Source organism: Bos taurus, chromosome 15 (genome assembly GCF_002263795.3).
Source record: "Bos taurus isolate L1 Dominette 01449 registration number 42190680 breed Hereford chromosome 15, ARS-UCD2.0, whole genome shotgun sequence".
NCBI lineage: Eukaryota > Metazoa > Chordata > Mammalia > Artiodactyla > Bovidae > Bos > Bos taurus.
In genome coordinates this window covers 15020375-15092463 of record NC_037342.1, presented here as the reverse complement: position 1 = coordinate 15092463, position 72089 = coordinate 15020375, and the positions used below count along the sequence as shown (strand labels likewise).

General features: G+C 43.4%; 1 long non-coding RNA gene across 1 annotated transcript; it reads right to left on the bottom strand.

Moving 5' to 3' along the window:
• Positions 1-23838: 23838 nt before the first annotated feature.
• On the bottom strand, positions 23839-58005 carry LOC132342303 (uncharacterized). Its single transcript, XR_009490621.1, has 6 exons — positions 56474-58005; positions 47745-47856; positions 46189-46419; positions 44263-44524; positions 28840-28963; positions 23839-24882 (listed from the first exon to the last, which is right to left on the bottom strand). It is a non-coding gene; the product is annotated as an uncharacterized lncRNA (long non-coding RNA).
• Between the last annotated feature and the right edge of the window lie 14084 nt (positions 58006-72089).

Genomic DNA, 72089 nt, shown 5'->3' with positions numbered 1-72089 from the left:
TATTCCGACAAAGTCATTCCACGTGTACTTCCCACTGGAAATGTCCAGCAGTGAGCTCATCTTCCCTCACCGCTCAGGCATTTCCCCTCTGGCATGCAGACCTCCTCTGAGACCTTCCTGCACTGCAGGGTGGGCTTGCACTACCTGATCCTGTGCCCTTGGCCATAGCTGGTTGGATCTAGTCTCCCAAGCATATGGAATGATGGCAGACACCAACTGCTCTGGCTGAACTAGGGAGTGATGTAGACTCAGAAGTGAAGCTGCCATCTTCAATCATGCATGTGGAGAGGCAGAGAAATCTGATTTGTGAAAAGAGGCACAAATAAAGCAAAGTGATGTGGGGATGTGAGTCGTGCAGACTTGGGATGACCATGGCCTTTGATGTATTGCCCATTCTTGATTCCAGTCCCTTATGACAGGGGTCCCCAACCTTTTTGGCACCAAGGACCGATTTAATAGAAGATAATTTTCCAAGGACTGGGGATGAGAGAGATGGTTTCAGGATGATTCCAGCACGTTGCATTTATTGTGTACTTTATTTCTAATCTAATGCCACCACTGATCTGGCAGAAGGTACTGGTCTGTGGACCAGAAGTGGGGGACTCCTGCCTTAGGGGAATGTTCAGCTATACTTCCTGCCCTTAAGTTTTGAGATATAATCCTGTATTTTTATAATAAATTCTCCCTTTTCCGCTTAAGTCCACATAAGTGGGCTTCAAATGAAAGAGCCTTAACTGTAACACTTGCATACCTGGACCTCCATTGTACTCCCCTTCACCCTAATAGTGAGAACTCGCTTCCTTACAGTGTACTTCTTGATCATATATTTGATACATGCTATTTTGCAATTATTTTGTGTCACTTAATCCTATGCTAGCTGCGGAAGGTTGACACTGTTCTTCTTTTTACTCTCCTAATAAGAAAAGTATGGGGCAGAAGGTAAGATCATGTTTCCAATGATCTGAACAGTTTTAGTATAACAAGGATTTCCTTTGTGCCACTTTTTTGTCAATGTTTCCTCCAGTCCAAGCTCCTGGCAACCACTGATATAGTTTCTCAACTTAAACATTTCCCTTTTCCAGAGTTTCCTAAAATGGAAAATCAAATGTATATAGCATTTCGAGTCTGGCTGCTTTCATTTAGAATACTGAGTTTAGAATTCATCTATATAGTTGTGTTACCAGTTTATTTCTTTTTATTGCTGTGTAGAATTCAGTGTGTGGACCCACCAAAGTTTGTTATCTACTCCCCATGTGAGAAACAATTGGGTGTTTGATAGCTTTGTATGCTGCTGCTACTGCTAAGTCACTTCAGTTGTGTCTGACTCTGTGCGACCCCATAGACAGCAGCCCACCAGGCTCCCCCATCCCTGGGATTCTCCAGGCAAGAACACTGGAGTGGGTTGCCATTTCCTTCTCCAGTGCGTAAAAGTGAAAAGTGAAAGTGAAGTCACTCAGTCATGTCCAACTCTTAGCAACCCCATGGACTGCAGCCTACCAGGCTCCTCCACCCATGGGATTTTCCAGGCAAGAATACTGGAGTGGGATACCTTTGCATAGTTATAAATAAAACTGCTGTGAATATTCACATGCAGAAATAAAAATAGTAAGAACTCTTTTCTCTCGGTATCCGGGGTGAAAAACTCTCATATCGTCTTTGTCACTTCCCTTTTTTTATCCCACCTCCCCCATCCTATCCCATTACCTGACATATCCAATGGAGCTGATCTTTAATATTGTTCTTGGGGGGAAAAAATAAAGCTGTAGAATTCGTCTCTTCTTTCCATTCCTCCTATCACGTCTAGGTTATTACGTCTTATTCAGAGTTAGGAGACTCTTTATTGGTTTTCTGCTTCTGGTCACTTTCTTTTCCAATCTATGAAAGATCTTCAGTGCTTGTTCTGTTCACACTGACTTTATACCATACTTCTTACCTGAAATCCCAGACCTTCGGTGGGCAGGTACCTAACTCCCTATCTTTCCATTCTTCACATAGGCTCTCTAGCCTTGGAGGTCAGCCTGCATGGACCACGTCACCAGAGCCCCTCTGTGTTTGGTTTCGGTTTTGTTTTCCCAGTTGGAGGCTCTGGGAGGAGGTGCAAAGTGGGGAGGAGGTGCAGACAGGCTGTTTATGCCCTCTCCCTTCAAGAACCCTTCAGGGTGGCTTATCCCTTGGCCAACGGTCATCACTCGTCCTGAAGTGGTCTCTATACGACTTTCTATCCTCCAGATTCTGCCAACCTCTCTCTTTCCCTGTATTAAGCCTTATTTTATCAAGTGTTCTATTTTGGCTACCCATGGTTCCTGCCTTCTGCTCCATAGTTAGTCTAATTTCTACCCATGACATTGTAAATAGACATTTTCTTTTTAAATTATTTATCATTAGTATTAGTTAATATTTATTTTATTTTTTGGCTGCATTGGGTCTTAGTTGTGGCACGCGGGCTCAGTAGTCATGGCGCCTGGAAACTTAGTTGCCCCCAGCATGTGGGATCTTAGTTCCCTGAGCAGGGCTCAAACCTGCATGCCCTGCATTGGAAGGCGGATTCTTCACCCACTGGGCACCAGGGAAGTTCCAAACAGTCATTTTCAAATAAACATTTCTTGAACTGTCCTAAATTTTGTGTACCATTCTTTTGGGAGCCTTGACTGATACAGAGCAAAATGCAAATTTTCACTACCTCATACAACAGTTTTGAGAACTAAGTATTTTAGTATACACTTTATGTTAAAATAGTGCCTAGACCACAGTAAGCTCTTAATAAACGTTGACTCAGTAGTAGCATCTCCCATGATGTCTTCTACTTTGTAGATTAGCTGGATGGTGCACTTTCTTTTCATAGTCCCTGTCTGTTCTCACCACCATGCCTTGAAGACGGCTGCTGGAAGACCACCCTCCTTTCTTTCCTACTCATCTGACACTTTCTGATTACATGTTTTCCTTACTGACACACTTCTTCCCCAAGCAGATCACACTGTGTCTGCCTCTGTGTTCCCACAACCCTTTCTACCTCTCTCTCTGGGCACTTTCCATGTTCTGCTCCTTCCGAGATGGATGGGTGTCTATGTATATGTCATTTCTTCCATTACATTGTACCTCCTTTAAGGCAGAGATTAATCCTACTTATTTTTGTCCATTTTTTAATGCTTTATTCCATCAAAGAAAAATGAGTCCCAGCCCCCTACAATCCATTTTGCCCACAGCAGCCAGAATATTTTTTTCAAAAACATAACTGAGATTATGCTGTTCCCCTACCCAAACCCTCCAGTGATTTTCCTCTGCATTGGAGTCAAATCTACCCCTCTTCCCAGCGTGCACAAGAGTTGAGTGATCTGATCCCTACCTGCTTCGCCCACCCACACTGACCACCTTAAGCTTGTTTCTGCCTGAAGGCCTTTGACTGGCTGTCCTCTGTCTGGACTCAGATTCCTTCAGCTCTCCGTGGGGCTCACTTCTTCCTGTCGCTCAGACCACAGCTTTCATGTCACCTCTTCAGAGAGACCTTTGTGACTCTCCATCTAGAGTAACTGTGACGTCACGCCCCGCTTCATTACCTTGTCTAAATAGCATTTCTGTTTGCTTTTCCTAAAACAGCTTTATTGAGATACACTTTACGTGAGATGCCCTGTTTAAGTTACACGATGCAATGGGTTTTAGTACATTTCCAGAGTTGTGCAAACATCAGAAACGTCTAATTTTAGAACATTTCCAGCACCCTCAAAAGAAACCTGGTACCCATGAGCCCTGAGGTAATACCTCCCGGCTTCCCCGGACCACCTTACCCTCCAGCCTCTGGAAACCACGGAACTACTTTCTGTCTCTGTGTCTGTTCTGGGTCGTTCCTATACAGGAGCTCAACCAACACGTGGTCTTTGGGACTGGCTTCTTTCACTGAGTGTCGTGTTTGTTTCTAAAATGGAGGCCAATTGATTTGCTTCTTTGTTTATTTGCTTGGGCTTCCCTGGCGGCTTAGACGGTAAAGAGTCTGCCTGTGGTGCAGGAGACCAGGGTTCGATCCCAGGGTCGGGAAGATTCCCTGGAGAAGGAAATGACAACCTACTCCAGTATCTTGCCTGGAAAATCCCGTGGGTGGAGGAGTTTGGCAGACTACAGTCCATGGGGTCGCAAAGAGTCGGACATGACTGACTTCACTTTTACTTTCACTTTATTTGCTTGCTTATTTATTTTGAAATTTGTTTTTCACTGAGTGTCATGTTTTTGAGGTTTATCCATGTGGTACTATGAACCTGGTTCTTTATTCCTTTCTGGTGCCAAGTTCTGTTTTGCAGTATGGATAGCCCACATTTTATGTCCACTTGGGTTGGGTTGTTTGAGGTTTGAGCCTCCTGTTTGCTTTTCTGTTCATCTCTGTGAGAAAAAGAGCGGGACGTTGTTTGCATCTGTTTTGTTCACTGCTGTGATGCCACGAGTACTTGCCTGGGGGAGCGGCCTTGTCCCTGTCTCTTGTCCCTGGGAAATTAAGTGAGTGCATTGAAGTGTTGGGGACCCTAAGGGAGTGCAGCAGACCTCGTTCTGGGGGTGAGCATGTGTCAGGCGCAGAAGAGGGTCCCCAATAAGGTTTTCTGAGTGATGGGCTGTCCTGCTGCAGAAGCCTGTGGGCGGCAGGGGGGTGTGTGCCCAGCACTCCCCTGTCTCCTTCTGTAGCCTCCTTCCCACCTCTCTTGCTCTCCTGGCCTGTGCTGTCAACATCCAAGGTCTTTGGCAGAAAGCAGGAGGCTGCTGTGCAAAGAGACAGAAGCAGGCGGCCTCAAGGGCAGTCACGGAGCGCCCAGGTCTCAGGCTCCTTGAGACTGAGATCTCACAGCTCTTCCTCTGAGCCTGAGCCTCTCCAGGAGCTTCCCAGGTGAACGAGTCAATAAACTCCTTTGTTGCTTCAGCCAGCTTGGCTTGGCTTCCTGTAACCTGCCACAGAGAGGGTTAAGAAGAATACGCTTGGGTTCCTTCTCACCTAACTGGTCTGGTAACCGTAACAAAGAAAAGTTGTCTCTGATGAGAAAGTATTTGCACATCCATCATTTAATTCTACGCTCTTAACAGAGTCGGGGGGTGGGGGGCGGAGAAAAACCACAAAAGGAATTTTAAATATGAAGAAACAAAAGACTAGAGATGCCAGGTGATTCACTAAAGGTCACACAGCTTAGAGGTTACACATCCAGGCCTCAAAGCCAGGACCCCTGGTTCCCCACTGTGTGTGCTCTGCCTTCTGAGCCACAAGCCGTAAACAACTGTCTTTGGGGTGAGAAGGTGACACTTGCTCGTGAGGGCTGTGGTTGTGTGCCTGGTGGCCTGCACGCTGCCTGAAGTGTTTGCTGAGTCAGTGACAGGGCTGAATCAACCAGGTTAAGCTACCAAAGCAGCAAAACCCCTCCAGGTGCGCTGGAGCCAGGCAGGGCCAGCTCTCTGGTCACCTGAGAACCTGAGCAGAAGGGAAAATGTAAGCTTCAAAGTGAAAAGTAAACACAGCGTTTAGCAGGGGTCAGGCTCCTCCTTCTTCTGTTCCTTTGCCTGCTCCGTGCCCATGTGGCTTTTCATTCTAGACTGTCCAAACTGGTGGAATCAGCAGGGTTTCTCAAGGATGCCACCTGAGTCAGGCTTCCTGGAGACATGCATCAACAACGGATCTCAAGGAAGATGAAGAAGATGGATTTTGACTTTAGGATTACTGTCCCCAGCTCCTGTCCCTCTCCCACTCACTGCTACCAAGAGTTCTTTTTCTGCCTTTGCTTTGGTATTCTTCTCTCTAATCTAAGCACTGCACTGCAGCCACAGTGATTCAATCAACATGCTTCAAACTCTCCATGGTTTTCCTCTGACTCTCTTTCTCTGCCTGGCAAAGTCTTGCTGCTGCTGCTGCTGCTGCTGCTGCTAAGTTGCTTCAGTCGTGTCCGACTCTGTGCGACCCCATAGACGGCAGCCCACCAGGTTCCCCCGTCCCTGGGATTCTCCAGGCAAGAACACTGGAGTGGGTTGCCATTTCCTTCTGCAATGCATGAAAGTGAAAAGTGAAAAGTGAAAGTGAAGTCGCTCAGTCGTGTCCGACTTTTTGCGACCCCATGGACTGCAGCCCTCCAGGTTCCTCCGTCCATGGGATTTTCTAGGCAAGAGTACTGGAGTGGGGTGCCATCGCCTTCTCCGTGGCAAAGTCTTATTGATCCTTAAAAACCCCACTGAAATCTTACCTTCTCTAAAACAGTCCTGCTGGGATTCTTCTTATTCTGAGTTGCCATCTCACTTTATAAACATCACCTTGTGGTGATGAACAAGTTGTATCATAGCTCTTGCTACATTTGTTTTGTCACCACACTACAATTCCTTGAAAGCCTGTTTCTGTCTTGTGAAGTTTTGTGTCCCAGTCCCCAGCCCAGCAGTTGCACGGTATGTGCTCAAGAAATGCTTGCTGAAATTTCATGAACAAAGGCTATCCTCTCCTGGGATGAAGGCCTGAGACTGCAAAAATAGCTGAGTGCATTTTAAAAAAATTATTGAAATTTTCTTCCATATGATGACTGATGACTCTGTCATGAATGACATGATGAATGACAGATGAAATTATTAGAAATGCAATCAGGCAAATAAAAGAGGACCTTTTGGCAGATATGCTTAGAGAAACTCGGGTTATGAGTTATTCCTTATAAATAGAAGAGCCCTTTCATATTGCTGTTCTGGTAGCTACCTTGCACCTTAGATGATTAAGAATGTGATTTTGGTGTTTGCGTGCATGCTAAGTCACTTCAGTTCAGTTTAGTTCAGTCGCTCAGTCATATCCGATTCTTTGCGACCCCATGAATCACAGCACGCCAGGCCTCCCTGTCCATCACCAACTCCTGGAGTTCACTCAGACTCACGTCCATCGAGTCAGTGATGCCGTCCAGCCATCTCATCCTCTGTCGTCCCCTTCTCCTCCTGCCCCCAATCCCTCCCAGCATCAGGGTCTTTTCCAATGAGTCAACTCTTCACATGAGGTGGCCAAAGTATTGGAGTTTCAGCTTTAGCATCAGTCCTTCCAAAGAACACCCAGGACTGATCTCCTTTAGAAGGGACTGGTTGGATCTCCTTGCAGTCCAAGGGACTCTCAAGAGTCTTCTCCAACACCACAGTTCAAAAGCATCAATTCTTCAGTGCTCAGTTTTATTCATAGTCCAACTCTCACATCCATACCTGACCACTGGAAAAACCATAGCCTTGACTAGACGGACCTTTGTTGGAAAAGTAATGTCTCTGCTTTTTAATATGCTGTCTAGGTTGGTCATTGCCTTTCTTTGGGATTGGAATGAAAACTGACCTTTTCCAGTCCTGTGGCCACTGCTGAGTTTTCCAAATTTGCTGGCATATTGAGTGCAGCACTTTAACAGCATCATCTTTCAGGATTTGAAATAGCTCCACTGGAATTCCATAACCTCCACTAGCTTTGTTTGTAGTGATGCTTTCTAAGGCCCACTTGACTTCACATTCCAGGATGTCTGGCTCTAGGTGAGTGATCACACCATCGTGATTATCTTGGTCATGAAGATCTTTTATGTACAGTTCTTCTGTGTATTCTTTCCACCTCTTCTTAATATCTTCTGCTTCTGTTAGGTCCATACCATTTCTGTCCTTTATCGAGCCCATCTTTGCATGAAATGTTCCCTTGGTATCTCTAATTTTCTTGCAGAGATCTCTAGTCTTTCCCATTCTGTTGTTTTCCTCTATTTCTTTGCATTGATCCCTGAAGAAGGCTTTCTTATCTCTTCTTGCTATTCCAGTGGTCATGTATGGATGTGAGAGTTGGAGTGTGAAGAAAGCTGAGCGCTAAAGAATTGCTGCTTTTGAACTGTGGTGTTGGAGAAGACTCTTGAGAGTCCCTTGGACTGCAAAGAGATCCAACCAGTCCCTTCTAAAGGAGATCAGTCCTGGGTGTTCTTGGAAGGAATGATGCTGAAGCTGAAACTCCAGTACTTTGGCCACCTCATGCGAAGAGTTGACTCATTGGAAAAGACTCTGATGCTGGGAGGGATTGGGGGCAGGAGGAGAAGGGGACGACAGAGGATGAGATGGCTGGATGGCATCACCGACTCGATGGACGTGAGTCTGAGTGAACTCTGGGAGTTGGTGATGGACAGAGAGGCCTGGCGTGCTGCAATTCATGGGGTCGCAAAGAGTCAGACACGACTGAGTGACTGAACTGAACTGAGGTTGGTCATAACTTTCCTTCCAAGGAGTAAGTGTCTTTTAATTTCATGGCTGCAATCACCATCTGCAGTGATTTTGGAGACCAAAAACATAAAGTCTGACACTGTTTCCACTGTTTCCCCATCTATTTCCCATGAACTGATGGGACCAGATGCCATGATCTTTGCTTTCTGAATGTTGAGCTTTAAGCCAACCTTTTCACTTTCTTCTTTCACTTTCATCAAGAGGCTTTTTAGTTCCTCTTCACTTTCTGCCATAAGGGTGGTGTCATCTGTATATCTGAGGCTACTGATACTTCTCCCAGCAATCTTGATTCCAGCTTGTGCTTCTTCCAGCCCAGCATTTCTCATGATGTACTCTGCATATAAGTTAAATAAGCAGGGTGACAAGATACAGCCTTGACATACTCCTTTTCCTATTTGGAACCAGTCTGTTGTTCCATGTCCAGTTCTAACTGTTGCTTCCTGACCTGCATATAGGTTTCTCAAGAGGCAGGTCAGGTGGTCTAGTATTCCTATCTCTTGCAGAATTTTCCAGTTTATTGTTATCCACACAGTCAAAGGCTTTGGCATAGTCAACCTCTCCAAAGTCCGCCGAAATGAAACACCTGACCACCGAGCCCCCGGTGAAACCAGAATTTATTCCTTTGCCCTGCTTGCCCGCTGCCATCTACATGGAATGGACTCCACCCCCTCAATTTCCTGCGAGGAACAGCTTCTGAGTCTCAGCAGAGCCCTCTGGTCTCTGGGCAGTTACCCTAAAATGAGCATTGGACCACAGAGCCTAGGATGGATGCCCGCCAGGGTGAAGTGTGAGCAGGGGAGATCCTGGAGGAGCTACCACTTGCCCAGCGGCGGTCTGAGAGATGAGCTGACCTGCACTGGAAATGGAAAAAGAAGGTGATGGCTCTTCCAACAGCAGCTCCTCTCCCCCAGGCAGCAAAGCTGCTGAGACAGCTCAGGGCAGATCCCTGAGGGAAGTGCCACTCTGCACACCTAGCATTTTTCATGTCTTTGGGCTTTGCCCTAACTCCCTTAGTTCTGGGTTTTTTTTTCCTTCCATAATGTGATTGCAGAGCTGGATGTTGGCAGCAGTGCACTTGGATAGGATTGGGCTTTTCATTTGCAGAGAATTAACTTGGCAGAGATGGTGGTATTTAATAGCTTAGGTTGATTGATCAAAATGTCAACTATCTCATTTCTTGAAAATGTTTTATGTGTGTTGAGCTTTTTCTCCTAATTTGTACCATTCAGGTAGCATAATTGATGTCTTCCATATTCTACATCACAATTTATATCCAGCATTTCTAAAAGCCTGGGATTATAAGGCCACAGGATGAGTATCTTTATTGGTCTGCCACCTAGAGATAGGCTGGATCCATTGGGTGGCCGAGCCAATACTATCCTCTTCTTTTTTTTGAAGTAGAAGATGAAATTTACTTGAACTTTAGAGATAAAGCACACAGTTTCAAAGAAATGCCAGATATTCAGGGAGTGGTTTGCCCAGGCTTCATAGTATCTGCTCCCACTCTTAACATATACATCAGTGAAATATCATCCTTTTCCTAATAGGACTTGGTGACAGGGCTCAAAAAGGTTAGTCATTACTCCAAAGCTCTAAATAATCAAATCAGGTGGACATTCACTGATTGCTTAGTGATTGGATGTTATGATGGCCAGAAAAACTTCACTTCAAATCAACTAGATATTTAGGAAGTCCACTTAACTCTGAAGGCATGGCCTAAGAAATAATTATCTCCATTTTGTTGATGAAAGCTTAGAAGCCCGAAGAACAAGGGGCTTGTTCAACTTGATATTGAATCAAGCATGTAAGTCATGGAACTTAAATGAAAATCTTTATTAGGCATTTCTGACCTCGGGCTAAGAATGGGAGCATATTATAAAGAAAAGCAATAGAGATAGGAATGTAAAAGGAATGTGACCCTGTACTTAACACTGCTAATTATTGGCAAAATGCAAATCAAAGCTAAAATGAGGTATCATCTCACACCAGTAAGAATGATCATCATCAAAAAAATCTACAAATAATAAATGCTGGAGAGGATGTGGAGAAGAGGAAACCTTCTTACAGTGTTGGTGGGAATGTAAATTGGTGCAGTCACTGCAGAAACAGTATGCAAGTTACCATATGATCCAGCAATCCTGCTCCTGGCCATATGTCTAGAGAAAACTGTAATTCTAAAAGACACATGCACACATATGATCATAGCAGCACTATTTACAATAGCCAAGACATGTCCCTTGGACTGTAAGGAGATCAAACCAATCAGTCTTAAAGGAAATCAGCCCTGAATATTTATTGCAAGGACTAATACTGAAGCTCAAGCTCCAGTACTTTGGCCACCTGATGCAAAGAGCTGACTCATTGGGAAAGACCCTGATGCTGGGAAAGAAAAGGGAGCTGCAGAGGATGAGATGGTTAGATAGGATCATGGATTTAATGGACATGAGTTTGAGCAGACTCTGGCAGATAGAGAAGGACAGGGAAGCCTGGCGTGCTGCAGTCCATGGGGTCAGAGAGAGTCAGACGTGGCTTGTGGACTAAACAAGAACGACAAGACGTGGAAGCAGCCTAAGTGTCCATCACCAGATGAATGGGTAAAGAAGTCGTGGTACATACGTATCATGGAATATGACTCAGTCATACAAAAGAATGAAATAATGCCACTTGCAACCGTATGGATGGTCCTAGACAGTATCATACTTTCTAAACTTGCCCACTTCTCTCAGTTTGACCACCTAATGGAAGCCCACCATTTCTGCCCCCCTACACCTGCCCAATTCCAATAGTTTGAATATAACTGTCTTACCAGCTCCCCTTATAAGTCACAGACCTGCCTCTGGAATAGTTATACGTGGCTCCCTGGTTCAATCAGGTGTGGCCTGTTGGGGCTGCAGTCATGTGGTACAGAAGACGGTCTCCTCATTCAGGTTAGAGCCAGGGCTGTTCTTCTCAGCCCAAGGTGGCAGATATCTCAGGAGAGGGCAGTGGGGCTTGTGGTCACTGTGACTGTCCACTCTAAATAACACGCTAACCCGGCCAACTCTATTTCCCTAGGCAACCGATCGTTTATGCTAATTCGTCTTCCGGCTTCTTTTAAGCGAAGGGCAGCTGAGGCTGGCTGGTGGTTGTGTCCATTTGTGGGACCTACTTATAAAGCTGTAAGAGAGACTCCAGAGGAAGAAGCAAGTGAGAGAAGAAAATGGCTATCAATTAGAGAGCTGATAATTTTGTTATTCTGGCAGCAACATGATATAATGACTAGATGTAGGTCCCTGGGATGTACGATTATTCACCATGAGGCCTCCAGCGAGACGGGTCATGGCTCAGAGCTTGGTTTGCATCTATAAAACAGGAGATGATAATAGCGTATGCCACCTACTTGCCTCTCCCGGGATGTCTGAGGACAAGTTAACATTTGCACTGTGCTTTGAAACTCTGGGATGAAAGGTGTGACTAGGCTACAAAGAGGCATTGTACTTGGTGATATGCATTTGGTCAGGAGCCACTCTGGATTCTTCTGAGGCCAGACCTGGTAGACTCAATGAAAGTGGGGGGCGACAGCAGGGGAGGGGTTAGAGGCAGTGAATGTCACGCCCTCTCCCCACCCCAACCTGTTAGCCTGAGCAAGGACCTGTGGTCTGTCTCCTCAGGAAAAGTCCAGCACTGGAGATCAACTCGCTGATAGACTGAAGGGTGTGGGAGCTGTGGGTTGTCTCTGATTTGCAAAAGAAGTTCTCAAAGCAGCAAGACTGGATCGGGGGCAGCTTCTCCCTGGAGTGCTGGTGGGGAAGGTGATAACCTAGCCTTGCCTTGCTCTGCCTCCTCCCAATCCCCCTGCCACCTGCAGTGATGACCTCCAGGCGAGGCTGGGAGATACATCCAGTCAGTTTCACAGGACATGGGCCCTCAAACAGTCACCAGTACCTCCTGCATCACCTCCTTTTCTCAGTCTCGTTGGTATTTACTGTCCTCGTTGAGGCTGTCCCTGATGGTTATTTTAATTTACTCATAGACACTGTGGAAGGGTGGGCTGTTAATAGGGGGTAGCCCAGTATTGGCTTGCTCTGGGCCCTAGAACTTGCTTGGGCAGATCCCTAATTGCTGAATGGTCCCAAGACGCTGAAAACTCAGCTATCTTCTTTTTAACTCCCACCTGCTTCTGAATCAAGATCCCTTGACCTTCATTTATTCACCTCCTCACACCATCTGATCAAACCTTGATTACTCAGAACACCTGGTGAATTCCATGGTTCTGAGTGACATTTAGAGTTAAGTAGAGGTAGGGTTATCTTATTTTAAATTGAAAAAAAAAAGTAATAACCCTACCTCTCCTGGCGGTTCAGTTGGTTAAAGAATCTGCGTGCAGTGTGGGTAGACCTAGGTTCGATCCCTGGGTCAGGAAGATCCCCTGGAGGAGGGTATGGCAACCCACTCCAGTATTCTTGCCTGGAGAATCCCTATGGAAAGAGGAACCTGGCTAGCTGCAGTCCATGGGGTCGCAAAAAGTCGGACACGACTGAGCGACTAAGCCCAGCACACGAGGTTTTTTTTTTTTTTTTTTTTAAACTACAGTTGATTTACAATATAGTTTCTGCTGTACTGCAAAGTGATTCAGTAATCCATTTATATACATTCTTTTTTATGTTATTTTAAAAAAATATTTATTTGTTTTATTTTTTGGTTGTTGCAGGTCTTCGTTGCTGCATGTGGGCTTTCTCTAGTTCAGGCAAGCAGGGGCTTCTGTTTCCTGTGGTGTGCAGGCTTCTCACTGCAGGGGCTTCTCTTGTTGCAGAGCATGGGCTCCAGGTGTGTGGGCTTTGGTAGCTGCAGCTCTCGGGCTCTAGAGCGCTGGCTCAGTAGTCTAGCTTCACGGCATGTGAGATCTTCCCGGACCAAGGATAGAACCAGTGTCCCTTGCATTGCCTGGCAGATTCTTAACCGCTGGACCACCAGGGAAGCCCTCTTTTTCATATTCTTTTCCATTATGGGTTTATTACAGGGTACTGAATATAGTTCCCAGTGCTATGCAGTAGAGTCTTGCTGTTTATCCAGCCTATATATAATGGTCTGCGTCTGCTGATCCCAAACTCCCAAGCCAGCCCTCCCTGATTCCCCTACCCCTTGGCAGTCTCAAGTCTGTTCTCTGTACTTGTAAGACTGTTTCTGTTTCACAGATAAATTCATTTGTGTCATACTTTAGATATCATATATAAGTGATATCATGTGATATTTGTCTTTCTGGCTTACTTTGCTTAGTATGATAATCTCTAAGTCCGTTCATGTGGCTGAAAATGGCATTCTTTCTCTTTTAGGCTGAGCAATATTCCATTTTGTATATATATATATAATATATATTACATATCTATCTATCTATCTATAATCCATTCATCTGTTGGTGATGGACATTTAGGTGGCTTCTATGACTTGGCTCTTGTAAATAGTGCTGCTGTGAACACTGGGGTGCATGTATCTTTTTGCATTAGAATTTTGTTGAGATATGTGCCCAGGAGTGGGATTGCTGGATCATATGGCAGCTCTATTTTTAGCTTTTTAGGACCCTTCAAACTGTTCTCCAATAACGACTGCACCAATTTACATGCCCAGCAACAGTGCAGGAGGGTCCCTTTTAGGAGAGGTAGGTTTTAATCTAGGTCTCTCCTCTCCTCATGCACTTGAGAGGTGCTTTTGACCTCTGAGACTGATTTTTTTCACCTGTTAAAATGAGATAATAATGTCTATCTTACCTAGTCACAGGAGTCTCTTGAGAATTAGATGATTTAAAGCATATGAGAGCATGTTGCAAACTGGGCCACTATGCAAATGGTAGTGATTCTGTTGAAGATGGTCATTAGACCCTGGACCTGTGCGAGTGTATTGTATGCATGTGATAAACTGACTGGAATTTAAATTGGCTAATTAAATTGAAGTTTTAAAATGTTCCTAATTAAGTCACTGAGCAGCAGCAGGGTCCAAATACGCTTATCTGAACCTCCGTGCCCACAAAGAGGCTCCTGGGAAGGGTGTTGAGGCTCCGGTGACATCAAGGACAGTAAGGGCACGAGTCTGACTTCCTCATAGATCTCGCCTCGGTGGCGATGGGTTTCCAGCCCTGGGAACGTGCCACAGGCCATCTGGCATCCCAGGGCATGTGGTTCAGACTGTATTTTCAGAGTGATGAGAAACCACTGGAAGGTTTAAAATAGAGGAGTAGCCTGATCTAATTTAAGTTTTACAGCTTTTCTTAGGCTGTTGTGTGGAAATGAAATGTAGGTGTTTGTAGTCCTGACATCATTGTTTGCAGCTGATGAGCCTCTGAGCCTCCGGCCTGTGTTTGGGGAATTCCCCCACCAAGGGATTGCCCCGCCACCCCACTCCCAGGTGGGTGATTTTTCCCACCTCCTCCACCTCCAGAAGCTGAATAGGCTGGATGTCCCTTTGCCCAACTCTAACAGCTAAGGGATGGACATGAGTGCTCCACCAGCCACTGCAAATCCAGTTCCAGTGAGACAAAGATCTGGGACAAGGCAGGTTTATTCCAGCAGAGGCCATGGTAGCCAGGCCAGGGGCCCAGTGGAGTCCAGAGACTAGTACTCCCCAAGGGGGTCATGCTAGAGAGGTGTCTATGTCCAGTAGGGACTGCTTAACATCGTGACCAAGCTCATCCTGGACCATGACTTCACTGTAGCAGCTCCTCAGCATCTCTCTGAGGCTAGTGCTCTTGCCTTCTCATCGTCTGTGAATTTCCTGAGAGACTTCCAATAATCATCTTTGTGCTCAACTAAACTAGAGTTGGTGTGCGTTGTTTGCTTGCCATCAAGAGTATTGATCCATTTAAAGGGAAGGGGTGAGTGGGGAGACTTCTTAGAGGCTTTCACAGTTGGCGGGTGAGGCAAGATGGCGGCTTGATTGAGCGTGGAGTGCAGGTGAAAACAGGGTGTGAAGTGAATTTTAGATGGTGTTGGAGGAAGAGTCACCAGAATTTCTTGATAATTCATATGTAGTGAGAAGCAATGAGCAATCAAGGGAAACTTGATATTTGGCTTGAAAATGCTTACGCCCATTTGTGGAAAGCTAGAAAAAGTCTGGCACTAAACTTTTATCAAGACTTAACTGAGAGGTTGCCTGGAGCTGTGGTAAGAACAGAGGCCTTACTTCATATATTTTTAAAAAGTCTTTATTGAATTTGTTAAAATATTGCTTCTGCTTTCTGTTTTGGCTTTTTGGCTCCAGGCATGTGGGATCTTAGTTCCCTGACTGGGGATCAAACCCACACCCCCTTGCATTTGGAAGGTGAAGTCTTAAACACTGGACACCAGAGAAGTCCCATTACTTCGTATTTTATACACAAAAGCATGATTTATGTTATACTTCTTTTTCATATTAAAAAATGGTAACATCTGGGTGCTTGTTTTTTATATGTTGTGTATTTTGTGAGTAAAATTAACAAATATTTTAAGAGAAACCTTTGGAAATTTTGGGAAAGTATTAAAGACAGAATTAAATTAACGAAGAATGTTTGGGTCTATTGAAAAGTGGAAGAAAAAAAAGTTTCTTGGCTGAATAAAAGAAGTGCTGCTATTTCAAAGGAGAAAAACGAGATGGGAACACACGAAGATTTCAGTACGAAGTCATCAATCACTTTACTCTGGAGTGGAAATTTTCACAACCAAATGGCAGAGTACCATTATCTTCTTAAATAGCATTAATTTCATCTTTTGAAAGTAAAGCCGTGCTGAATCCAAAGCTAACCAAATCTGAGATAGTAGTTTACCTGCACCAGAGATGAGGCACTCCTGAGAGGGTTTGGGAGGAGACTGCCTGATTTTGCCCCCTCCCACCAGTCTGGGCCTGGCGTGGAAGGTGGGGGAGAGAAAGGCTGGGCTGGGGGAGTGAGGCAGGAGCGCGACTTGCCAAAAGTTATAGAAAAAGATGAGGTTGTCAAAGCCAAGAAGGGTTAGTTATGATTCAAGGCATGAGTTTAAAGCATGAATCAGTTTACAGGCTGATTTGTTCACTGCAAATCTTGGTTGCCAAATCCTGGGGAGGCGAACCCAAAGCAGAGCAAAATCCAAATGGATAATTGGCCAAAAAGCCAAGGTTGGCACAAATGGCAGGACGGAAAAGAGGGTGCTCAGAGGACTAGGGAGCAGGCCCGGAGTTGTCCTGGAATTGGTGGTTTACTGCATTCTCTCATGGGTGGGAGAAAATCTTGGATGGTGAAGAAACAACTCTTCCGAGGAATGAACAGACTTTCTAGATCCCCGAGGGATTCCTGAGATCCAGAGGCCTATATATGAGGGAAATCGTAATATAAATAAATCAGATTGATTTTATTCTAGATTCATCTACCCGCCCATCCATTTATCAGTTCTGGATTATATTAATAGACCTACATATACCAACATCATTCACTCAAATTAACTCTGATGGAAATATATGCAAAGAAAAGAAGTTTTTTGAATTTTAAATAGGGGGTAGGGTCGTGAAAATGACTTTTGAAAAGATAATCAAATAGGTTCTTTAAGGATCAGCTTTTAAGATAAGAATTATTTGAAGTAGCATAAAAATGTTTACATGTAAGTGAGTACTGCTACAGTCCTTCAAGTATGTCTTTCTTCAAGGAAGCTAAACAAAATTGGAAAGAGATTTTGTTTATTGTCCTTAGCAAACCTTTTGTTTATAGATAGGGTAGAGCTAAACTTCATTCCGGAAAATGTCTGAATTAGTATATTTGTAAAGTAATAGATTTCCTTTTTATGAGAATTGTTTCTAGCAAACTCTATCCCAGTAATAAGAAAGGTATTGCAGTTGGGAGGAAAAAAAGACCTATTCAGACTGATTACATCAACACTCATAACGTAAGTTGTCCAATGTTTTGAATTCTTTCATCTCTATCAGAGCAGATACATCAAAGTTAAAGAGATCTAGAAATCTCTAGAATAGAACTGTAAAGTGGAAAATGTGACAATTACAGTCACGTCACTCCGGAAGTTTCATTTGAATTACAGAGAGCCGTGGTGATGGGAATCCTATTGAGAAGAACATCTAAGTTTCAGTATTTCCCTAAATAAAGATCTCATTTATACTGCTGGTTGGAGGAGCAACCCCAGTGGCTCAAGTTCACCCTGATGATTAATGACAGTGCCATTAGCCTGGTGTTAATCACCCTTTCCAAGGAGCCAGGCCCCTCCCCTCCCCCAGCTCAGAAGACATTCTTCATCCTCAGCTCTGTTCTGTGATTATAGACCATAGAAAATAATAGCGGTTCTGGAGGCTAGCCAGCCCCAACTCTCTTCTTTGCTTTGGGTCTTTTCTCTAACCTCTTTATCTCACATACTTCCCATCAGCTGCTTCTCTTTAAGCTGTAAATGTATGCATACACACAACACACAACACACACACTAAACCTGGGAACTCAGCAGAAAACAAGTCCATGCTTGCAGGGAGCTTAGAGAGACCAGTCCAGGAGACAGAGAGCAAGAAAGAAGGCCCTGGTGGCTGCTCAGCTCGGGCTTGCCATTTTCTCCCCTGGCAGATGGTTTCCGACCTTCCTTCCAGGTCCAGATCAGCCTAAAGCTCAGAGTGGGCAGCCTGCCCACCATGAGTGACATCTGTGTTTCTAGGAAGTCTCTCTTCTACTGACACAACCTGCCCTTCCTGCTCAGGCCTGAAAGCCTGTGCTGGGGAGCCTTGCCTTTAGCTGAAGTGATAATCCTCCTTAACATGCAAATCCCCTGGGAGAAGGGACAATGGACAGCTTCTCCATCCTTTGCACTTGAGGGGGAGTGAGATTCTGAACCTGGCGAGTGCACCTGCCCCCTTGGGTACTCTGGGCCCGTGATGCAGAAAACAGAGCTCTTTCTGACCCAGGGTTCTCTGGAATTCGTGTGGTGATGAGTAAAATGAATTGAGATTCCCTGGGGATGGCGCATATGGGGAAGGGCCGAGGCAAGCGATCTGACCCTCCCATGGAACTCTGGTCTGGCTTCCTGTAGTGGCAGAGTTTTTTGCTAGATGGTCTCCTTACGGAGGGCTTCCCTGGTGGCTCAGATGGTAAGGAATCTGCCCACAAGGCAGGAGACACGGATTTGATCCCTGGGTCAGGAAGATCGCTTGGAGAAGGGAATGGTCGCCCACTCCAGATTTCTTGCCTGGAGAATCCCATGGACAGAGGAACCTGGCTACCGTCCATGGGGTCACAAAGAGTTGGACAAGACCGAGTGACTAACACTTTTACTTTCTTTCCCCTTGCAGAACAGTAGGCAGAGACTGTGTTGGTCATTTCTATATTCTCAGTGCTGAGCATAACATCCTAAATCCAGCAGACTCTTAAGAACTGTTCACAGAATGAATGAATGAATGAATGAGCAAGTGATATGCTTGGCGGGCCCTCCCTTGGCAAGAACAACTTGGAGCAAGTTCCCGGCGTGCTCATCAAGCCCGGCCACCTGGAGCAGTGACACCGGCTGCCCGCTCCGTCCACCCTCGCGGGGCCCTCTGAATCTCCTTTGCACAATAGGCACCGGGGCTCTTTGCATCCCTCTGGGGCCGTGCCAGGGCAGCTGCTTTCCCACCCCGCTCACTCCCCGACTGAGGCTCTGCTCTTTTTTTCCCAAACCTTTCCATCTGGCTTTGAGCCAGGAAGGCCTCGAAGTCACACTCAGAATTTCCATGACAGTAAATAGACCAAATGAAGCCCTTTCCAGACCCTGAAAGCAGTCTCTTCCAACCCCGCCGTGTCTGGCAGCATTTTTGTTCGCTCCGTTTTGATACAGGCCTGTGGAAGGTCAACGACTCCTTTAAAAATAAGGAAAACATGGCCGAGGGCCCAGGGGCTAAACTGCTGACAGTGCAGTTCTTTGCAACAGCTCACAGTTGCCTGCCGAAGCCTCACAGAGATTCCTCACAAAGGTCTGCAATCTATTATGCTCCAGTCCGACTGCTGCATTCTAATGTAAAAACAGATCCTTGGATCAACACCCTATAAAAAGCCAAGAAAAATGTGGTAGTGTTCTTTCCTGGCTCAAGCTGAGAGGTTTCTGAGGGAAGAATCCTTTGCAAGCCTGCAGGCCTGTACCTGTGTGGTTTTCATGGTAACTCGATCCATTCAGGATCCCAGCAAGATGTGGCGGTTTCAGGTATTAGCACTCGCCTTGTGGAGGCGAAGAATGAAAAATGCCCAAAGGGACAAACCCCCAGATTATTTCCGTGGAACCAGAATCAGGGGCGATGCTCCCCAGTCTTTCATCCATTTCCCTTCTGCTTTCAGTCTGGATGAAATCTTTCTGGAAGATGGCACTTTAAAACCTCTGCTCCAAATATGTTCCTAACAGGCTCCCCAACTAAAATACAGCCGCTTTCTTAAAATAAAATAACAAGCTGACTGCCCAGAGATCCTGGCCAAGCCCAAACAAAAATAAAGCTTCTTGCTTCCTTGGACATTGCTGGCCACTGGTGCATAAAATCTACACGGGGGAAAAAATGTGATTAAGTTAGATCAATTGCAATATTTGAAGGTTTGGAAAACAAGACCCTCTATTCCCCTTCCTGTCGGCTTGTCTCTTTTCTCCCAGCCTGACCTCTTTCCCCTCCCCGCTAAGAATGCCTTTGGGGACCAGGAGTGCGAAGTGTCAGGAAAGGCAGGATAACCAGTTTTAATCTGTTTTACCGGACTGTAACCACTGCTGGTGCCACCCTGGCACTAGCCACTCACGCAAGCTCATCCCTTCCCTGGAGGTCGGCCAAGTTGCTGTTCGCTTTCTGTCTGCTTCATTTGTTCACCTATTGGCAATTACCTTGCTGAGATCATTGTTTTTCTCTTCTGTATTTTTAGCTCAGTATGAACCTTGCAGCAGGATGACTGTCTCAGACCCAGCCTTTCCTTTTCAGAATGTAACAAGCCTTGTTTTGGCTGAATGTGTGGAAGTAACTTTCTCTGTGCTAAAAGAAGATTTACCTTATGTGTGCTTTGGCCAAATATACGTGCAGACTTTGCTTTATTGACTGTGGACTCATATGCTGCCAGGCACATGTTTATCTGGATAAACACACACATAACACACATGCGCACATGTCTCCCTAGTTTAATTTTGATCCAAATGGAGTCAACAGTAAGTACTGAATCCTGTTCTTGTCTAAAAGTTGGATTCATTCACTGCCTCACCTTGGTCTGTGGTCAGATGTCAGTGCCTATATTACATTCCCTGTGCCAAACACAGTACCCGGCATGTGTAGATACTCAATACATGTTGAATGGATAAAAAGACAAATGGATGGTTTCCAAATGGATATTCAGGCTGGGAGAAAATCTAAGAAGGGAAGAAATGCCACAGAGGTGCTACTTTCTGCTTCATTTCCTGACCTTAATTTTGAGCATTTTAGAGGGAAGGCTATGTGTTTGTGGTCATTTAGGTTCAACTCCATTATCTTCTTCTCAGACAACGTTTCCTTATTTTGTCTAAAGAAGCTATCTTGCTACCCATTTAATCACTTGCTCTAAGAGTCCCTTGCATAATTGTCTTTACAGTGCTTTTCCCCATGTGAAATGATTGTCTTTCTGTTTGCTTATTTGTTATCTGTGTTTCCTCTTTGAAATGAACTATTTTATGTCTGTCTTTTTGTTGTGGTATCTTCAGTGCTTATATTGGTGTCTATAGCACAGAGAAGTTATTCAATAGAGATGTATTAAGTAGCTAAGTAGATGAACCCTCTTTTGCCTGGTCACAGAAGCCTGGAGGGAGCAATTAAAAGAAACAAGTCAAAAGCTAACAGCTCAACTTCTCCCAAATCCTTTCTTTCCCTGGAATGCCTCCTGCTATCTGACCTTGAATGACTAGCCTTCCCATCTAATCAGCTGATGCTCATCTCTAATGCCCTTTTTTCCTGGTGCCCACAGATCATTCCCAATGATGTGGGCTGGGAATTATATGCTTCTGACCTGTGGGCACCACTGCTCCCTCCAGCACTATTGCTGACTGGATCCTTCCCTGCCTTGTCCGCTCACTATCTGTAAGCTGTCAGCCCTTCCCCTCACTGCAGAGCAGGCACATGTGGAAATGGAGCTCTCACACACCTGCAGGCGCCAGAGCCTCTGGGCTGAATGGTTTACAACTCCCCCAATCTGCCTCAGATGCTGCTCTCTGCCTCATTCCTCATCTTCCTGCCATCTGTCTCCTTGTCCTGTTTTTCCACTTAAGCTCCTACAAAGACCTCTTGTTTTGACCTCTGCTTTCTTACCTGGATCACAGTTAGGATTCTCCCTCTGACCACAGTGTGCTCAGCAGACCTGGGTTAAACAACCTGGGCCTTCCAGCCTGGAGCCACTGGTTTCCCTTTCCAGGGGTAATTGGGTTGTACACGCCATCCCATACCCTCGCTTCCTCTACGTTTCCTACAATTCCCGTAGCTACAGTGCTTGTCACGCCCTCACAACTCCACATTGACTTTTTTTGCCCGATGGAACCATTATTTTAGCAGGCACCAGATTGGCTGCTTCACCTTATTTCTCATGAGGTGATCATAATATATGCCATTTGTTGTACACTTTCTATGCATCAACTCCTGGTGAAAAACTCTTTATGAAATCTTGTTTAATTATCTTAGAAGTTCTTTGAGTAATGTGTTAGTATATCAGTTTGTTAGGATTGTCATAACAAAATACCTCATGCTGGGTGGCCTGAATAACAGAAATTTATTTCTAAGAGTTCTGGAGGCTGGAAGTCCAAGACCAAGGCTCCAGCAAGGTAGGTTTCATTCTGAGTCCTAGTCTCTCAGCTTGTAGGCAGCGGCCATCTCTCTGATTCCTCACATGGGTGGGAGGAAAGGGAGCAAGAAGATGGGAGTGAAAGAGAGGGAGAGAGAGGCAGAGCCAGAGAACCACACACATATACAGAGAGACCCAGAGAGAGACAAAGGGGGATGTAGGAGGAGAGGATGCTGCTAGCTCAGCTCAGTGTCTCTTCTTACATGGACACTTATCCTATTGGAGCAGGGCCCCACCCTTGTGGCTTCATTTAACCTTGTTATTTCCTTACTCTAAATATAATCACATGGGAAATTTGAAATTCTACATATACATTTCGGACAAACACATGCATTCGGTCCATAGCAGTCACTTAGCTGATTTTAGGGGTGAAAAAAAAATGGATCTTAGAGACACTAAGTAATTTCTACAAAGTTATACTACCAGTTCATGGCAGAGTTAGGATTTGAACTCAACTAGACTGACACCTGAGCTGATCTGAGTGCTATCCTATACTATCTCTCCATTACTATGCCCTTACTTCGACATCTTTATTACTTGGCAGCACCTATATTTGCTCTGGAGTCAGACAGTCCTGAATTCAAATCTTCACTATGCAACTCTGGGCTGTGTAATCTTGGGTGAATCATTTCTCTCCTTCTCCAGGATGTAGCCTGGAAAATTTAAGGGTAAATACAGCTTTTCCTTTGCATTTAAATCTCATCTCTTCTAGACATTGTCTGCCTTGTAAGATTAATAATAATGATAACTACCACCACTGCTGTAAGCTGCTGCTGTTGATTCTCTATTAACATTACTCCTACTCCTTCTCTGTCTCCTTGAACCACTAAAATGTATTTAGTCCTTGCTGTATGCCAGTGAAATAGGTATTAGTAACAGAGTGATAGGAAAGCTAAACAAACTGTTGAAGATCATCAACTAGAGAGTGACCTAGGGTTGAATACACATCTGTCTATTTCTAAAGCCTGCTCTTTTTCCCTGATATGTTTTATTTTGGAGGGGGGGGGCTGAAAAAATGGCCTCCATCCCACTCTTCTCTACAATTGACTTCCCAGTAGCACACTATCGGCACAGTAACAAAGGCAATCTGAAATGTATTTAAGAATTGAAGGGAAATTTGAGTTATATTATTGTAAAAAATCCAAAGGCCTGTAATGATTTAGCTTTGGGTGATAAGACCCTTGTGTAGGCAAGCCTTGCTTTATGATGTTATGGTGTATGAGGTCAGAACCAAAAGAGATCAGAGGAGCAGCCTGTGTTCTCATTTGATAGTGGTGGTACATCATCACCCTCACTCCTGATGGCTCTATGTGAGCTTTATGTTGTGGGATGAGAAAGTGGGATTCTATTTCAGGTAGACCACAGCCACTACTGGAAATCTCTCAGAGTACGGGGAAATAATGACCACTGTCAGCATCCTGGAAATACTGAGAGTCATCTAAAATGAAGCATGAATAGGGAGGCTATTTGTGCCTCTTTCGCTCTTTCTTCCATTCCTCTCTGCAAAGACCTGGGTGTGCTGCATTACTGCAGAGGACTGAGCTTGGGTGATCACATATGTTTCTGGAATTCCCTGCTTCCTCTGAAAGAGGTGGAATTTTCCTAAATAATTCTCATGAAGAGAGCAACAGCAAGAAGGAATTCTGTTTTGTTGTCCATGCCCCAGTCTCACTGATTTTGCATTATTTTCTATTTATGAATGGGGAACTAATGTCTCCCTTTGAAGGTGGTCTTTTGATTTGGGGAAATGTGATTTTCAATTTTATGAGGGTTGGAGAGGCTGTGAAGCTGGAAAAGGGGCACATCTTTTTATTGGAATTGCCTGTTACACATCTTTAGTTTATACCTTTCCCTTTCTCCTGAGGGGAATGTTTCTTCAGCTGAGAATCAATGCATCCATCATGAACCAGTACTACATCTAGGAATGTTTGAAGATAGCCATTTAATGCACTGAAGTGGAGAAAAAAATTGAGATATATGGGTTTTGCATTCTTAACTTTTGCATTCTTCATGGGCTAAGCGCTGGAATACAGTTGTTATTAAATAAACATTTGTTAAATAAACATGTGGAATGCCTTCAAGAAATGCCTTCTTCTTGGAAAGTCTCCAGAATCTCCTTGTATTCTTCAGTAAGTTCTTGCAGACAGGATCTTGGTTTCATAGTTTGCCAGTAGACATAAAAGCCAACGGAAGCTATTCAAGACAGCCTTGATGAGACTGTGATCCAAGCAGACTTCCTCTGGGCCTTGGGTGACAAAATGCAGCATAATGTCGATGAAGACATGCAGTCTGGCACCTGGCAGACTAGAGGCTTTGGGCACCTCCAGCCGCAGCCCCTTGGCATGGGCCCTGATGTTCTCAAGATGGGCAGGGATAGGAAAAGCTTCTCTTGGGGACTTTGTGGACAATAGAGAGGAACATCACTGTGGACACTGAGGCCAGCAGGCTGGCTGGGGATGTGTGAGGCGTCCTAGCAGAGATTCTCAGGAATAAGAAGGTCATGCAGGTAGATATCAAAGTGGAAGATACTTGGCATATAAAATATGCCATGCCAGGGGATACTTAATGGCTTAGTTTTCAATCAAGAAATGTTTGCGCTAAGAGTCTTGTGCCTTGAACCATCCCAGCCCTTGTACTGTCAGAGTTCACAGAGTGCTGTTGACCTCACTCTGTACTCTGAAGTCTGAGTGCAACACTCAGCAACTGAGCTGCTCCTCTCATGTTCATTCCAGATTATTTCATTGAAAGACTCTCTTTAGTCTCCCTTCTTAGCTATTTCCTTTTGAAGAATCACCCAGGACTTTTCAGTGATGTCTTCTGTGCTTGCCTGCTTTACCTTTTCTTCCTTTTGCCTTAGTTTTCCCACTCAAGCTACATTTCCATCCCAGTGTCAGGCATATTTCAACCTGTAAAAACAAGGAAGGAGGGGAGGGAGGAGAAGCTGATGGGAGGCTTGGCCACCACTTCACCTTCTGACAAAAGGGCAAGTCACAACCTTTCTAGGCTTCCTTCCATGTGCTAATCTGTACCCCGGGGATCAGAGGGGTGAATTACTGCACTGAGGTTTAGGGAGGAAATGCCAATAAAAAGCCAGTAAAACCCTTTTAAGACCTGAAGGGCTGTGTCCAGGCCCAGCTATCCACTCGCCTGTGTGTTGTGCAAACCACGAACACAGGATGGGCAGGGCCTGAGCACCAGGGGAGGTAGGAGGGGCTCCCCTGGGGGTTGGGGAAGGTAGCGGTTTGGAACTAAGTTACTGGGATGTCCTGACAGGCAAGACAAAGGCGAAAGTTCAAGCATTAGTTCCAGAAATAGCTAAATCAAGCACATGTGCAGAGTCAAGAAGGAGAAAGAGTGTGGGCTTTAAATTCGGCAAGAGCAAGGTTTAAGCTGTGGTTCAAACACTAGCTTTGGGCAAGTAACCATCTCTGAGTCTCAGTTTCCTTGTGGGTGAAGTGGGGATAAAACTGAGCCCATCTTAATGGGTTACTGTGAGGCTTAAAAGTGCCAAAACATCCAAAACAATGAACACACCCCCGAGAATCAATTACTTTTTACTCTATTGGCCTTGTTCATTGTTCTCCTTTTTGGGGTTCACTCAGAGAAACTGGGAGAAAGAATCAAAATAAAGGATCAAAAATCAAAGAAATTGAAGGACTTCCCTAGTGGTCCAGTGATTAAGGATTTGCCTTCTAAAGCAGGGGATGTAGGTTTTATTCCTGGTTGGGGAACTAAGGTCCCACAAACTATAGGGAGACTAAGCCTGTGCACTGCAACTGATAATCCTATATGCCACGACTAGAGAGAAGCCCATTTGCTGCAATGAAAAATCTACATGCTGCAACTAAGACCCAATGCAGCTAAAAATTAATAAGTAAATAAACACTAAAAAAATTAAATCTTGGCAGGTCAGGAAGATCCCCTGGAGGAGGGCATTCCAGTATTCCAGGCAAGAATACTGGAGGATCCCACTCCAGTATTCTTGCCTGGAGAATTTCATGGACAGAGAAGCCTGGCAGGCTACAGTCCATGGGGTTGCAAAGAATCGGACACAGCTGAGTGACTGGCACTGCACTTCCCTTTAATAGGCAAACTACTGTATTTGAGTGAGTGGAGAAGTGATGGGAAAAACCATCACCCCTGACCTTAAAAACTCTCTCAGTCTAGAGTTCTGGTACTAACAGAAGGCATGGAAGGATGCTGTGATACCTTACTGTCACTATCCACGTGGTGAAGTCTGGTCTCCTTTTAAAGCAAAGGAGACTACGATTTAGAAACACAGGATGATGGAGTTGGAAGCAGCATGACAGTCTTCTATTTTTAATCTGTTTTATTGAAGTATAGTTGATTTACAACACTACTAATTTCTGCTATATAGCAAAGTGACTCAATTATGCACATATATATATATACTTTCTTTTTCATATTCTTTTCCATCATGGTTTATCATAGGATTTTTTTAAGTTTCAATCATTTATTAATTAGAATAAAAATAGAAAAAAGCAATTTAAGAATTTGAAAATCTTTTTGATGTAGCTAGAAAAAAATAGTAAATACAGATAAGAAAAATAATTAAAATGCACACACCAAATGCTGCATACAGAAATTGTAAACAGTTGGTAAATATCATTGCAGATTATTTTTCTTTTTTTATCATTGAAGGTTTTTTTAAATTTTTTAATTTATTCATTTTAATTGGAGGCTAATTACTTTACAATATTGTAGTGGTTTTTGCCATACATTGACATGAATCAGCCATGGGTGTACATGGATATTGAATATAGTTCTCTGTGCTATGCAGTAGGACCCTGTTGCTTATCCATCTTGTATGTATAGTAGCCTGCATCTGCTAACCCAAACTCCCAGTCCATTCCTCCCCCACCTTCTTCCCCTTGGCAATTACAAATCTGTTCCCCATGGACACGACAGTCTTATAGATGGAAGATCACTGAGTCCTAGGCAGGAGGAGCGACCTATCCCGAGTCACCTCCCTGGAGGTGTGCTGTGGATCCAGGACATGAACACAGGTCTCCTGGCCCTCAATTTACCCCTTGGTTCCTCTGTGACTTGGAGGTTGAACGTGTGATACACATTAAAGTGTGGGGTCATAAGCATTTCTGCTACCCTTGATCTCTTGTAGCTGTGACACAATTGAAATTTGGAAAAGTCATAACCAGGCTGGTTGAATAAGGACATGGGAGTCCCTAGAAGTTGTTGTTGCTAAGTCGTGTCCGACTCTTGGGACCCCATGAACTGTATCCCACCAGGCTCCCCTGACTATGGGATTTTCCAGGCAAGAATACTGGAGTGGGTTGCCATTTCCTTCTCCAGGGGATCTTCCTGACCCAGGGGTCTAATCTGCATCTCCTGCATTGCAGGCAGATTCTTTACAGCTGTACCATCAGGGAAGCTCCTCCTAGAATTTGACGTGAATCCAGTTCCCACATGAAGTGTACTGATCTTTCCTCCATGGCTGAGATGAGTAGGGCTGGCCCAACTCGCTGACCATGGCTCATGGGAGAGTGTATCCATGAGGAAGTTGGAGCAGGTCCGTGTACCCCTCCAGATCTAATCTTGCACCTGCTCATTCGGCCTTCAGAGCTGACCTGTGTGTGCTCTTTGTCCTCTGTCTTCCGGTTTGGTTTGATCACTGGCGTGTTTTGGCAAGTGATCAGAGAGAAGGAGGAGGCTAGGATCAGGGTATGTGTTCCTCTGGCTTCCTCTCTGGTGGGTCAGCAGCAGCTGGCATCACCCTCTGAGGGCTCCTGGCAGGCAGTTCTCACTGGACACCCACCACCTCTTGGTTCTCACTACACAGCAGTCTCCTCTGGGAGCGGCTTCATCCCTGGGCCTCCAGGGCATGGGAGAGTAGAAGTTTCCCCTCTCAGGCAAGCCCAGGAATACTACACCACCCCTTGGGTGTGAAAGTCCCTCAGCCATGTCTGATTCTTCAAAATCCCATGGACTGTAGACGCCAGGCCCCCTGTCCATGGAATTCTCCAGGGAAGAATCCTGGAGTGGGTAGCCATTCCCTCCTTCGGGGGGATCTTCCTAACCAAGGAACTGAATCTGGGTCTCTTGACTTGCAGGCAGATTCTTTACCATCTGAGCCACCAGGGAAACCCTGAGTGTTTCCTAAAACTCTGTCCACAGTTTCATGAGCGCTCCTTTTATTAAAGTCTCCTCCAATTACCCACTATCTTTTAATTTTTTTCTCTAGGACTAACCACTTGGACAATATAAGGCCACTTCAGTTTCACAGAAAATAATCACACTACTTTAAAACTGAGCTCAGGAGAGACAGTTAAAGGGGAAAGAATATGTTTATCTCAGGAAAGAGAAAGCAATTAATCTGAAAAGTAAAATAAAAACTCTCTCTCTTTTTAACAGAAGAGAAAACATCTTCTTCCCTGAGAAATGATTTACTTCTACACCAAGCATCCATTAAATATTTTCACGGAATTTTATGGGCACTCACAGGTGAGTCAGACTGGCATTCAGTTCTCAAAGAACCTTCAGGCTGGTAGGGAAAAGGAAAGAGCCAAGGGAAAATGATGAAGTTGCAAGGCTGAAATAATTGGAGCTGAAGGGTTGCAAGGGCTGGATTCCCATATGGTGGGTGGGGTGTTGCGGGGTGGAGAGACAGGGGGACAGGGAGAGGTGGGGGCCCTGCAAGCTGAGTGAGCTCTTTACATTGTCCACAGCACAGAGGACACTAGAGAGGGCATGTTTTAAAAGAATGACCCTTTGAACTGCAACCCTCCATCACCTCACAGCAGAGTGACTCCTGGTAGTTTCTTGGACCACCCAAGGGCCCAGCATGCATTATTCTGAAGATGCTCCATCTGAACAGGTTCGCTTACCTGGACACAGTTGATTGAAATCATGCTGAGCCATTTAGAACCTCATTTCTGGAAGACAAAACTTGATCCCAGGGATATTTTGACTTTTTTCGGCTTATGGGGACTTGAGAGTGCGGGCAGTGGTCTGTAGAAACATGGAAGAATGAAGTAGATGCATACAAAGAAGGAAGAGATAAGGAATGGAGACAGTTAGCTAACTCTGCAGCCTGGATCCAGAACCTTCTGTAAGTTTGACCAATTCCTGCTTTTGTGTGCTGAGAGCCATTTCCCTTTTTCAATGAAGCTAGTTTGAGTTTCTTTTGTTATTTTAAGACCAAAGAATCTTAATTAAAACATTCATGAGAGGGAGCAGTAAAATTTAAGGTTGGAAAGTATGTTTGGAGCAGATAGGAATGAATGTATAAATGAATTACACCTGGGAGAAAAGAAATAGTTGAATTTGTACCAAAGGGGATTTAGGTTTTATAAAAATGCCTGTTTATCATAAAGGCTTTTAGCCCTTGAAATGAGTTATCAACAAATGTAAAAGAAAGTCCTCCAAGCAGGATATTAGACTCAGGACAGAGCTCCCTCCATGACGGTGTAAAAATAGCCATGCCCAGAGCAAGGGTGAACATTAAAGAGGGAGGAAGCTTGGTTGAAAACTAAGATCTCTCAAGGTTACATTCTGGATTTATCATATGGTGTGGAAACAGAACAGAGATTCTGAAGTTAGAGATTCTGATAGGCATGGGTTTGAATGCTAATTTTAGTTTTAGTTTCTCCAACTTCAAAATGGGGTTTAAAATACAGTTCTTACAGCTATTAAATAGCATGACATACCAAAAGCAATTATCACAAGATTGTGCAGGTAACTAGACTTTGAAAAAATGTTAGTACTTGTCTTTTTTTTTTTTTTAAGTAACATTCAAAAGCTGGAATAAAGCAATTGCTTCTTTAAGAAAACATCTCACTCTTGTGAATCCCTGTGCTTCTTTTTTTTCTTCTAGTTATTTGTTGACACCCACCTAACATTTGTTTTATCTAAAAGTTAAATACATCCCTGTAATGGAATTTATCAAGGTGGACCTTTGGAAAACATAGTATCATCCATGTCCTGAGGTTGTGAAATCTTACTTTGTTTCATGGTAACATTTCACGGGTAAGTGAGACATTATTTAAGCAGGTGGATTTTTAGCCCTTTGTTAGATGCCTGTGAAAAGTGTCTTCCTGGGACTGAGCTTCCTTGTATTTTGTTATTCAGAATAAAGGGTGGTGGGACTTTTTCACTTATATGCAATTCCTGGGAATGGAATCCCTTCTCTTCTTATACCTTTGAAACAAAGAAACAGCTTCACTGTACTGACTGTCAATCTGAAGAGTCCCAGGAAGGATGAGGGTTCTCAGTGGGTTTGTAACTGGGCACACAATTTATGGGGTTGGCAGTCTGAGGGTTCTAGCAGACTGATAAGAAGAGGGTGGCTGTGGTATTGAATACACGGAAAAAGCCAAAGGGAGGAAGTATTTGAGGAATGAGTGTCCAGGAGAAGACAATGTCAGGCCCCATGGGAGTTGGCAATGTAACTGAGATAAACTGTAGCATTTCCAAATTTTATCTCATGTCACTAGAATTTAGAACAAGGAAAAGGGGCCCCTGGGAGGTTGAGTGTTTTACCCAAAGTTGGGGCTTTCCAGGTGGCTCAGTGATAAAGAATCATCCTACCAGTGCAGGAGACCCAGGAGAAAAGTGAAAGTGAAAGTCGCTCACTCATGTCCGACTCTTTGCGACCCCGTGGAATATATAGTCCATGGAATTCTCCAGGCCAGAATACTGGAGTGGGTAGCCGTTCCCTTCCCCAGCGGGTCTTCCCAACCCAAGAATCGAACCAGGATCTCCTGCATTGCAGGGGGATTCTTTACCAGCTGAGCTACAAGGGAAGCCCAAGAGACACAGGAGATACAGGTTCAATCCCTGGGTTAGGAAGATCCCCTGGAGATGGAAGTGGCAACCCACTCCAAAATTCTTGCCTGGAAAATTTCATGGACATAGTGAACTACAGTCCAAGGGGTCACAAAAGTCGGACAAGACTAAGCAACTGAGTGAGCATGCATGCATGCACACACGCCTAGCTGTTTCATGTAAGGTCCCAAGCTGGAAACTGGGTTTTCTATATTCCTGTTCAGATTACCATCCTCTGTACCCAAGGATATTTGGGGATTTGAAGGTATTGTAAAAAATAAACACGTTGTATCCAGGCAGAGCCATGTTTTCTTTCTCCTTTGATTAGTCTAGGCTGTTTTCTGGGCTTGGCTTTCAGGATTATTCTGGTTTCAGTGTCTTACCTTGTATGTATTCTTAGGCATTACCATTGGTAGAATTTCTCAGCAAAGCATGGCATTAAATCAGTTCCCCCAGTTCTGTTCCTGGTCAAAATGCCTGGAAGCTGCAGGGATTGCAAATTCCTGGTGCGGCCAAGAGACCCGGATGTGACCATCTTGAAAGTATTGCATTCACTGAGCACCAGCAGAACCATATGCCTCAGTGACTCTGCTCTCTGTAAAGATGCAGGGACATCTGGATGGCCAGCAGCTTACCCTGAGGCTCTAACAGATTCCAGGCACCCTCGGTTCTCTAAGCTGCCTTCTCCAAGGCCATATAATTAGCTCCTTTAGCTCTGCTGAAGTCTTCAGTTTTCCCACAGGAACAAAGAAGGGAGAAAACACTTGTATATGTTCTAGAAGGAAAGACGTGCTGTAGTATGACATCTGACTTCATAGGACTGAGCCTCTATCACGGGCTAGCATGTCGAGGTTAAACATTTGGATGGACACAAGTTCTACTCTAAGGAGATTACAGTGGCTCTCATAGCCAGAATGAGAAATGATATACAAGAAGGAAAAAATGCTGTGGGAGGTGTGGCGCGACACAGATGTAGAAATCTCGTCAGCCTGGGGGAATTCCAAGTGATTTCATAAAGAACGAAAGCTGTGGTACATATACACAATGGAGTATTACTCAGCCATTAAAAAGAATACATTTGAATCAGTTCTAATGAGGTGGATGAAACTGGAGCCTATTATACAGAGTGAAGTAAGCCAGAAAGAAAAACACCAATACAGTATACTAATGCATATATATGGAATTTAGAAAGATGGTAACAATAACCCTGTATACAAGACAGCAAAAGAGACACTGATGTATAGAACAGTCTTTTGGACTCTGTGGGAGAGGGAGAGGGTGGGATGATTTGGGAGAATGGCATTGAAATATGTATAATATCATATATGAAATGAGTTGCCAGTCCAGGTTTGATGCACGATACTGGATGCTTGGGGCTGGTGCACTGGGATGACCCAGAGGGATGGTATGGGGAGGGAGGAGGGAGGAGGGTTCAGGATGGGGAACACATGTATACCTGTGGCAGATTCATTTCGATATTTGGCAAAACCAATACAATATTGTAAAGTTAAATAAAATTAAATTAAAAAAAAAAAAGAAGAACAGCACACTGAGATGGCCACGGAAGGATGGATAGGATGTTACAGGCTCAACGACCAGAAATGTGGAAGAAGGACGCTGCAGATGGAAGATCGAGAGCAAGGATCAGAAGCAGCAAAACTTGGTTTGTAGTCAAGAAACACTGAAGAATGTTTTTGTTCAGTCACTAAGTCGAGTCTGACTCTTTGCGACCCCAGGGGCAGCAGCACACAAGGCTTTCTTGTCCTTCACTGTCTCAGTTTGCTCAAACTCAAGTCCATTAAGTCGGTGATGTCATCCAACCATCTCATCCTCTGCCACCCCTTCTTCTTTTGCCTTCAATCTTTCCCAGCATCAGGGTCTTTTCCAATGAGTTGGCCTTTCACACCAAGTGGCCAAAGTATTGGAGCTTCAGCTTCAGCATCATTCCTTCCAATGAATATTCAGGGTTGATTTCTTTTAAGATGGACTTGTTTGATCTTCTTGTAGTGCAAGGGGCCCTCAAGAGTCTTCTTCAGCACTGTAATTCAAATGTATCATTTCTTCAGCACTCAGCCTTCCTTATGGTCCAACTCTCACATCCATATATAATTACTGGAAAAACTGTAGCCTTGACTATATGGACCTTTGTTGGCAAAGTGATGCCTCTCCTTTTTAATACGCTGTCTAGATTTGTCATACCTTTCCTTCCAAGGAGTAAGCATCTTTTAATTTCATGGCTGCAGCCACCATCTGTAGTGATTTTGGAGCCCAAGAAAATAAAATAAAATCTGTCACTGTTTCCACGTTTTCCCCAGTGTAGCTGGACCAAAATTTGAGTAACTCTGGGAAGGGAATGAGAGAAGTGAAGAGCTGGTGAGGATCACACTGGGCCAGCTGCACTTTGAAGGCCTTTGTTGAGAGCAGCTCTTGAGGGAGATGATCCAAACGTCTGCAGTGAGCTTGAGAATAAGGATGACAATGCATTTGCTCCGGTGCCTGGAAGGGCAGCCGTAAGAGGGACCTGAGCTGACGCAGGTAAGGAGGCCACTTGTTCACACGTGGAGTGCTGGAGCCTGGGTCCAGATACCAGCCCCTGGGGAAACACTGAAGGATCTGTGGCCATTTTGGAATGTTCTAGCTGGCCTAATTCTGGAAGAGAATATTTTTGCTTATTCTTTTTTCCTCCTCCTTTTTTGTTTACTTAGAAGGCACAGTAAACATGGTACAAGATGTATTCTCAAGGGAACAAAACTCACCGCCGTTAAAATCAAATAGTACACCACTCCCGAAGCTGCATTCTGTACAGCTTGAACTTTGCAAGGCCTTTTCTCAATGAAAACCCCTAATTGAATTTTGAGTATCCTGTTTTGAATTTATCTGAAGAAGCAGAAGAATGCAAGAACAAAGTTACCTACAGGATAGAATGCACTTTGTTAAATTGTTTTTACCAATGTGCTTTAATTCTATGTATTTATGTTGATACTAAAAAGGTACCAAATTTTGGGGGGTGGGGGCAGTAACCTGAGAGCTCTCTAATCCCTAAAATGAAGTAGGTAAACAATGTTGTCTTTGAAAAGGGCTTAATTTAGACTTTAGGAAAGTTGAGAATGTTGATGACCAAAGAAAAGCCAGGCAAAATAATCAAGTCAGTCCAGATGTAAAATATGCAAACCCAAGGGAAGGATTATTTACACTTTTGCAAAGAGATGACCCAGATGAGCTGGGTCAGAGCTGTGCCTGGTGCTCTGTCACTTCAGAGAATGTAAGTCCTCTGTGAGTTTCAACGTGTGTCACATGCCCCTCCTTCTTCTAGATTTTTCCGGCACACAGTAGGTACTCAAGAGATATTTTCTTGAAGGGGTGAGTTCATTCCTGATGCATCAGAATCTTCAGGTGGATTCATAGGGAAAATAAGTGGATATGGGAAAAGGGCTTCCCAGGTGGCTCAGTGGTAAAGAATCTGCCTGCCAGTGCAGGAGACTTGGGAGGCGCGGGTTCGATCCCTGGGTGGGGAAGATCTCCTGGAGAAGAAAATGGCACTCCACGCAAGTATTCTTGCCTGGAAAATTCCATGGACAGAGGAGCCTGGCCAGCTACAGTCCAGGGGGTTGCAAAGAGTTGGACACAACTGAGCACGCACACACTTGGGAATCAGAGAATTTGTACAAGTGAGTTTTAAGGGACAGGCTGAAATGTCAGCACTTGTAAGTGTAAGCAGCTGTTGGGAGTGCAGCCAGCTCATGTTCCCAGGGGAGGGGGAAGGCCTCTCTCTCACCCTCAGCACTTAGCACTTGGTTCAGGAATCATTGTCTGCCTGCAGCCCTAGAGCTTCTCCTGACTCTGAAACCCCCACTGAACTCCAGGGCCAAGGTGTTTTGAGGAGACCCAGGACTGAAGCATCCAGTTCATTTCAGTCAATATTCCTCCATTACAAAGGGCAATTGTCTGCAGGTTTCTGTACTTTTGCTATATTTTTTTCTGTGGACAGCAGCCCACTGACCCCTGGAAACCTCGATGCCTCGTGTCGAGTTTTAGAGTATGCATACCACAAACACTCACGGTATTTTACTTAATCCTCATTACAATCCTCTTTTCTTCATTTTGCGGATGATGAATTGGAGAGGTTTGACTTGACCAAGGACACACAGCTAGGCATACTGATACGTCAACCCAAACCCATGCCCATCGAGTCTGTGATGCCATCCAACCATCTCATCCTCTGCCATCCCCTTCTCCTCCTGCCCTCAATCTTTCCCAGCATCAGGGTGTTTTCATGTGAGTCAGCTCTTTGTATCCAAAGAGCTGACTCATATGAAAAGTGGCCAAAATATTAGAGTTTTAGCTTCAACATCAGTCCTTCCAATGAACACCCAGGACTGATCTCCTTTAGGATAGACTGGTTGGATCTCCTTGCAGTCCAAGGCACTCTCAAGAGTCTTCTCCAACAACACAGTTCAAAAGCATCAATTCTTCAGTGCTCAGCCTTTTTTATAGTCCAACTCTCACATTCATACATGACCACTGGAAAAACCATAGCCTTGACTAGATGGACATTTGCTGGCAAAGTAATGTCTCTGCTTTTTAACATGCTGTCTAGGTTGGTCATAACTTTCCTTCCAAGGAGTAAGCATCTTTTAATTTCATGGCTGCAATCACCATCTGCAGTGACTTTGGAGCCCAGAAAAATAAAGTCAGCCACTGTTTCTACTGTTTCCTCATCTATTTCCCATGAAGTGATGGGACTGGATGCCATGATCTTAGTTTTCTGAATGTTGAGTTTTAAGCCAACTTTTTCACTCTCCGCTTTCACTTTCATCAAGAGGCTTTTTAGTTCCTCTTCACTTTCTGCCATAAGAGTGGTGTCATCTGCATATCTGAGGATATTGATATTTCTCCTGGCAATCTTGATTCCAACTTGTGCTTCTTCCAGCCCAGCATTTCTCATGATGTACTCTGCATATAAGTTAAATAAGCAGGTGACAATATACAGCCTTGATGTAGTCCTTTTCCTATTTGGAACCAGTCTGTTGTTCTATGTCCAGTTCTAACTGTTGCTTCCTGACCTGCATACAGGTTTCTCAAGAGGCAGGTCAGGTGGTCTGGTATTCCCATCTCTTTCAGAGTTTTCCACAGTTTTTTGTGATCCACACAGTCAAAGGTTTAGAGTAGACAATGAAGCAGAAATAGATGTTTTTCTGGAACTCTCTTGCTCTTTCAATGACCCAACAGATGTTGGCAATTTGATCTCTGGTTCTTCTGTCTTTTGTAAATCCAGCTTGAACATCTGGAAGTTCACAGTTCAGGTACTGTTGAAGCCCGGCTTGGAGAATTTTGATCAATTCTTTGCTAGTGTGTGAGATGAGTGCAATTGTGTGGTAGTTTGAATACTCTTTGGCGTTGCCTTTCGTTGGGATTGTAATTAAAGCCAATATTTTTCAGTTCTGTGGCCACTGCTGAGTTTTCCAAATTTGCTGGCATACTGAGTGCAGCACTTTAATGGGATCATCTTTTAGGATTTGAAATAATTCAGCTGATATTCTATCACCTTCACTCTCTTTGTTCATAATGATGCTTTCTAAGGCCCACTTGACTTCACACTCCAAGATGTCTGGCTCTAGGTGTGATCACAATGGTGATCACACCATAGTGATTATCTGGTTCATTAAGACCTTTTTGTACAGTTCTTCTGTGTATTCTTGTCACCTCTTCTTAATATCTTCTGCTTCTGTTAGGTCCATACTGCTTCTGTCTTTTATTGTGCCCATTTTTGCATGAAATATTCCCTTGTATCTTTAATGTTCTTGAAGAGATCTCTAGTCTTTCCCATTCTATAGTTTTCCTCTATTTTTTTGTAGTGCTCACTTAGGAAGCCTTTCTTATCTCTCCTTGCTATTCTTTGGAATTCTGCATTCAAATGGGTTTATCTTTCCTTTTCTCTCTTGCCTTTTGTTTCTCTTCTTTACTCAGCTATTTGTAAGGCCTCCTCAGACAACCATTTTGCCTTTATGCATTTGTTTTTCTTGGGATTGGTTTTGATCACATCCTACTGCACAATGTTAGGAACCTCCATCCATAGTTCTTCAGACACTCTGTCAGATCTAATCCCTTGAGTCTATTTGTCACTTGCTTGTATAATTTCAAGGGATTTAGCTGAATGGCCTAGTGGTTTTTCTTACTTTCTTCAATTTAAGTTTTAATTTTGTAATAAGGAGTTCATAATCTGAACCTCAGTCAGCTCCCGGTATTGTTTTTACTGACTGTAAAGAGCTTCTCCAACTTCAGCTACAATGAATATAATAAATCTGATCTCTGTATTCACTGTCTGTTAATGTCTATGTGTAGAGTCATCTCTTGCATTGTTGGAAGAGGGTGGTTGCTATGACCTTAACTCTGTTAGCCTTTGCCCTGCTTCATTTTGTACACCAAGGCCAAACTTGCCTGTTACTCCAGGTATCTCTTGACTTCCTACTTTTGCATTCCGATTCCCTATGATGAAAAGGACATCATTTTTTGGTGTTAGTTCTAGAAGGTCTTGTAGATCTTCATAGAACCATTAAAGTTCAGCTTCTTCTACATTAGTAGTTGGGGCATAGACTTGGATTAGTGTGATATTGAGTGGTTTGCCTTGGAAACGTACAGAGATCATTCTGTCGTTTTTGAGATCGCACCCAAGTGTTGCATTTCAAACTCTTTTGTTGACTATGAGGGCTACTCCATTTCTTCTAAGGGATTCTTGACTACAGCAGTAGGTATAATGGTCATCTGAATTAATTTCACCCATTCTAGTCCACTTTAGTTCACTGATTCCTGAAATGTCAATGGATTTGATAGGGAGAACCAATCATCTAGGGGATTCCCAGGTGGCACTAGTGGTAAAGACTCCCCCTGCCATTGCAGGTAAGAGACAAGAGCTTGATCCCTGGGTATGGAAGATCCCCTGGAGGAGAAGGTCCCACTCCAGTCTTCTTGCTTGGAGAATCCCATGGACAGAGGAGCCTGGTGGGCTTTGGTCCATAGGTTCACAAAGAGTCCAACATGACTGAAGTGACTTAGCAGGCACACACACATCAAAGATCTAAATGAAAGCCTCCAGTTGGTTCCTTTCCAGCAGTAGGACTACGTCTTCCTGAGCCCCATTCCTTTCTTTGTCTTGAAAAAGATGGTCCTAACATTAGGGGAAACTTGGACTAAAACCACCCACCCTGGCCACGCACCACAGTAACCATTTGCATGAGCTATTTTATGACAGGAGGTTCTGGTAAGGAACACAGAACAAGCCATCGCCAAGCAGAATTTGGGAAAGGTCAAAAGGAGACGCCACATGTCCTACCAAGCTCCCAGAATCCTCCTCCTTGCTGGCATCCATCTTGACTAAGCAAGGCATGCACCACCAGGAAGGACCCTGGGGAACTAATCCCATCACTGTAATACCTGAGACTGTGAGCCACGTGGCAGAGCAGTTCTCCTGGGTTCCCCTTATCCTCCTGCTCTCCTCTCAGGCACCCCTACCCTTAAAGTCTCTTGCTTTGTCAGCATGGGTGTCTCCTGGACCATTCGTTTCTGAGTGTTAGACAAGAGCCAACTCCTGGACCTAGGAAAGGGCCCCCACTTCCTGCAATACTAACACACCTCCTTGAGAGGTGTTTTGAGGGTTCTCTGCAATGGGGCATATGAAAGCTCTGTCTGTGAATTTTAATCACTGTTCCAATGTTCCTCCTCATTATTAGAACGAATCTCATTATTTCCAAGTCAAGTCTCTCAATTTACACTTTCCCACTTCAGCCTGAGGTCTCTTTTTTCTGCCTTCCCAGATCGGAAGAAAAGTTAGATATATCAGCATACTTCTGGTCTGCTTCTCCCTACCTTCCTCTTGCCCTTATGTAGTGGGGTGCTATTTCACTGGGTGGCATTTAGCACCGTCCTTTTCAAGCTGGACAAATACACTTTCATCTGCTTTAGCTTGAGTAGGAAGGGCGATGGTGGGGAATGTCTGTTTTTAAAGGTTCATTTTGGGGAGGTGGAAAGAACGCTGGAGAGAGTTGGGGCAGGGCTGGGCAGGTTTGATTTCCTACTGCCCAACCGTCCTTAGTTAAAACGTTGGTGTGCATCACAAGAAGTGCGTCGTAGGAGTGAATGCTTATGGGACCTGGTGGCAGAGAGAACGGCTGGTGTGGACTAATGATGGAAAAGCAAGAAGTAGGGCCACAGAAGTTTGCTGTTCTCACTGCTGTTTCCAGGCAGTCTATTGTCAGACTGTTCTGGAAGCTGTAACCCTGAGGCTGGGCTCCTGGGCCGCCCCAGCAAAACTCACTGGTGTTTTTCATTCCTTTGTTTTACAGTCAAACGCATCAGTTATTTGAAAAAGCAACCCCAGAGAAATGACAAACCAAACAGATCTGGGAGGCTTGGCATACGCATTCTTTCCTCTAGAAGATCCGAAGCACGAATACGCTGTTTACATTGAAATCTGGCCGTATTCCATGAGGAGAGTCAAAGTAAATGGGTTATGCTGGACACTCCCTCTTCCACAATGACGCCCCCACCCCCAACCTCGAGGTAGGGCACTAGCAATTTCACAGGAGAAGCAATTCCAGAAGAAGACTGTGAACAACCTCTTTCAATGTTCTACCTCCTGGCGGGAGCCCACCACACTTTCACCCACATTCTCTCTCCTGAATCAGTCTCTATCTAACTCATAACTCATGTTCATAATCTACATATTTGATTTTACATATTTAGTATGTATATCCTGCCAATTTCCAAAAAGTTTCAAGGGGCTCTGAAACATTTCAAAATAAAGAAAATAATCGCCAATAAAAAAAAAAAAGACTTCATAAAATGAGTAAGGGGGTAGATGTTCCAAAGCACCTGAGGTGACCTAATTCTTGCAGTTTCTCAGTTAAGTAAGCCCCGCCTTTGCGGTTAGACTAGAAAGGAGCACACGTTGCTTACCTAGTTCTCATTGCCCAGTTGAAATTTAAAAAAAATTGATGTGCAAAATTATTAGTGGAACTAAACTATTTTCTAAAGCTATAGCTTAAAAATACGCTGTGCCTGTGCATGCTTAGTCGTGTCGGACTCTTTGGTGACCCCGTGGACTATAGCCCATCCAGGCTCCTCTGTCCATGGAATTCTCCAGGCAAGAATACTGGAGTGGGTTGCCGTTCCCTTCTCTAGGATCTTCCCAACCCCAGGGATAGAACCTGTGTTTTCATTTTCTGCATCTCCTGTATTGGCAGGCTGATTCTTTACCACTGAGCCACCTGGGAAGTTAAAACGCGATTCAAATACAATTATTCTTTTCAACAACCTCAAGAGAATTGTATGCAGGACAATTACTGCCAGCAATATCTCAGCCTTGGAGCCATGCTGACCTTTCATTCAGCATATGTCTTAGCGTATGCTGTTCCCTTTGCCTGGAAGAGTCTTCCTAGAAGTCCACGCACCATTTTGTTAACCCCATTCATCCTTTCCATTTCCATCAGGGAAGCCTTCCTCTCTCCACCCGGCCAAGCCAGGCCCCCTGGTTCTAGGGTTTCAGAGCACCCTGTACCTTAGATCAGCTGCTGTAGTTCATTCCCTTCCTGGCTAGTGTCATCAAGGAGTATCTGTCTTCCTCACTAGACACAAGTACCTTGAGGGCAGGAACCGTATGTGCTTTCTGTATTCCTGTCTCCCTAGCATCTGGCATCGTGCCTGACTTATGGTAATAATAATAACAACGATAATAACTAACATTATGGAAAGCCAGGAACTCTTACAAGTACTTATATCCAATAAATAGCCCTTTGGAGTGGGGGCTGCTATTAATATTATCCACCTTTAACAGAGACGGAACAGAGGTGGAACCCTGGAGTTAAATAAATTGCTCAAGGTCACAGAGCTAGTATGTTAAGAAGCTAGAAGGTAAACTTAGACAGTCTGGTTCTTTTATTTTTTTTATTGAGATATAGTTGATTTACAGTGTTGTGCTAATTTCTGCTGTACAGCAAAGTGGTTCAGTTATGCACACATATATATATTCTTTTTTAATATTCTTTTCCATTATGCTTTATCCCAGGAGATGGATATAATTCCCTGTGCTTTACAGCAGGACCTTGTTGCTCATCCATTCTAAACGCACTAGTTTATATTTACCAACCCCAAACTCCCAATCCATCCCTCTCCCACCCCTCCCTCTCGCCTTGGTAACCTCAAAGGTGTTCTCTGTGGCTATGGGATGGACAGATGGAGGTCTGACTCTTGTTAGGCAACACCTATCTGCTAAATGAATGAATGGATAAATTCTGGATGTTAATATGACCCAAGAATCTTGCCTTCTGATCTTCTAACTTAAGATACAAATAGGACCTGAATATTCAGAATGAACCTCATGTGTGACTATTAAACAATTTCTCTGAGCTCTCAGAGTTGTGACTTATTGGAGGGTTAGGTCAGGGCAGAATCTCAGGCAATTAAAATGACTGAATTGTCTAAAAACTGATCATGGTGTCTGGGGGAAGGTGGGCTATTTGCTTGGCATAAAAGTCACATATCTAAAGTCTACACAGGTGTATTGGAGCTAAGCTGCCATTTTGCTTTGAAATTTTAAGAGTTGGGCTTATATTCTTTTCCAGAGAGATAGAAGGTGGAGCTGAACAAGTGTTTGCTGAATTGACAGCAAATAAACTTCAGCATCTGGAGCCAGCAGAGAGGATCACAGCTAGTGCCAATATTTGCCTCCCAAAAGGACTCTTATTACTCTCTCCCACATGCAATTGGGAAACGACCCTGCTGTTTTACACAATACAACTAAGAAACATGCCTTTTCATACTGTTCATGGGGTTCTCAAGGCAAGAATATGGAAGTGGTTTGCCATTCTCTTCTCCAGTGAAGCAAAACTGGAATCAAGATTTTCAGGAGAAATATCAATAACCTCAAATATGCAGATGACTCCCTTATGGCAGAAAGCAAAGAGGAACTAAAGAGCCTCTTGATGAAAGTGAAAGGAGAGTGAAAAAGCTGGTTTTAAGCTCAACATTAGAAAGACTAAGATCATGGCAGCCAGTCCCATCACTTCATGGCAAATAGATGGGAAAACAATGGAAAGAGTGACAGACTTCATTTTCTTGAGCTCCAAAATCACTGCAGATGGTGACTGTAGCCATGAAATTAAAAGACGCTTGCTCCTTGGAAGAAAAGCTATGACAAACCTAGACAGCATATTAAAAAGCAGAGACATTACTTTGCCAACTAAAGTCAGTCTAGTCAAAGCTATGGTTTTTCCAGTAGTCATGAATGGATGTGAGACTTGGACTATAAAGAAAGCTGAGCACCGAAGAAATGATGCTTTTGAACTGTGGTGTTGGAGAAGACTCTTGAGAGTCCCTTGGACTGCAAGGAGATCCAACCAGTCCATCCTAAAGGAGATCAGCCCCAAATATTCATTGGATGGACTGATGCTGAAGCTGAAGCTCCAATACTTTGGCCACCTGATGCAAAAAAACTGACTCATTGGAAAAGACCCTGATGCTGGGACAGATTGAAGGCGGGAGGAGAAGGGGATGACAGAGGATGAGATGGTTGGATGGCATCACCGACTCGATGGACATGGGTTTGAGCAAGCTCCAGGTGATAGTGATGGAGCCTGGTATGCACAGGAGCACACCTCCAGCCTGGTGTGCTGCGGTCCATGGAGTTGCAAAGAGTTGGACATGACTGAGTGATTGAACTAATCTGAACTGAAAAAACATGACTTTAGTATGAAAAATTGTTAAGTTGGGTACTACCTAATATTATTTTCTCTCTATCTGAATCCAGTAAAGCCTATGAATACCTGATCTGAAATAGAGCCATATCCTAACAAGCCAGTCAGCATCTGATACCTGAAAAATGTCTGCATGAGATGCTGAATGGCTTGCCTTTAGGATAAGGTTTTTTGACTATGCAGTTTGGTGGTGGGGCTAGGAAAGATGATTTCTTTCCATGTATTTAATGCAGAGTTGCTCTTTCTGTAGTAGCAATCTGCTAACAGGTCCACTTGTTTCTAGCAAGCACACAATAATTATATAGGTTTTGTAGTCTGAAATCTGTTTATTCAGTTTGAGTCATCTCATTCAAATATTTATGGAGAGGTTAGAGGGTGGAAACTTGGAGCTAGCTCCAGAGATGAATTTGAAGTAATAGGTACCCTTCTGCTGTCAAGGTACTTATAATTAGTAGGCCTAACACTGATACACTTGCTGGACATTTACTGAGTACCAAATATGTGCCACAAAATACAGAGGCAAAGGAGAGGCAGTGTGGTCTAATGGAGAGAGTCTAGATGATAGAGTCTTACATCTTGACTATGGAGTCTTACATGGCTGCTAATCAGCCATATTGGAACACTCAGAGCATCAGTTTTCTCATCTGTAAAGGAGGATCTTGTGCTTGCTTTGTAGGGTTGTTTTACAGAATAGAAATAACCATTGCTTTCTAGCACATAGACAGTACCTGTTCCATTTTTTTGGTCTTAATGCATAATTCTTATCCTTGAAAAGCCACATCTTAATGGAGAATGGGCTTGTATAAACAAATCATTACAACATAACATGATATTGATTTTGAAATTGCATGAAAAATCACATTGAACAAAGGAGCAGAAGCATAGAGAAAAGCAAGGAAGTGACTCTCTGCCTAGGGAATCAGGGAAGACTCTCCAAAGGAGCCTTTGTTGGAGGCGAGTCTGGAAGGATGAGTAAGCTTCTGATTCATGGAGAAGGGAGAAGCTTTTCTCAAACACTGAGATATGAAGGAAAGTAAGAAGGTCAGTGCATTGGGAGTGTAGGATGTCTGCAGTGGAGGTGGGAGGGCACGCAGTGGGAGAGGAAGCTGGAGAGCTAGGTCACCCCTCTGCAAGCTGGCTGCACACAGAGAATTCTTGAGCAAATTTCATTCTATTCCAGAATGTTCTATGTTTTTTTAAAAACTGAAATATAGTTGATTTACAATGTGTTAATTTCAGGTGGACAGCAAAGTGATTCAGTTATACATACATATACAAAAATACATAAGTATAAATGTATATATTCTTTTCAGCTTATTTTCCATTGTAGATTATTGTAGGATATTGAATATAGTTTCCTGTGCCATACAGTAAATACTTATTGTTTATCTATTTTACATATATAGTGTATATCTATTAATCTCAGTGGACATGATTTTGAGCAAACTCCGGGAGGTAGTGCAAGACAGGGATGGGGTCGCAAAGAGCTGGGCACAACTTAAAGAATGAACAACGACAGCAACCGTTCCATTCCAGAATGTTCTATTTTCAGATTCCATGATTTCCTCCAGTAAAAATATTTTCTTTTGCTTCTCTGAGCAGTACCACTTTAGCCGTTCTTTGAATACAAAGTTCTGCATGTTCTTAGAATGACAGTAGCTTAATGTTTTTGAGAATGCCCTGTTAGCTGCTTAGACAGTTTGATCTAACTCTCTGTCACGTCTGTGTTTTTCTTACCTTTCCAGGCCTGCTTTGTCTCGGATCCTGTCACTTCTGCGGGGGTGCGGACACCTCTCAAGGGGCTCCTCTGTGCTGAGAGGGAAGACAGGTGTGGACAGATGGACATCTGCTTTACATGGTGGCAGGGAAAACGTGCGGGCTGTGCATTTTCTTTTCTGTTTGGGGCCCAGTCCTGGCCTTCTCCCAGGACTTCCTTGTTGAAGAACTTTTTTGAGTTGCTTCCCTTGGTACTTCTTATTACATTTTTCAATGATCAACTCTAAGCACATTTGAAAAAAAAATTAATTTGATTCAGATCCCGAGGGGAGAAACAATGACTAAGGTCTTGAATCTTTTTTTTTTTTTCTTTTTTCATTTCCATATTACATTACACATCAAACTATGGTAAAGGCTAGTAGTTCTGAGGCAGGGGTGTTTGTCAGAGTGACTGGGGGAGTTTTAAACAAAATACCTTTCTGGGCCTCATTCCCCTCCGCCTCCAGCCAGGCCATCCGTTCAGAGGGTCATGGGGAGAGCGGCCTGGGGACCAGTGTCAGCACAAATACTCCCTTTGCAGGCTACTGAGATGTGCAGCCTTAGGTGAGAGGGGCTCCCCGGTGGTGCTAGTGGTAAAGAATTTGCCTGCTGATGAGAGAGATGCAGGTTTGATCTCTTGGTTGGGAAGATCTCCTGGAGGAGGAAATGGCAACCCACTCAAATATTCTTGCCTGGAAAAGCCCATGGACAGAGGAGCCTGGTGGGCTACAGTCCATGGGGTCGCAAAGAGTCAGACACGACTGAAGCAGCTGAACAAATGGTACCTGGACTTGGTTGTTGGGTAGACACTTTTCTTTTGTTCATTTAAGTAGTGAGTGCCTACTGTGCACCAGGCACTAGGTGGTGATTGTGGATCTTATAGTGAACACATCAGGTGAGGTCTCTGCTCATGGAGTTTACCATCTAGCTGGGTAGACAACCTGATTGCAAACATGAATGCCCCCAAACTGAGTGAATGCACTCATCTTTATTTGCAAACTTATCAGTTTCAATTGATCATACAGCTTTATGGTTGTCTTTGCTTCTGACTTCCTCCTCCCCAGACCTACGTCCAAATTTGTCTCCTGCAGACTTTCTGCCTCCTTCCCCCGCTCATCAAGGCCACAGCCTCAGGTTCACTTCTTACCCAGAAAACTTCATTGACTTTCCAGTTGGCCCCCACCTCCAGTTCTACAATCCTCCAATCCATCATGCACCAATTTTTCTAAAATGCAGCTTGGTTTTGTCCCTGCCCTCTCTGCAGCTGCTGGTGGGCCACCTATCCAGCAATGCCCTACTTCTTGGAGGGACGCGATGTCTCCCTATCTGGGAAATTTCTCCCATGTGGTTGACTCTGCCCCACCCATTTCTTCTACACCCCTTGCTCCCCATCCCAGGGATTCGTTCCAGAATGGACAAGCCAGGGCCAGACAGAAATGTCATGTCTAGGGGTTGGGAGGGCAATGGCCTCACTCTTGCTCTGCAATCTGTGTTGTCTCTTTTCCTCTTCATGGAGAGAGTCTCTCCAAAGATGAAGGTAACCTGCTGAAGGCAGCAGAGCTGAAGATAAAGCCAAGACAGAGCCTCAGGACAAAGTTTGGGTTTCTAAATTTAGTAGCACATGAAGCAAGCTTTACCTAATGACTCTACCAATTATGAGAGTCAATAGATTTCCTATGTTAGAATGCCAGTGCTGCTGCTTACTGGCCATGTGACCTTGAACAAACTTTCTATCATCAGTTTCCTCATCTATAAAATGGGCATAATAACAATAATACTTACCTCACAGGATTTTAAAGAGGTTTGAATGAGTGAATGCATACAGAGAACTTAGCACATGGCCTGGGACAAAGTTAAGTGCTCAGTAACTGTAAAGTATTACTGTTGTTGTTATTGTTATTACTTAACTGAGTTTGGTCTTGAGTTTCTGTAACTTGCCATTGAAAGAGTTCTCTGGAATAACCAACTCCAAAATCTGTAACCTGTTGACATGGCTGGTTTTCCACCTCTCACTTGTCACTTCACACTCCCATGTCCTTGTCATGTTAATCTTCCAGAGCTCTGAATATTCCTGCTGCTTCAAGCCTTGCTTCTATGTATACAAGGTTCTTTGTGTCCAGAATGCTCTTCTCCATTCCTCTGGCAAAGTCAGATAAGATGATTTTAAGGAGCAGAAAGAAGCAGCTGAGACATGGAGTATTCCTGCTGTATCAGTAAACAAGGATGTCACAGTCATCACAATTCCAGCCCCTCCAGGGCACTCAGGAAGGAGAAAAATACCTGCAATCTCGCAGCCATGAGGCTGCAGCCACTCCCTATGGTGAGGAATTCAGGTGAGCACTGAGGAACTCAGGACTCAGAACAGGAAAAGTGTAGGATACTAGGGGATATCAGAGAGTTGATATTAGATAGCTGGCTCATTCCAGATAGCTGAGATGCATACGAAAGGAATGATTTCAGTAAGCCCAGACTCTTGCATCTTCCCATGCAAAGAGAAGCGCTAAATCTCTTTACTTGAGATAACCTGGTGAAAATTCACAAAAAAATACTTCTGATGTTCAGACTACCTGCCCTTTGTTGCAAACTTCTCTATAACCCGATTCCTGCCCCTGACTCCTCAGAGCAGTTCTGTCAGGGTTACCAGGGTTTCATGAGATGCTGTCTCCCGGGCTTGAAATTCTAAAAATTCCCACCAAATAAAACAGAACTCTCAACCTCTAGGTTGTGACGATTTCTTAAGTCAACACAGCTAATTCAGGACACTCAGGGATTCTGGGTCTGACTATGCCATTCACTATTGGTGATCTCTTGGAATGTTTCAATAATTTGAATCCCTACATTTGAAAATGATGCACTCTTCCTTGATTTTCAAGTGTATTTTTCTGTGAAATGAGTTCTACAGATTCACTGACAATCAAGTACTCCTCACTTAGCTCAAATTTCAGATGAGGCAAAAACAAAGTGGCCAGTTAACTCTTTCCACATCCTATTGCCAGAATGGAGGAGATATTTAAATTCCAGGATGGACATGTGACTGAGACACATGGCCTTCTGACCGTGTCGGCATTGAGACTAAGAAATTAACCATTAAGCTTTCTTTATTGGATCTTAAGAGAGGAAAAGCAAGATTTCTTCTTGGTTATGACTGAGGAAGGCCCTGACTTCCTCACCTGCCTTTCTAAAAACTCAGAGTTCCAAACCCTAACAGCAGCCAAATTGACTTAACTTAATCTTTAAAAGCAAGAGTAGTTCTGCATTGTCTCTAAGCCCAGATAGGTTTCTAGAACACCTGGGAACAGTAATAAAATCAGGATGCTTCTTTTTTTATTCCAATGGGAAGATGCTGTCTCTGAGTCTGTACCCCTAGGACTTTATTTAACTGTTGAAGATGAACAAATGTAAATACTTTTTAAGCATCCCTGATAGTATTTTCCTCATTTAACCTTTATTCTGTGTGCATTTACCTCAGGCAGGCCTGGGAAAGCTTGGCTGTGGTCAGAATAGCAGTGTTCTTGCTGGAGTCCAGCCTGGTTCAGTTCCCCCAGACACTGCTAGCTCCTGGGTGGTAGATTTTGGCTGAAAGATGTGGATGCAAACATGGTCACTTTTTCATTTGTCTAAACTATTGTTCGAATGAAGACTATTAAGAGATCAAAGTGTGAAAATGTCATATATCAGCAACAGAGACAACCCCAAGAATGTGCATATGGCTGAAATTAGACCACCGAAGAAGGCAGTGTGCAAAGCCTAGACACTGGAAGAAATGAATTGGATAATGAGAAGCCGCAGCTCGTGGAGCCAGCCAGAGAGGGCTCGGGGTCCCTAGGCGGGCTTTCCAGAGGGAAAAATGGATGTGTGTCACGTATGAGTGAGAAGCACACCCCTAATTTTTCCCTTTCTCTCCCTTCTGGTCACTTTCCTCCCAGCTCCTCTACAGGAACAATAGTACTTGACTCACCGCCCAGGCCCAGTTAGCCTACGAGGTCACCTTCTCTTTGAAAACATTGTCCTCTTTATAAATGTGCTTAAATAAAGAAACTGCATGACCATTCTATCCAATAACACAATCTGAAAATACATAATGGCCATTAATGATTTCTGCCCTCACCATTTCCTCCATTTCTCACTCCCTTAGGATATACTTTCTGCACTTAAAAAAATACCTTACCTTGTTTAGAGCATTTCTAGGTTCACAGCAAAATTTAAGAGGCAGGTACTGAGATTTCCCATGTATTCCCTGCCCCAACATGTGCATAACCAACCCTGCAATCAACATCCCCAACCAGAATGATGCATTTGTTACAATTAATGAACCTGCATGGACACATCATCATCACCCAACGTCTGTAGTTTACATTAAGGTTCATTCTTGGTATTGCACACCCTGTGGGTTTGAACAAATGTCTAATTATGTGTATCATCATTGTATTGAATAGTATCAGACACAGTATTTTCACTGTCTTAAAAATTCTCTGTATTCCACCTATTTCTCTCCCACCCAACCTCCCCCCAACCCTGGCGATCACTAATCCTTATACTGTCTCCATATTCTTTAGTTGATACAAACATGCATACCCGTATACTGAAGAGGGAGATGATTGATAACTGTTTCTATAAAAATGGACCCTGCTACCTTTATTGCTCTGTGGTTTGCTTTTCTTACTTAGAAAGGTAATGTGAGCTTCTCTTTAGATTAATAGATATTGATAATCTCACTTTAATAGCTGTATAACATTTCATATTAACATATCATGATTTAATGAACCATTTCCCTATCAATGAATGTTTAACAATAAACAACACATTGGCAATAAACATCTGTGACAGAAATATTTATGTGCTGGCAATTTTATTCCTATAGGATGGATTTTCAGAAGTGGATTATTGGGTTTGTGTATTTCTTAATTTAACAGATGTTTCTAGTTTATGTTCTCAAAAGGTTGTAGCAATTCAAATTTTCCCAGAATATATAACAGTGAGAATTTCCCCCAATTTTTACCAATTTTGGATTTTCTCCCCTTTTTCATTTCTGCCAATCTGATAGGCAGAAAATGATGTCTTTTTTTAAATTTATTTTATATTTTGATTACAGTTGAGGTTGATCATCTTTCCATGGACTTTTTGATTTCTTCTACTGTGAATTTTTTATCCTTTGTCTATTTTTCATATTGTTGATTTTCCTTTCTTTCCTTTTTTTTTAAACAAATTAAAATAACTTTTTTGTACATTAGGGAGATTAATCCTATGTCTACCATATACACTGAGAAAATTTTCCCTCAGGGCATCACTGGTATTTTGACTTTTTAAAATTGAACTATGGTTGATCTGTAATATCATATTAGACTCAGTTGTACAGCATAGTGAGTTAATACTTTTATAGATTATACTCCATTAAATCTTATTATAAGATAGTGACTATACTTTCCTGTGCTGTACAATAAATCCTTGTTGCTTATCATTTTTATTCATAGTATTTTGTGTCTCTTAATCCTACATCTCTGCCTTGTCTCTCTATCTTTACTTCTTCCCACTGGTCACTTCTACTTTATTCTCTGTATCTGTGACTCTGTTACTGTTTTGCTGTATACATTCGTATGTATTATGTTTTAGATGTTACACACAAGTGAGATTATGCAGTATTTGTCTTTCTCTGTCTGACATTTCAATAAGATGGACCTGTTCTCTGGGTACATCAGTGTCACTGCAAATGGCAGCATTTCATTCTTTTTTTATGGATGAATGATATTCCATTGTATATATATGCTACATCTTCCTTATCCAGTCATGGATAAAGGTTCAGTCCCTGGGTTGGGACGATCCCCTGGAGAAGGGCATGACAACTCAGTCTAGTATTCTTGCCTAGAGAATCCCATGGACAGAGGAGCCTGGTGGGCTGGAGTCTGTAAGGTTGCAAAGAGTTGGACATGGTTGAAGTGACTGAGCATGAGCATGCACTTTTCATTGATGTTGTGAATGGGTAGTTGGTCAAGTTGACTCTAATGCCTAAATTGTAGGTATTGGCTTGACGTCTCCCCTACGTGACACCAGGACCTACCCCTCTCTAAGGTTCCCCGGTCACTCACACACACTCATATGTGTTCTCTATCTGGCCTGTTTGTCCTTGCAGTATCCAGAAAACATCTGCCTTTCTTCCGCAAAGCTCCGGCTCTCCTTTGCTGTTCTCCATGAGATGGGAAGACTTCCTGTTGCCAAGGCAAAGGACCATGATAAGTACAATGGTGCCTTTGACAGACTAAGATCTCTAGTGACCCCCAAAGGGGTCCCTCTTCAGGGGGCCAAAGTGGTGCTGGGTCCCATGAAAGGTAGGGAGCATGGCTTCTCCCCTAACTCCAAGCCACAACTCATCACTTGGTCCCAGTTGGCTCCGCTCCATCTCAGAATCTCCGGAAGTCACAGCTGCACGGGAATCTCAGCTTCTGGTCTTCACTCCTCACCCAGCGCCACTCCAGGCTTTCCCAGATGGACAGGACACAGAGCCAAAACAAACTCTCCTCTTAGCTCACATCCATTCTTTTTGAAATCAAAGGAACATCATTTCTCCCAGATGTCACTTTTTCTGTCCCTCATCTGCGTTTTAACTCTGGATCCTCAGCCTCTCTAAAGAGCTGTGTTTCAGCAGGAAGCCATTTTGCTTCTTTAGAAAAAAACTTTAAAAAATCTCTCTGGGTGGGTTTCCCAAATCAGAGAATAAATCTTCCCCAGAGAATTTTAATATCTACATATTATGGACATCAAAAACAGACAGGGTGTTTAAAAGTATGGTTTTCTTCTATTTCTATCATCCTCTTCAATGTTGTGAAATTCATAGATCCAAATTTTCCCAAGAGCTTATATCAGCATGTCCGTGGTACTGTGTTTTTTCCCTTCCCCAGCAGTCTCTGCCAGGAGGAAGTTTCCCTAGAGCACGTAGCCTGTGATGACAGCTTGGCTGCAGACAATGACTTGCTTTTCTTCCCATGTCTGTCCAGGGCCTCCAGTCTTTCTGTTACCCATGCTAACAGTACAGTGTATTAAGGATCTCACATACATGATTTGATTCAGTCCTCATAACAACCCTGGAAGGTAAGGGTTGTTACCCTTCTTCATTTTATTGACGAAGAGACTGAGGCTGAGAAGAGCTAAGTGCATTGTGCAGACATTAGGGGCAATGACAAAATTCAAGCCCAGGTCTTCCTCCATAGTCCAAGCCCTTAACTGTCATCATGTATCTTCTGGAAGGGCAAATCCTACTATAAATCTTAGCTAACTGAGTTTCTAGTCCACCCACGTCCCTGGCGTCCTGACCCCAAACCTGGGACATTTCCTTTGGTGAAGCGTGTTGCCTTCTGTTTCCCTTTTTTATCAGACCTCTGATGCTTTGTTATATGGTATCATCACTGAGTCTTTTATTATGTGGTCTGATTATCCCTGTTTTACAATTGAATATCTGAAAACTCAGAGAGCTTACAAAAGAAAGGGAGCAGGATACAGATGATAATATTTATATCAAGAATGAAAGTATAGATGGTATACAACATCAACGATCATGATAAATTATGGTCAATCATTTTGGTGGTTTTAGTTGGTAGTTTGACCTGTGTTTAATTTGTAAATTTGTTGGCATTCAATTTCTTTGGCTTGTTTTAATTTATACATTTATTTTAGTTTATAATTTTACAAGCCTAAGGAATTTATACCGAGTGTTATTTTTGTTCCTATTTAAGCGACACTATAATAAAAACAATTTACATCAACACTGAGGGAGCCGTGAAAACCTCTCCCTTTACAAGCACATTACTTAGAGAAATACTGATACATAGCTTCACATTGGGTCCTCCCCACAACCCCGTGAAGCTTGCATTCTTATCCTAGTTTATAGAATAAGAAATGCAGGCTTGAATAGATAAATATACAGCCCATGTGAACAGATCCAGGAAGTGACAGGACCAGATGCAAACCAGGGTTTGATTCAAAGTCTAGAGCTCTTTCCTGGAAACTTCTTCTTAGCAACGAGACTTTATTTCGCACATTCAGCAGAAATGTTATTTATCATATGTTATATGTCTCATCTTAGGACAATGATATTCAAACTTAAGGGTTTTAAAAATAATTTCCCGGAGAGTTTCTCAACCTATTTCAGCAAGCTTGGCAAGGCAGCCAGCATCTGAATTAGATTTAGTATAAAGGTTTGAAGCATTAAAAAAAAATTATTTGAATCATATTGTGCCCCATGTGCTTTTCGGTTAAAACTCAGGAGATCTCAGGACTGAGGGAAAGCAGAAAGGGTGGGGTAGGGGCTGAAGCGGGAGGGTTAGAGCCAAGGGAGAAAACCAGAGGTAGTTAAACTAGCTCAAGCTTGCAACCCTGGAGGTGTAAAAGCTACTTTTATTGTTTTAAAAAGTCTAACACGGAGAAAGAAACACGGGCGTATTTAAACATCAAACTTCTTTGCTTTGGCTCAAATAATATTAACTCAGTGAGTGTATCATGGGTTTGCTCATGCTGAATAGAAAATCAGATGAAAAGTTATAAATGATTGGGGTTAATAAAATTAGAAAAACAAATGGTCTATTTACTAAATTGCATTTGTTGAATAAATAAAATCTTCAAAAACATTTATTTGTTCAAACAGTAATTATTGTGAGTCGACTGTGTGGCATGCAGTGGGTACACAGAGATGAATTACACAAAGTCCAGGCTCTTGAGGGCATGTGTGTGTGTGTGTGTGTGTGTGTGTGTGTGTGTGTGTGTGTGTGTGCAGGTAGAGGTTGGTGACAGACACAGGCCAGCATTTACAATTCAATGTGAAAGTGCAATGGTGGGATAATGTATAGAGGATTAGAGGACCCAGCAAGATCCAAGCAAAGAGAATCCTAACTTGGCCATGGGGTTGGGATGAGGTCGCTGGGTCAGAGAAGGCCTTCTGCAGCAGTTAGCAAATGTGCTGAATCACACAGGATGAGTCAGAGAGAAGGGGAATGAAGTTTGGCCACAGGGAATTGTGGTGGTAAATGCCTGGAGGTAACAAGCCACATGAGTTGATAGAGAATTATGAGCAGTTAGGTGTTGCTTGTGTGTTAATGGTGAAGTGAGGAGATTTGGGAAATCAGTAGGGGACCAGATATGGGAAGTCATGTGTAGAAGGTGACCATACAATTTATCAACTGAACTAGAACACTTTTGAGAAAGAAAGGAGATCACTTCTGATACTTATAGAACAGGTACAAATAGGTAAACTCAGAGGCCTTACTTGAAAGTCATGGCAAGCTTAGACTCCCTCATTGAGTGGTGGGAAATCATTGATGGTTTTCAGAAAAGAATTAACATGATGACATTTGAGATTAAAATAGATTTTATGTGTAGTGAAGTCAAGAAAGGAGAAGATAAAGGAAAGCTCTATACTCCAGATGTATTTATTCAAGAAATCCTGAGAGCTGCCATGTGTTGGCACTATTCAAAGGTTAGGCATCCAATAGGAACAAAACTATAATTGATTCCTGCCTTTGGGATGTTTACAATTTTGTGAAGAGGACTATTGACTAATCTAATACCACACAAATAATTGTGAAACTGCAAATGTGATGATGCTATGAAGGGGAGGTCACTGATGCCATAAGAACATGTCTTAGGGGATGGCGAGGTGAAAAAGGAGTTGTTGTTCAGTTGCTCAGTCATGTCTGACCCTTTGTGACCCTATGAACGGCAGTGTACCAGCCTTCCCTGTCCTTCACTATCTCCCAGAATTTTCTCAAACCCATGTCCATTGAGTTGGTGATGCCATCCAACCATGTCATCCTCTGTCGCCCCCTTCTCCTCCTACCTTCAGTCTTTCCCAGGATCAGGGTCTTTTCCAACAAGTCAGTCAGCTCTTCACATCAGGTGGTCAAAGTATTGGAGCTTCAGCTTCAGCACCAGTCCTTCCAATGAATATTCAGGGTTGATTTCCTTTAGGATCGACTGGTTTGATCTCTTTGGTGTTCAAGGGACTCTCAAGAGTCTTCTCCAACACCACAGTTCAAAAGCATCAATTCTTTGGCGCTCATCCTTCTTTATGGTCCGACTCTCACAACTGTACTTGACTACTGAAAAAATCATAGCTTTGACTATGCAGACCTTTGCTGACAAAAGGATGTCTCTGTTTTTTAATATGCTGTCTAGGTTTGTCATAGCTTTTCTTCCAAGGAGTAAGCGTCTTTTAATTTCATGACTGCAGTTACTGTCCACAGTGATTTTGGAGCCCAAGAAAATAAAGTCTGTCACAGTTTCCATTGTTTCCCCATCTATTTGCCATGAGGTGATGGGACCAGAATGCCATGATCTTAGTTTTTTGAATGTTTAGTTTTAAGCCAGCTTTATCAATTGACTGAAGAGACAAAGGAAGAATATTCTGGAAAGAAACAAGAAATTATGCAAAGACCTCATGGTGAAAGGTATGGAATGCCTGAAAGTATAGAAAAACATAGAATAGGAATGTATATAATTGCTCTCCAGCAAAAAAAAAAAAAAAAGACATTATATGGTAATAGGAAAGCATGTGCTAATGTGGTCTTCACCCAGCTGGATGGTAGGATATGCAAGAGCCTCAACTTTGAGTTTCTGTGATCTAGCATATTCTTCACTGTGAGTGGCTAAATCGACAACCTAACTTCTGTGCCTCCTATGAGGAGTTAGAAGGTAGTGGGTAACAATGCCTCTTCTACCGCTATCTTGTATATATCCTTCCCATTGCCTATTGGCTGACCCAACTAAGAAAAGCCATCATCATCTTTTTTGGTCTTCAAACCCAAATCTACCTTGATTGACTCACCTGCCCCAGGAGGCAGCAACACCATTTGGAAGTAGAGGGTCAGCATGGCTCTTGCAGGGGAAGTCGCAGGGTATGAAGGGAGGTTTAAATGAAGACCAGTCAAACAGGACAGGCAGGGGCCACACCAGATGGGCTGTGCGTGCTGTGCTGAGGGATTGTGTTCTTATTCTAAAAGCAACAACAGGAAGCCAACAACAACCCCACAGATCTTTCAGGTGTTCAATCAAAAACATTGTTCTAGAAAGAAGAACTAAGAGATAGGTAAGGGTGCAAGATGAGATACCAGTAAAGAGGTTATTGTGGGGTCCAAGCCAGAGATGGTGGTCATTCTGTCTGGGGTGATAGGATAGAATACTTGGTACTGACCAAATACTGGTTGCTTCTGTGTGTTTTTTAGTGTACTCTGTAGTTAAATTACCTCATGTAACTAGCTGTAGCTAGTGGCATCTGAGCAGATTGCTGTGTGTTGCTTCTGGGCAGAGGCAGGGGGTGAGTTGTCTTTGTCTCTCTCTTCTCTTGCTGTGGTGACCTTGCTGAGCCTGAGTGCCAGATGGCAGAGCTCCAAGGTGGAGGGTGGAAGCTTGATTTATGTTCAGTAGTAGTGAGATAAGTTTTTGATGTGTGAAGACACTGACATTTTGGAGTTAATTTGTTACCAAAGCATAAATCATCTTCTTTTGATTCATATAAATAGCAGATAATGAAGACAGAGAGGAACAGATGGATTTGATTGAGTGGCATCTTTGAAGCCATATTAACAGGCTTTGAAGATGTTTTAGAGATGGAGCTGTGAGGAAGAGATAGGTATTAAGGGTGACTTCTCAGTTTCTGGGTGCATGTTGAAGCAGGTGGTGGCATCAGTCACTGAGAAAGACAATTTCTAAAGATAGATCAGATGTATTCACATCGTCTCCAGGAAGAACACGGAACAGTGAGAAGGATCACAGACCTTAAGTCCAAAGATACTGGTAGATTTTCAAGACATTGAAGACTAGTGATAGATTGTGGTTAATTAGCTATGGCCTTAGGTAATTTGCTTCATTTGAATATCTTAGTCTTTTTAAATGAATACAAAGGGATATGAATTTGTGTCACTTTAGGGTTTATTAATTTGAAGATCAAATAAAATAATAGCTGGTTACAGGGTTGGGAACAGTTTTGGGAAGTAGGTATCTCCTGGAATATGACTAGTATGTCACAAACACCTGTCAAGAATTCTTAGAAGTAGTTACCAAAGGCAGCTTTGTTGAATGGTAATCCAATGTAATGATCTGTCTTTATTCTTAACCTAGATTTCTCTTGAGTATTATATTAGTTATCAATTGGTGCATAAAAAAATTATTTCCAAATTTGGCACCTTAAAACAGCAAACATTGATTGTCTTACAGTTTCTCGTGGGTCAGGGATCCAGTTGTGGCTCAGCTGGGTATTTCCGGCTCAAGGTCTCTCATGGGGTTGCAGTCAAACTGTTGTCTAGGGTTATAATCTCACCTAGGGCTCATAGAAGCTTGGCGACTGCTTCCAAGGTTGTTCTCCTGGTTGTTGGAAGGCCTCAGATCTGCTTCTGAGCTCACTCACATAGGCATCTCTGTAGAGCCACCTCACAATAGGGCAGCTGGCTTTCCCAAAAGTGGGCAACCTAGGAGAAAGAGGGGCGAGTGGGAGGCACCCAGAAGAGAAGCCGCAGTATTCACTTAAACAAACCATCGACCTGACATCTCATTACTTCTATCTTATTCTGTTCATTAGAAGCAGGTCCATACATCCAAGGGGGAGGGATTATACAAGAACCTGAATATCAGAAGGTCAGGATCATGGGGGACCATTTTATTTTTTTCTGTTTTATCTCACTTATTTTTAAATTAATTTTTATTGGAGTACAGTTGCTTTGCAATGCTGTGCTAGTTTCTGCTGTATAGCAAAATGAGTCAGCTATACATATACATATATCCTCTTTTCTTTGGCTTTTCTTCCTATTTAGGTCACCGCAGGACATGGGATAGAGTTCCCTGTGCTCTACATCAGGTTCTCATTAGTTATCTACTTAATAGGGTATATATGTCAATCCCAACCTCCCAATTAATCTCTCCCACCCTGGGGACCATTTTAAAAGCTGACTCCCACACCAGTAACTTGAATTATAAAGGGGAAAGGACTTAAGGACTTATTTGGCTGGGAAGAAGTGCTATTGTTCCTCTTTCATCAAAGGCAGTTCATCAAGGAACCATCAAAATCATCATAAGTTATACATATATATTAGTAAAATCTCAGGTGAATTATGTAAATTCATGGCTCATTGATGTTTTGTCCAGTTTATCTTGGGCTAAGCCCTCCAGAGACTGAAGAGCTTGAATTTCCCTACTTAAATTTATGGATCCATAGTCACAATTTATTGTGTTCCTAGAATTTTTCTTTTATGATGTCAGATCTGTGGTACCCAGAGTCTTGTCCAGGATCCCTGGCATTTACTTGTGGCTGTTTCCAGTGGTCATGTATTGATGTGAAAGTTGGACTGTGAAGAAATCTGAGCACCGAAGAGTTGATGCTTTTGAACTGTGGTGTTAGAGAAGACTCTTGAGAGTCCCTTGGACTGCAAGGAGATCCAACCAGTCCATTCTAAAGGAGATCAGCCCTGGGTGTTCTTTGGAAGGAATGATGCTAAAGCTGAAACTCCAGTACTTTGGCCACCTGATGGGAAGAGTTGACTCATTGGAAAAGACTCTGATGCTGGGAGGGATTGGGGGCAGGAGGAGAAGGGGACGACAGAGGATGAGATGGCTGGATGGCATCACTGACTCAATGGACATGAGTTTGAGTGAACTCCGGGAGATGGTGAGGACAGGGAGGCCTGGTGTGCTGCAATTCATGGGGTCCCAAAGAGTCGGACACGACTAAGCGACCGAACTGAGCTGACTAAACTGAAGAGAATGAGGTGGGTCAAAATACTCCCTCCTAATTGGCAAATTCTTGTGGCAACAAGGGACTGAAAAAGGAACAAAAGAGGCTTTTTCTTCCTTTCTATTTTTTTAAATTTGCTGCAACCCATCTTTGGCTCTCTCTTATTTGTGTGGGATATAATATAGCAAGTGGTTACAAGTGTTTGTATTCTAAAGAGTAAGAGCCTGGAGGAGAGCCCCAGTTCTGCCTCTTACTGGCCATGCAATCTTAGCTTAAGCTTTTTTGCAACACAGTTTCCTTATTTATAAAATGAGAAAACCACCAGTGTTTACCACATAGGGTCATTAAGAGGAGTAAGTTAATGCATGAAAAGCACTTAATGTACCTGGCACACAAAAGGCACTCAGAAACTGTCCAGTATGACTATTCTAACTCTTTTGGTCTCTGAGGCACTTGCTGTATGGGATGTCATACAGCACGGCAAGCAAAGCTCTGAAGGAGCAGAACAGAAGCTGTGATTCTTCTTTCCTCCTTCCCTTCTCTTTGCCCCCATAATCCACACAATTTACCAATTTCTCCTCCTCCTCCTTTTTCTTTCTGTTTTTAAAGTGCAGTTCTCTCCGGGCATGTGGTATACATAAGACCTTGAATTGTTATTTGTGCTGGATGTATGAAAGGATATGAGAGTATTTGTGTGTGAGAGAGAGAAAGAGAGAGAGAGGATATACATGAAAAGATACCACCTTTCTTCTTCCATCTCTACCTGATAAGATCTCTCTTTTTTAAGCCCCATTTTAAATATCACCATTTCTAAAAATGTTTTCCTAAGTCTTCAACACGTGTGGTCACTAACTTCTCACTTTCTGTCACCGACCTAATTGCATTTCCCTTGAGGTATTTTACATACTGTATTCGTTTTTATAGCCTGCAGAAAGCAGTTATTGTTTTAAGAATAGCCATAGATCCCTTCACCCTGATTTTTCAAATCACACTCCAAATCCTACTTAGAAAAAGAAGCACTCGCTGTAAAATTTATTCTCCTAAAGAGTTGGTAATTCTTCCGCCACCTTTTAATGAGCCAGATGGAAATCCCCTAAATGTCAATATTTCCCTGAGAAATGTGATCCACTGGGGGTTGTGTAGTGGCTCCCCAGCACACATTTCCTGCTCAAAATCCAGCCTCCTGAAATTCCTGAACACATCTATTTCCAAAATTAGACAGAACACCTAGCAGGACAGCTTGGCAGTTTGAAAAAGAAAGGGATGAATGCTTTCCAAGGAGCAGTTTCTAGGCCACTAAGCAAAAGAAGAGGAGGAAATAGGACAAGTACAACGGCCCAATCAAACTGGTAGCTCAGCTTCCTTTAGCCTGAAGTCATCTTATGTAGACAAGTTTATTTATAAAAATGTAAAGTAAGCAGTAATACAATCAATGACTTTAACATATTGAAGAGAGTCCAACCCTCCCCATAAAGACTTTACAAACATGATGAATAAGCATTTAATATGATTTTTAAAACATGAAATTTAATATTTCTTCTACTCCTGGTTTCTGTCGAATTTGACTGTAGTGGGTGCTGTAGTGTGCCACTAAGATTCCTCCTCCAGGATGGCACTCATTCCCCCTGCCAGAGGGTTGCCTCTTGATTGCTCCTAATCGAGTGAGGAATTACAGTTGGTGGAATGGAGATGCTTCATCCAAAACTTATGTGCTGTCCTGTGGGCAGCCTGAACGCAATGGCCAGTTGACATGGAGGCACAAAAGACAGCCAACTTAACTCAATCCACAGCAACTCTGAAAGGTTATTGCTGCTCTACAATGTTCTGAGGATAGAAGTGAGGCTTTTGTTGTAACTGAATTGCAATTTTGCTTCCCTTCTGCTTATTTTTGAAGTACTTCCTCCCTCCAGAGTGTTAATGAAGCTCCTGCTTGCAAATTGACATCTTGATCTATTTCCCAGGGAGCACAACTTAAGACCTTTGCATTCTGCTTGCATAATAGTTAATGAATAAAAAATTTGTAGTGTATTCTGTGCTGGTAACATTCATTCATTATTTCACTTATCTTCATAAAAAATCTATGAAATAGTAATTTTAGCTCCACTTTACAGTTGAGGAAGTTGAGGCATAGACAACTTTAATAAATTGCTTAAGGTGGCACAGATGTTAAGCAGAAGAATCAGACCTTACACCTAAGTGAGGATTGCATGAAATCACATCTTCATAGTCCTTACATGGTGCCTGGCACAGAGGAAGTGTTGAGTAACAATCATTTTTATTATCAGGCAATTCTTACCAGAGATTTTAGCAAGCCAGGCCATCTACTGAGATTTAGAACAGTTAAACACACACTAGACCAGCTCAGAGAATGTACAAATCTAACCCTCAGCAGTAAACCTAGAGCATTATGAGAAGTGAGTAGCCAACGGCCAAGTGATGTATTTGTATTATGAGTGATAATAGAGCCAGCTGTTTGTCTTGCCACAAAGACATGTGGGTCACTTAGGAAATAAACAGGTTGATGCTGGAAATGTAATATCTTGAACAGCAGCTAGACTTTGAAATATAACCTGATTCAATTGAATGACATTCTCTCTCTTGTCCCTAGCACAGCATTTTGCATTGAATGTGTGCTTCAGTCAATGTTGATTAACTGATTGCATCTGATTGCTGGAAAAATTCCCTTGCCCAGTTCAAAGGCAAATGAATATTTCTGCTCATTATAAAAATGTATATTTTGTAAGTATCAATATAGTGCTCATTGCTTCATTTATTTCATGCAAATGAGAGTTAGGCTCAATTCAGAAGCTCAATTTGAACCTCGTTTATTGAATTTTAATAAAATTAGGACTCTTTTTTTAAACTGATGCTGCTGGTGTGAGAAAAACTTATTTCATACCTGATCTAATGAAGTGACTAAGGAATCCCCCATGGCTGGGAGTCCATCCTTTCATGGCCTTGGTGGATAAAGCCATAGACACTTGAAAAGATGACCAGACACCAGCTGATAGGTCCAGCTTTAGGCAGCTTGATAAGTTTCCCCACATGGCTAGGTTAAACTAGATTAATTTCTAATGCTTCTACTGATGTTGTGTGGTTAGAGTTAGTGAGTGCAAATCAAGTGCCTTATTGGATTTCTATCTTGGTGTCAACTACATTCTACTATTATGAAGGAGAGGACCAATAAAAAGTTATAATCTCAAATATTCCAACATCTCAGTAGGTAATTTTCTGGGAAACAAAATAATATGAACACTGAGTAATTATGCACACATTTTGTGACACAGATGATAAGAGGTTGTAGTAGTTTAGAGATGGGAGAAAATAATTTGAAATAGAGACATGGAGGGGAGAAGCTTTTTTGATGTCTCTATCACCTAAATGATTCATTTATCCATTCAATAAGGCTTTATTAAATACCTTCTATTTTCCAAAACAAGTAAAGAAGTGAAAGTGTTAGTCATTCAGTTGTGCAGACTTTTCGCAGCCCCATGGGCTGTAGCCCACCAGGCTTCTTTGTCTGTGGAATTCTCCAGGCAAGAATACTGGAGTGGGGAGCCATTCCTTTCTCCAGGAGATCTTCCTAACCTAGTGATCTAACCCAGGTCTCCTGCATTGCAGGTGGATACTTTACCATCTGAGCCACCAGGGAAACCCAGGACTTGTGATAGTAAATGGGGATTTTGAAAGTAATCAGTTTCTGCTTTCCAGTGGTTCATATTTAGAACAGAAAGATTAAAAGGAAATTACAAATGCAGGAATATGGTTAAATGCTACAATAGAGGAATAAACAAAATGTTATTTATTTATTCATTTTGTCCAGAAAACACAGAAAAAGATGAAGCACTTCTCTCTGCTTTGAGGGGTAAGGGAAGCTTCTAGAAAAAGGTGAGAACTTCTCAGGTGGTCCAGTGGTTAAGAGTCTACCTGCCAATGCAGGGGACAGAGGTCTGATCCTTGGTCTGGGACGATCCCACATACTGTGAAGCAACTAAGCCCATCATCACAGCTACTGAGCCCCCTTGCCTAGAGCCTATGCTTTGCAACAAGAAAAGCCACCGCCATGAGAAGCCTGCGCACTTCAATGAAGAGTAGCTCCTGCTTGCTACAACTAGAGAAAGCCCATGTACAGCAGTGAAGAGCCAGTGCAGCCAAAAATGAATAAATAAATAAATAAGAAAAGGGCGCTATTTGAGCTGAAGCTCGAAATATGAATATTCATCAGAGAAATAAAATCTGAAGATCATTTCAAGTAGAGCAAATAGCGTGTGCCATGTAGTGTAAGTTTTCAAAACTGAGAGCATTTGGGGAACTACAAGTAATTCAGCATTGTTGGAGTGGATTGAACAAAGCTAGGTTTCTCATTTTGGGTCCAATCGACATATAATAGAGTAGTAGCCATTCCCTTCTCCAGGGAGAATCTTTCCAACCGAGGGATTGAATCCAGGTCTCCTGCATTGCAGGCAGATTCTTTACCATCTGAGCCACCAGGGACTGGATAATTTGGGGCTGGATACTTTTTTGTTGGGCAGAGGGGTGTCCCGTGCATTATCAGATGTTTAGCAGTATCCCCAACCTTCACCTACTAAATATCAGTAGTGATATTACTGTGATATCACTCCTTTTCCCCTGCTCTGTGACAACAAAAAATAGTTCAAGACATTTTCTGGGGGGAATATCTGGCCCCAGTTGAGAACCACGGGAGAAGAGCAAAAGGAGATGGTGGAGAAAGCTCAGGGGATATGTGGACTATGCCAAACAGTTCCCATGTTTATTCCTTCATCCAGTCCTTAATTCACTCAACTATGAGTGCTAAATAAGTCCCTCTTCTAGGTGTCCTGGATGCTGCAGTGAACAGACAGAAATATCAGGCCTCAGGCAGCTTACATTTTAGTGAAGGGGATAAACAATAAACCCAATAAATTAGTGGATAGTGAGTTTGAAGGTGATGATTCTATAGGAAAAAAGAGAAGGAAAAAGGGGGCAAAGAGTTCAGCATGGGGGTAGGTAGCAATTTTAAATAAGGTAACCATATTAAGAGAGACAGTAGAGTATTGTCAATAGAGTAAAAGGAATTTGTAGCTTAAATGGCCTACAAGTAGGCATATTACAGATTCATTTAGTTTTAGAAAATTAAAACTTTTTGCCAATATAAATTGGGCTACTTATCTATCCTCTACTCAGAGATGAGTTGATGTTCTTCCCATATCTTATAATTCATGACGAGAGAGAAAATTTCAAATGGCTCATTCATTCATTCATCTGCTCATTAGTGCAGTAGTTATGGAGAAGCCAGGAGGCACTGTGCCAGACATTCAGTTCAGTTCAGTTCAGTCTCTCAGTTGTGTCCGACTCTTTGTGACCCCATGAATCGCAGCACGCCAGGCCTCCCTGTCCATCACCAACTCCTGGAGTTCACCCAGACTCATGTCCATCGAGTCAGTGATGCCATCCAGCCATCTCATCCTCTGTCGTCCCCTTCTCCTCCTGCCCCCAATCCCTCCCAGCATCAGAGTCTTTTCCAATGAGTCAACTCTTCGCATGAGGTGGCTAAAGTATTGGAGTTTCAGCTTTAGCATCATTCCTTCCAAAGAAATCCCAGGGCTGATTTCCTTCAGAATGGACTGGTTGGATCTCCTTGCAGTCCAAGGCACTCTCAAGAGTCTTCTCCAACAACACAGTTCAAAAGCATCAATTCTTTGGCACTCAGCCTTCTTCACAGTCCAACTCTCACATCTATACATGACCACAGGAAAAACCATAGCCTTGACTAGACGAACCTTTGTTGGCAAAGTAATGTCTCTGCTTTTGAATATGCTATCTAGGTTGGTCATAACTTTCCTTCCAAGGAGTAAGCGTCTTTTAATTTCATGGCTCCAATCACCATCTGCAGTGATTTTGGAGCCCAAAAAAATAAAGTCTGACACTGTTTCCACTGTTTCCCCATCTATTTCCCATGAAGTGATGGGACCAGATGCCATGATCTTCGTTTTCTGAATGTTGAGCTTTAAGCCAACTTTTTCACTCTCCACTTTCACTTTCATCAAGAGACTTTTTAGTTCCTCTTCACTTTCTGCCATAAGGGTGGTGTCATCTGCATATCTGAGGTTATTGATATTTCTCCCGGCAATATTGATTCCAGCTTGTGTTTCTTCCATCCCAGCATTTCTCGTGATGTACTCTGCATATAAGTTAAATAAGCAGGGTGACAATATACAGCCTTGGCGTACTCCTTTTCCTATTTGGAACCAGTCTGTTGTTCCATGTCCAGTTCTAACTGTTGCTTCCTGACCTTAGTAGGGATTAAAAAAGACATCACACAAGTTCTGCCGCTGAGGCTCTCAGCGAGGTGCTCTCAAGGAAATTATAATTGTAATAATGTATGATAAGGAAGGGCTTCCCATGTACCTCAGTGGTAAGGCAACCCACTCCAGCATTCTTGTTAGGATAATCCCATAAACAGAGGAGCCTGGCAGGCTACAGTCCATGGGGTTGCAAAGAGCTGGACATGACCACCACACATGCATGTCATGTCATGATAAGCCACATGATAAGACGTGTGTACAAATACTCAGGGAGCCCAGGAGATTAGTGACCAGCCCTGAGGAGAGGGAGAAAGCTGGACAAAGAGTAGGCATATGAGATAGGGCTGGAAGAGAGGAAGAGTTTTCCAAGAAGGGAAATATTGAGAAATGAATCCAGGCCAGGTTGTGGAGACATAAGAAATGATGCCATAGGTATAAAATCCCCCAAATCAGGTTAAAATGGGCATTTCTTTAGTCTTCTGATATCTGAGCCATTTTCTTTATCCTTTCTGGCTCCCAGACCCAGAATTTCTTGGGTCCAATGATACAAGGAGTCAGATAAGATGGTCTCTACAGCTCCTTACACCTGGACCATTACATGACTCTATGATCCTGCGATTTTATTTCAATTCCCACTTCTCCAGAGAATTAATTCCTTCTGCTCCCAAGTCATCCTTTTCCTTCTTTTTTTCTTTCCCCTTATCTTTGTTTCTCTGTTCACATGCCATTTCCACTTTGAATCAGGGTCAATCTCTTTACTGCTTATTATTTTCTCCCTACCTTGCTATATCTAAGAGATTACTTGCCCAGTGCAAACTGACACTTTTAGAGCACTAATGTTGAGATGAATCTTTCAAAAATTAAAGAGGGGACAAAAGTCAATCCACCTCTGCCAGGAATTTTTGGCAGAGCTAAGTTATCAAGTAGGTATTTGTTCAGCCTTTCCCATGAACCAGCAGTGTGGCAGACACAGAAGGGAGGGGAAGGACCAACACGTTCCCTTAAGGCCTTACAAGTAGGGAGAGAAGGTAAGTTTATAATGCGTGTTGTACAAAAAGGAACAATTATAACTAATTTAATGTAAAAATAGCTTGAATATGAGTAGGAAATACACAAAAATGTGCACAAAGTCAATTATTTGAAAAGTGTGGTAGAAGTATACAAACTTTTTTTTTTTTTTAATTGAATGATTGGCCTTCATGGACACTTTGATGGGTGAAAGAGCTAGAGTTCTATCAAACTTTTCTACTCCATATCAAGAAAAAGAAATAGATATTACCAGAAGGGGGAAAGCCATTAGGAGTAGAAACCACTTTTACCTTTAGAGAAAGGTTCTGAAGGAGGATGAGCATCAAAATAAGAGGACAATGCCCCTGTTATGTACCCATCATGTTGAGATTTAACGGTATACTGTGCCTGGAAAATCCCATGGATGGAGGAGCCTGGTAGGCTGCAGTCCATGGGGTCGCTGAGGGTCGGATACGACTGAGCAACTTCCCTTTCACTTTTCACTTTCATGCATTGGAGAAGGAAATGGCAACCCACTCCAGTGTTCTTGCCTGGAGAATCCCAGGGACGGGAGAGCCTGGTGGGCTGCCGTCTATGGGGTCGCACAGAGTCGGACACGACTGAAATGACTTAGCAGTAACATAGGCTATCTCAATTTTTCTATAACTTAGTCAATGTTACCACCACCTCCAGGCTGTAGGCTGCTGAACTGCATTGATTAATATCTCTTGAATATCCTACTTCCTCTTGAATATCTCTTGAATATCCTACTTTCCATTGTCCTGTCCAAGTTAAACGTTCTCCCTGCTGGATTTTTGCTGGCCTCTGCTCCATCACCCACTCCACTCCAGAGAAAGCTTTCTAGAAAGAGTATCTGACACTGGATCCCCACTTCTCAGAAATACTTATGGCCTCCCAATGCCTTTCATGGGCTTCCTTGGTGGCTCAGATAGTAAAGAATCTGCCTGCAATGCAGGAGACCAAGGTTTGATCCCTGGGTCAGGAAGATCCCCTGGAGAAGGGAATGGCAACCCAGTACAGTATTCTTGCCTGGAGAATTCCATGGGCAGAGGAGACTGGCAGGCTACAGTCCATGGTGTCACAGAGAGCTGGACACGACTGAGCGACCTTTACTAATGCCTACACAAGAAAAATTTAAACTTAGGCTGGCAACTGAGTCTCTATAAAATTTGGCCTTTAGCTACTCATGTTTCATGAAATTCCTTCAATTGCCTTGTGTTTAAAGCATATGATTTATGCAGTTTTCTGAGAACTATCTTTCCCCTTATACCTCCAGGCCTTGGTTGACTCAGTTACCTTTCTCGGACTATCCCTGTTCTCCAGGCCCACCTACCATAGCTCTGCTGTCCTAACTAGAAGGATTCAGGGCCAAGACAGAGGACCCAAGAGCAGGAGAGCTCCTTGGCCTCAGAAAACAACTGAAACCTGAAAGTGGAAAGCAAGGGGAGTCCATTCCCCCTGAAAGCAGTGATGACAAAAAACAAGTCTCAGATATTCGCATGTCAATAAACAATTCAGTTTTCTCTGAAAATCGCTGGTTCTAAGTGTATTGGGTAGCCTTTAAAAAGAGAAAAATATACAATCCTTCTTAAAACCTTCATTCACTTATTCAACCAGCATTAATAGACCACATGTATGCCAGACATTTTTTGTAAGACACACTATCTATCCTCCAAGAACAGATTAACGATGACTTCAAGGAATACCAACTCTAGTACAGTCATCCTATCTGCCAGTGATGCTGACAATGCAATAGGAAAGAACCATAGATAGCTCTTTCCATTCCAATCTTCGTTTTCCATAATCTCTGTCCATTTTTTGTCCCTTAGGCCACAAGTGTATTACACGGGTTGCACATGTATTCCTCCTTTTCCCAAACAATCAGCCCTTTCTCCTCCAGCTGATCAAGGTCAATTAACCTTGGAAATACGAGGACTCCTTTACTGCTGGTCCTTGGACACAAGGAGTCTAGAAACACATTGTTGGAGCTTGTAGTTCAATGAGACCCTTGTGTCAGCTGGCAAGTGTGTGCCCCCTTTGGGAACCAGGACCTCCAATCCGGTAGAGCCCAGAGCCGTAGGAAGTAAAGGACAAAATCCCCAAGTGGGTTATTGAGAGTAGGTCACTATTATTTCTACACCTTGGTTCCCAGACCTACACTTCTTCCTACTAGAGTTGTGGCATCATATAAAGTTTCTGACAACACATAGACTGTATCCTGAGGGATAGCACACCACTCTTTCTATCGCTTGGATTAGTCCAGAATTTCCTAGACGCAGACGTTGAGCTGAAATTAGATATTTAATGCATGAATGGATACAGAAGATGTGGTATGCATGTACAATGGAATATTATTGTCATAAAAAAAGAGTGGAAATAATGCCATTTGCAGCAATATGAATGGACCTAGAGATTGCCATAGTGATTGAGGTAAGTCAGACAGAGAAAATCAAATATCATATGATCATAGTCCACATGTCATAGTGCTTATATGTGGAATTTTTTAAAAAATGGTGCAAATGAACTGATTTACAAAACAGAAATAGGGTCACAGATGTAGAAAACAAACTTATAGTTACCAAGGGGAAAAGTGCAGGGGAGAGAAAAATTGGGAGATTGGGATTGACATATATACACCATTGTATACAAAATAGATAACTAATAAGAATCTACTGGAACTCTCCTCGATACTCTAAAAAGAGTAGATATATGTATATGTATAGCTGAATCACTTTGCTAATACAGCAGAAACTAACACAACATTGGAAATCAACTATACTCCGATAACATTAATTTTTAAAAAAGTTCTTCAAGAAATTTATTGTAGGAAATAGCAGAGAGAAAATGGGGGTGGGTCTAGAGGAGGTTGGGAGAGTCATTAGACTGTGATGCAAGTCTGATGCCTTGAAGGAGTCAGGAGGAGGAAGGTCTTAGGCTTCAGAGCAGTTCTAAGAAATATTTAGCAAGGTCAACAGGAAGTTCTGCCTCTCTCAGGAATGGGCTGCCTTATTTGCCCTGTTGGGCACACACTGCCATTGGCTGGGGACAGCCCACCGGAAGCACAGATACAAGGTGGTGGGCATGTCCAGGGGGGGAGACATCTGCCAAATATACTTCTGCAGCAGCAAAGCTGAAGTGTGCATGGTACATTTTCATGGCCACCACAACCCTGTCCTAAGCAGTGGGGCCAGAGGAGTGAACAAGAGAGACACGATCCCTGCCTCATGGAGCATACAGTCTGGTGGGGCCTGTTAAGGAATCATAGCTCGGTGTGACAAGTGCTACACAGGACAGAGGCGGCAGCTCCCAGCTGGGCGTGGGGTGGGGGTATGAGGTAAGCCAGCCTCAGGGTGGGCTTCCCGCTTTGGGGAGGTCTATAAAGGGTCCAGACTACATAGATGAGAGCTCAAAACTCTCTACTGTCTAGTTCTGTGTCCTTGCTGCTGCTGCTGCTAAGTCACTTCAGTCGTGTCCGACTCTGTGTGATCCCATAGATGGCAGCCCACCAGGCTCCGCAGTCCCTGGGATTCTCCAGGCAAGAACACTGGAGTGAGTTGCCATTTCCTTCTCCAATGCATGAAAGTGAAAAGTGAAAGTGAAGTCACTCAGTCGTGTCCGACTCTTAGCGACCCCATGGACTGCAGCCTACCAGGCTCCATCGTCCATGGGATTTTCCAGGCAAGAATACTGGAGTGGGGTATCATTGCCTTCTCTTAGGCAGGCTTATAACCTCTCTGGGGCTGTAAAGAGTCCAGACTGCACAGATTAGAGCTCAAACCTCTCTGCTTTCTAGTTTTGTGTCCTCAGACAGGCTTATAACCTCTCTGGGTCTCCATTTTTTCATCTGTAAAGTGGGGAGAATGGGGTACCTACCTCACAGGGGTTTCATGGTGTTGAAATTCCATCCCGTACCTGGAGACCACTTAGAAGAGTGCCTGACACACTGTGCCCAAGCATGTTACTTGCAGATGTAGGCTGGCCAGTTCAGGGAGTCCTGGTGCGCCCAACTCATTTCTGCTCTCTTTCCAGGAGTCAGAGACCCGCAAGGCCCACCCCCGGGGAACCTGACGTCCAGTGGCTCTGTGGTCCTGTGGGGCAGGTGCCTGCAATCTGCTCTCAGTGGGGGAGGTAGATGGAAAAGCTGCTCTCCGGTCCTCAGATCGATCCCCTGTCCTATATGGGCATTAGCAGTGCCCTCCCGTCTCTGCCGGCGACATTTCTCCCCATGTGCTCGGTGGGGGATGGTGAACCCCCGACCCCCCCCCTCACTTAATGTGGGGACTGGGAGGAAGTAGACTGCTGTCCTCTGCAGCCAGGCTGGTCCTGCCTCCTCCTGCACCCAGTCCCGTCCAGGTAAGGAACGCCCTGGCAATCATACTGCTCACTACTGGGTTAGAATCGATGACAGAGCTGCACCAGACATGCCCAGCCATCTCCCACTCACCTGGGTCAGCCCCGCCTCCCAGCAAGAAGGGTCAGGGGACCCTTGCCTGCACACGTCCCTCCCAGCCCCCACTGTCAGGCCTCAGGTTTAGCTTCCTTTTCTTTTTTTTTTTTTTCTTTTGGAAATGTATCTTGTTGCCACCTGCCTGACTGCTCCTCCATCGCAGGCATCTCGGATTTCAAGTCTAGATTCCTTCATCTCCCATCACGATCTGTGAGGCCTGAAAGACTTGCCACATTCTTTTTTTTTTTTTTTTTTTTACAAAAAAACTCTTTAGTAACTAGCTTTCTTTCTGTTAGCTTCTGATATTAGAGCCAAGGGATCCGTAGCCTGAAGTTTCATAAGTTAAGTCTCAGGTCCACTGGTGAAATACGTGTGACTGAGTTTTTCAGCCAAAGACCATATTTTAGACAAAGGGGTCAGTGAGCAAAGCATTATTTCACTTAAATTCCGGCCTGGAGTGTGAATGACTTCTGTCTTCTCTAGTTCTCTGGTTCACTCTGCAGACTTCGAGTTGCCGGGACCCTCAGAGGGGCTGAGGAAGTGACAGAGGAGGGTACAGTGCATATTCTCCTGGGGCTCAAGGAGGGGAAGAGGGCAAAGGGGTCCCCTAGTTACTGAGCAAGTATGATGGACCAACCACTCTGCCAGAGAGTTTATATTCATTCTCACACTTACTCCTTATAACGTCCCTTTGATGTGTGTGCTTTGACATCTGTTTGATGTAGGAGCAAATAGAGGTTCAGGAAGAATAAATAACCTGCCCACTCTCCTGCAGGTAGAGAGAGGTAGATCTGGTATTTGAGTTCTGAAGCCACTCTGTCTCCTAGCCCATCCAGGTGAACGGACCACTTCTGTCCAGTCTCCTCCAATCCATCTTTGGTCATCCACCTCCCAAGTCTCTCCTCCTCTCATAATATCCTCATGTCCACTTGCAAAATCCTGGCACTTCTTTTTCACTGCATTATTTGTAACCCAACCTACCCTTTCTGGTGCCATGTTGGTTCCGGTTTTAGTCCTGAAATAACTGAATAAGTGCTTCTGCAGCCCCCCTTTTTCAGCCTCTCTTTTTAATCCACACTGTAGAAGAATCTGCCTAAAATTGTGTTCTGAATGTATTGCCCTCCCCAGCCCGCCTAAAACCCTCAGTGCTCTTTTCTGCCAGTGACTTACAACCCCAACTCCCTTGCTTGACATTTAAGATCCTCTCCCACCCCTTCCTTCCTGTCGTTCACGGTTATCTTCAATACAAAGCCTCCACGCCACGCAAAGCTGTCTACCCACCACCTGCAAAGCGCGTGGGAGCACCCCTGTTTCATGGCCTTGATTGGGCCATCCTCTCTCCCAGGACACTCTTCGTTTGTCCTCTCCTGACAGAAGACACCACCTCCCCCAGCCACCAATAGAAAGTATTTTCACCCTGTCCAGAAGCCGCTCGACACTTGTATCTGCACTGAGCAAAGATTATGATAAGGTTGACTACTTTGTCACAGTTCAGGCTACTTCCTGTGGGTCATGCTAAGTGTGTGAAGGTGAGGACTTGAATTTCCTCCCAACTCTTTCCTTTGATTGCACACGGTCAGTGCTCAATCAAACTGTATTAGGTACTTATAAGAATCAACAAGCAGTATTTTCCAAGACATTGTGGCCATACATCTAATCAGCTAAGGCTAGAGGCCAGGGTCAGTGAAAAATTACAGCCCTGATCTGTACCTTGAAGCAAGAAGTCTCCCTAAATTGCTGTGATAATAGTTAAGCAGCCTTCCCTCCTTCCAGCCTCTGCCCACCAAGCTATCCCAAGACACTGGAGCATCTCCTGAGATGCAGACTTGACTCCTGCTCTCCCCATTGCCCTTGCTGGCTCATCTTCTCTTACTTTTTTTCTTGTGTTCATGCCTTCTGAAAGCTATTTTGGGAGAGGAGGACAAGAGCCAGCAAGTATAGGCCTTTGGGAAGTCACATTCCAGTTTAACAAGGACAGCTGTCCCGACATATCCTGAGCAGTTAGTGTAGTTCCCAGGGAGCCTGGGCTAAACCCCAACATTGCTGGGCTAGGAGTGTCTGCTTCAGAAGAGACACGGAGGAGTGATGGCAGGGGGCTGATGGATTTTTAGTTTGGGCCTGCCGTTCTCCTTTTTGACTCGATCAGTTTGCAAAGATCTGGCTTCCCACAAACATTTCTCACAGTGAGACAATGCCTGGGGATCTAGGGCGGGGAGAATGCAGTCCAAATGCTGTGAGCCGTGTTTCAATATTTATTAATTTTGTTTTTTGGTTCCCAGACCATTTACGTTTTGGCTTCAGCCTTGAGTTAATTTGCTCTTTG